At 44.8% G+C, this 51,669-nt stretch overlaps 1 protein-coding gene across 2 annotated transcripts; it reads left to right on the forward strand.

The window, feature by feature from the left end:
• The first annotated feature begins 425 nt into the window (after positions 1–425).
• TBC1D10A (TBC1 domain family member 10A) lies at positions 426–40,867 on the forward strand. Of its 2 annotated transcripts, XM_066603777.1 has the most exons (9): positions 427–717; positions 20,575–20,674; positions 25,319–25,426; positions 25,504–25,610; positions 27,185–27,299; positions 27,375–27,440; positions 32,968–33,157; positions 37,773–37,927; positions 39,504–40,867. In XM_066603777.1, the coding sequence occupies exons 1-9, from the start codon at positions 536–538 to the stop codon at positions 40,008–40,010; spliced, it is 1,530 nt and encodes a 509-aa protein (XP_066459874.1). In that variant the 5' UTR covers positions 427–535; the 3' UTR covers positions 40,011–40,867. The 2 variants fall into 2 exon arrangements, with proteins under 2 accessions (XP_066459873.1, XP_066459874.1); XM_066603776.1 differs by having other exon boundaries at positions 426–717; positions 27,185–27,440.
• Positions 40,868–51,669: the final 10,802 nt, after the last annotated feature.

Raw genomic sequence — 51,669 nt, forward strand, 5'->3', positions numbered from 1 at the left:
TCCGTTAGTACATATGGCACTCGCCAACTCCTCTGACAGCTCCAGGACTTGGAAGGGGCAGCGTGCCGGACACGTTAGTGGAGCCTCCCGTGTGACCGGCCCCCACTAGGCGGAGCTGCAGTGTTTACAGGCCGCCGCAGGAGCGCTCATATCTGACATGATGGCGTCAGGCAGATTGACACTAAGAATCTGGACAGTCTCACGCTGCTATTGGCTCCCTCCGTCCAGATACTTGTCTGCCATTGGCTAAGTGGTTAGACGGGATGGCAACTAATTAATATTACGGATTGCAGGACACTTACTTGACTGACAGTTTTTTCCTCTGTCCTGATTGGCTGTCTGAGACAGGCTGCGTGCATCTATTGGCTCACCTTGTTGCTCCCTGACAAGTGATTGGACGGCGGGCTAGTGGGGCGGGGAGAGCGAGTGAGGCCCCGGGAGGTGTCTGCCGCTGTGGGGAGAGCAGAGTGAGAGGTGCGGCGGGGGCCGGTGAGATGCTGGCTCCGTGCTGCTGAGGAGGTGGAGGGGAGCCGGGATGGCGCGGAGCCCCGGGGAGGGCAGCGGGTCACCCTCTGCCAGTCTACGGGGAACCAGGGAGACCCTCAGTGACCCGGAACTCGAGTCTTTAGGCTCAGACTCTGAGATCAACGGGTTCACCGCGGAGAGGAGGACTGACAAGTACGGCTTCCTGATCAAGACCGAGGAGAACGGTGACCGGTGAGTGCCGGGGAGCGGGGGGGCTGTGGGACGGGGTCAGAGGGCGCAGCTGTCACCACGGAGCAGTACACGTCACTGGGTGCCAGGTCACCTACCGCGGGGGATCGGTAGTTGTACGGTGTGCAGGGAATGCTTACCTCCCGGCAGTCTGGACCTCCCTGGCGATCAGCAGATCTTCCTGAGAATTCAACTATTTCACTTGAGACAATGTATTTATTTTTTTGCAACATCAATTCATCAAGTGTTTTGGGGGTTCCCCTTCTCCGACCATGGATGACAAATCTGTGTGTACTAAGAGAACTTACCTCCCCTCCCCCTGATGCCAATCATATGTCACTGCAATTGTGGTATTGCATTGTATTTAGAAATACCAGTATACTAATATCGGGGTGTTTTCACATCTGCATCGGGGGTTCCGGAAAAGGGAATCCCCACAACCGAGCAGTTTTGTCTTATGACGGAACCCAGCAGCGCCAAATAGACCCCATTGAACGGTCCGGTCGCTTTCTGCTCAGCTGCCCGGCTCATGCAGCGCTTTTTTTTCTGATATCTTGTGCCGGACCTGCGACCGGTGATGTGATACATACCCCCTTACCTCCTGTGCCCCTACCCACATGGTGCAAATAAAATGCATGGACTTCGGGCATGCCCCTGTATCCAGGTGTACGTGGGAAAGCGCACATTTTTTTTCCCTCTCTGGCATCGTGTTTTACGGACCTCTGTCCACTATGGGTATCCTCTAAAGGGGCACAGTGCCACCTAACCAGACGAATGTATCCTGCACGTACAGACGTCATGGCGAGGCTCTATGGACGGATGTATACTCCTTTAGAAGAAATGGTTTTGGGGCAGGAGACCTCTGTACATAAGACATCCACGGCATATGGCAGTGCTGGATGTCTTCGTACCACACTAATCAGGAAAGACTTAAAGGGCTTGTCCTGTTACCGGACAACTTTCCTGCTATGGCTCCAAGTGCCTTAAAATAATGAAAAGAGCAGGACTTGCCCATTCGCTGCCGTGGGGATCCTGCACTGTTGCCCCGCCGTCCTACCGGTGATTGTTGTGAAGATGACGTCACCTGACCGCCACAGCCAGTCAGAGGCTGCAAGGTCACTGTCCTGGCATCGTGGCACCCAGGATGTGAGCGCTTGAGCCAGGTGATGCTGCAGCCTCTGATTGGCTGCAGTGGTCAGGTGACTTCATGTGATGTCATCTTTACAACAACTTAGTTTGTGGGGCTCAAACATGATGACTGTGTCCTTCTAATGAACTTCATCTGTACAGCCTGGAGGGAAGAAGTGAGAGGGGGTTGCATGATGACAAGCTCCCTTTAAAGGTTTTCGATCGACTATAAGCATCATAAAGTTACGGTGCATATAGTTTAGGTGAGTCCAGGGAGCCTCTTCACACTCACATGTTCCTGCGCTGTACCCTGGGCATTGTTGGCGTGTGACGCCGCAGTTTGACCCTCTTCAGAAGACTGTGCACATACACTCCCGGGTGAGTATGAGAAGAGCCTCCCGGACTCCACGTCACCCAAACTGTCAGCACCATAACTTAGCCTATGGTATTTATAGGGGATGACTGTTTATAGATGGTAAAGCTATAAATACAGTTCAGGAGGGAATGTATGTATAAGAAGCCCAAACACTGGAACATTGGGCACAATCTGAGATTAGGTGGGGGAGATCAGAAGCAACGTCAGGAAATTATTATTTTACTGAACGAGTAGTAGATGCCTGGAAGAAACTTCCAGCAGATGCGGCTGGAGAATGAACAATAAATGAATCCAAGCATGCTGGGGTATCTGTTCTAAGAGAAGTAATATAAGGGCAGACTAGATGGCCCTTGTGGACTTTTTCTGCGTTTCTATATGAATACAGCAGAAAACCAGTCTCCTATGTAAATGGAAGCATGGTAGGGGGCTTATGAACCTCTATGTACCCCCTACTACAGCTCTGTTCAAGATGTTCATAATACGAATGTGTACACAAGCCTTTAAGGGGTTGTTATTGTAAAAAAATATTGTAATGGCTGGTGATGGGGTAAAACTTTAAAAAAGGCATACTCTCCAGAATTCGCCCCCACCCCCAAGACACAACTGAGCAGCTCCCACAGCCTAGTCGCCCAGTGTGGACATCCACTGGAAGTCAGGTGACCTCTGTGGTCAATTAGAGGCTGTAGCATCACCATCCGAACTCCTGGGATCAGTGTTCACATCTTGGGGCGCAGTGAAGCCAGGAGTTTGAGATGGGGGGCTTTGCAGCCTCTGATTGGCTGCAGCAGCCACCGGACTCCCAGACACGGCATCTGCTCAGATGTGCCCAGGGGGCCGAAGACAGGCGAATATGCCTTGTTTGTTTTATCCCATGGCCAGCTGTTAAACTAATTTTTGTAATAACACAACTCCTTTAAATCTATGGCAGATGTCTTTTTCTTGGCTTTGCGTACATGTAGGTATGATATGGATCATTACTGGTTGTCGGCAGCATATTATAGACCTGTGGGATATATATGCACAAGTATCACATGTGCAAGATCATAACAAAACTGTATTATCTGATACTTTTTTTTTTCTTAGAATGGCTACTTTGGAAATCCACTGTTTGCCATGGATGTTTTTAGAAAGAGCCTATTGTGGCATGAAGTGGGTATAGTGCCCCATGGAGCTAACAGTCATCTGCTGAGGGCCCCTTTTTTCCCTCTATCACTCTGGCGGCAGTTCAGTAGTAGAACTTTGGCCAGGCTATCCCATAACTATCAGATATTAGGCTGATGGATCACTAATAAAGTTCAATGTCGTGTGTGTACAACTTGGTCTGCCAGTGATTTGTTCACATGTGAGCATGACGGCTCCCCGGTGGAACATTCCGGTAGAGGGAGTTGGGTGTGCGGGCGTGTGTGACCGCTTACATCTGGGCTCTGTCACTTCTGTAGAACGGCCGCATTGTCTCCTGAAACCTCACATACTTCTGAGATCTGCCTGGTGTAAATTGGCCATGCCACCGAGTCTGTTGCGGTTATACGATGCCAAGCTTGTATCCATAGTCGACCATTTATGCCACTCATTGCAACTTTGTCACAAGTTGTCCTGCGATTCTAGTTCATTACAGATGCATTGGGGACTGTGTAGTCAGGCAAGTGTTCCACTTATATTAAAATGAAATTAAATGGGTTGTGCGACCTGCATACTTGGAAAGTCTCGTCACAGAATTTAGGTCATGTGACTGGGAGTGCGCTACCAAAGTGGTCATTTACCGCTGGCCGTAAGCCAGGACTCTGATTAATCTTCTGTGTGTCGTGACGTCCCGCTCTCTTCTTCATGTTCTTGTTCTGTGTTTCATTTCTTCATACAATGTTAGTGGCGCAGAGTAGTAAACAGATTGTTTCCCCACAACGCCTGTATTGGTAGTTTTAGTAAATACAACATTAGTTTTCAGTAGTATGCATTGTTTTGTGTGTTACTCCCTACAGTAGATTAGGACCTTCAGAAAGGATTTTATATCCATTTTTAATTCTTCCCTTTTGGAAGTAACAGTTTAGTTTGTGGGGGGTGGAGGGGGAGGGGGTAAGTGACCATTCTCACTAGGATTTAAGCATCCTTAAATCATATATGTTTTCATACCAAAAAAACGTATAGCTTCAAGTACCCGTAGGCTACAATGGGTAAAATTTATATCTAAAAATGTAGCCTTTTAATCTCTTTTGTGTGTGTGTGTGTGTGTGTGGGGGGGGGGGGGGGGGGGGGTTGGGTGTAGCATATGGATACATATATATATTTTTTTTATTTTTTATTAAATTTTTAAAACGTTAGTCAATGAAAAATGTATAGCTGTATGTTTAACTTATACTTTTTGTTATCAAATGCTGTTTATTCTTTAAGGCCTTTTAAAGGAAAAAACGTTCAACCACCAAACAAGTAAAAAAAAAAAAGTTTACAGTGAAAACCACGTACTTTTCTTAAAGGGGTTCTCTGAGAACCCCAAACATTGGAGGTATAGAGTATGTAATAAACTTACCCATCATGCACGGCTGCTGGCTGCCGCTCTGGTCCTCCAATTAAACTAGTTGCAGCGGTCACGTGGGTTGTTTACTCACAGGGGACATCATGGGTGACATCCTGTAAACTTGCCTCAGGACTTCTACTTTAGAAGCCCACCTGACAGATTTATGGGGCTTCATCAGTCCTTTATTCTTAATGACGTTCCCTGCCACACGCCATGACAGTGAACTGCTTAAATGGCGGTCCAGCGCCACAGTGAGTATATTACCATAGCATTTGGGAGCCAAAACTATTGAAAAAGTAATAACTCAAAAAAAACGTTTTAATGTAAAAATTGACACAAATAGATGGTCGTCCATGTAATGGATACATTTTAAAAACGTACGGTTACGTTTAAAATTTGTGCACATTTCTCTATGTCTTCATGAGATTCCTGATGTGAACAGCTCCTTCAAGGCTCAATCAAATGGGCGTATGCAGCTTGGTGTCTGAAAAATGCAACATTTTCGGTGCATGTTTTTTGGGGGTGTTTGTGCACTTTTTAATATCAATGTTGCGTCCGTGTTTCCTATGTCTTTAATATGTAAAAAAAAATATACGGACAGAAAATACGTCTATGTGAATGTGCCATTGGGGATAAATACTGATATGAGAAGCGTCATGACTTGCGCCGTGTCTGTGGCCCTCATAAGTGTGTCCGATACTAGACCTGGTCTGCGCTCTGCTTGTTGTGTCATCACACTCCAGCTTAGAGTAGTAAGTAATGGCTGTGCCCCCCCCCCCCCCCCAAAAAAAGAATCACGATTTAAAGTGTTTGGTCAATATGGAGGGAGTCACTTGTGACGGTCTTCTCCGATCTTCCAGCTGGGCCGCAGTAATCTTCAGTGTATTGTGGACGGTCGCTGTATAGAGTAAAGCCTCCCAAACACAGGCAGATGTTTGCTGCGGAATCCGAGGTGGGCCTCCGGGTTCCGCAGCAAATACCGCCCATAGCATGCTATGGCAAAGTGATTCTTTCTGCACACGGGTGGAAACCAATTGCGGCTTCTGCTCGTGAAGGAAAAATCTCAGCATGCTCCATTTTCCTGCCGTGTTCGCATGGATGGATTCCATTGAAGTCAATGGAAGCCGTCCGACCCGCGGGCCAACCGCTATGTTAATTTCAGACGATTCCACAGGAAAAGCAGGAGTTTTAAAAAAACTGTACATTACATGTCCGTCAGGGAGTCGTGCGGACCGTCCACAGTGCAGAGAAGCAGGAGAACGACAGGTACGCAGGGTCGCCGGCTGCAGTCAGGGCCAGATCCCGTGTGCTCCGCAGTCGGAATCTGGACGGAGCGTGTGCATGAGGCCTGAGGAAGGAAGTGCATGTGACTTGTGTGACAGACTTGACAGCAGCCGGGTAAAGGTTCTGTAAGGAGTGACATTTTTATATATAACTAGGTGATATACCTGTGTATTGCACGGCGCTATAATTGGGCTTTCAAAAAGATTTTATGACTAGCAGTCCTGGAATATACAAAGTAGGCCACAAAAAAATGAGCCCCACACCGCACTGTTAGGAAAGCCGTCCAAAAGAAAATCTGTGTTGCCCATAGCAACTAATAACAGCATAGCTTTTATTTTTTGCCTCAGCAGTATAAGAAATTGCAACCAATTACAGCACAGCTTTCCTTTACCTTGTCCATATAATATACAGCAACCAATCACAGCACAGCGTTCATTTTACCTCAGCAGTATAAGAAATGGCAATCAATCACAGTGCAGCTTTTATTTTACCTCAGCAGTATAATATATAGCAACCAATCACAGCACAGCTTTCATTTTACCTCAGCAGTATAGTATACAGCAACCAATCACAGTGCAGCTTTCATTTTACCTCAGCAGTATAAGAAATGAAAGCTGAGCTGTGATTGGTTGCTATTTGCAACCAAAAATACAGGGGAAGTTGATGAGTTTTCAATTTTTAATTGCGCCAGTATTTGATATAGATAGATATTTTTTGAACTCTCTAGGTCTCTGTGCACATGGAGGACAGAACGGGATCCCATCCTGATAGATGTGGAAGTCCTTGCCCAAAGCGTCTCTGTGGGGCTGGTCAGCAGGCTGTAGTCTGGTGACTAGTATACACTGGTGTTGACTCTCTGTTGCCCCCTAGTTACCAGTGTCGGGCATACTCCATATAGGCACACTTCGGAGGGGTTTGTTTTTTGTATTACTTTAGCTACGTAGTAAACATCTCTCAGCTGACGGCTCCTTCTATGGCGGCCATGTTGGGGGGGGGTTCAGGACCCCCTAGGGGAATATAGCACCGCACACTGGGGAACAACTACATGGGTGAACCTGAAGAACTTGAAGATGTTACATGTGTGAGGAATACGAGGAGGGACTAAAACTAGACATGTAATCGGAAATCTGAATCTGTGGTGCATTTATTTATCTGTTATCCCAGATCTGGCGGACGGCTGACTACAGAAGTCTCCACAAGCTGCTGGCGTGGTATGGAGGGCGCCGCCGTCGGCTGTCTCTCTGGGCAATTCATTAGCTTTTGAATTATGACTTAATTTGGGTTTCTTAAAATTTTAATTAAAATCCGTCTTCTGAAAAATGTATTTCTTAGTGACAACAATAGTGACTCATCCTACAGGATTAGTCAGCCCTGCTATTTAGATACTCCGTGTGGCAGAGCTTGATGAATCCACATAGCCCATTAGCAAGAAAGGCTGGCTATAAAAATACAGGTGCAATGCCGGCCCCTCTTATATTGGGCTTAGGTGGGATATTAGCACAGCAGTATTCCTTCACAATGGACCCCTGAAATCCATCTCCAGACCAGATGATGGGTCAGGAATAATGATAATAATAAAATATTATTTTTTATATAACGCCAACATAATTCCTCAGAGCTTACAAAACGGGGGATCAGAAACAAAACCACGGTTACATAGTAATCAGTCGATGGAGACAGTAGGGTGAAGGTGCTGCTCCAACGAGCTTACATACTACAGATAGTGGGGGGATACAGAAGGTAGAGGGGCTGGAGATGTGCACGGTGGAGAGTGAGGGATGGTATACACAAACAATGAATGGTCAGACCATATAGTGGCTGAATCGGTGTGACTGCAGGGGGCGGTTGATGGAGGCTAGCAGGAATTGCAGTTAGTAAAACAGGGAGCATGTTATCAGGCCTAGTACAGAGGGGTTTGGTTTAGGGGATATGGTATGCCTCCCTGAAGAGGTGCATTTTTAGAGCACGCCTGAAGTTTTGTGTGCCAGGGATTGCCCAGATAGTTTTGGGTAGCGCGTTCCAGAGGACAGGTGCTGCTCTGGAGAAGTCTTGGAGGCGGGAATGAGAGGTTTGAGTTAAAAGGGCACTTAGTCTGATTTAGTTAACAGAGCGGATCGCGTGGGATGGGTGGTGTATTGAGATGAGGGAGGCAATGTAGGGCGGGGCGGCGCTGTGGAGAGCTTTATGGATGAAGGTGGTGAGTTTGAATTGAATTCTGTATATGGCGGACAGCCAGTGCAGCGATTGGCACAGGGCAGAGGCGTCCGAGTAGCGGCTGGACAGGAAGATCAGCCTGGCTGCCACATTCTGGATGGATTGGAGGCGGTAGAGTCTGGATCAGGGGAGGCTGATCAGCAGCGGGTTGCAGTAATCGAGCCGAGAGTGGATGAGAGCGACAGTTAGCGTTTTTATCGTGTCCACAATGAGGAAAGGGCAGATTCTTGCAATTTTTTTTTTTTTTTTTTCTTGAGGTGCAGGTGGCATGCCTGGGCCAGAGATTGGATGTAGGGTTGAAGGAGAGATTGGATGTAGGTGGTGAAGGAGAGATAAGTGTTAAATATAACCCTTTAATACATTTCTCAAGTGCAGGGTCCCAGTGGTCTGACCTTCACCACACTTTATGACCTAGGCACTTGATGTTTTCTTAAAATCCTTTTATTCCAGCTGTTCAGAGACTCAGTTTATATCTGTTATTAGAAACCACCTAAAGGCCCATTTAGGCACAACGATGATCGCTCAAAAGCCGTCTTTTGTGTAAGTGCACTGACATCGTACAGTTTTTGTTGCCCCGTCGCTCATCGTTGTCTTTCAGCATGCTGAAAGATCAGCGATCAGTTATCAAGCATTCACAGTGGGATACAGCTGATACTATTGTTTCAGCTGTAACCCGTCCCTGATGACAGGCTGGGTATAAAGAACAGAGCGGTCCAACTGTATTTTCCATACCCCGCTCGGAGTGCTCGGCTGTATAACAGCCAGGCGCTCCGAGCAGAGAACAGCTGGACGCAGAAGACAAACGGGGCGGCTTGTCTTCTACATCCTCCGCTCAGAGTGCTTGGCTGTATAACAGCTGGGCGCTCGGAGTGGGGAACAGCTGGATGCAGAAGACAAGCGGCCTTGCTTGTCTTCTGCATCCTCAGCTCGGAGCGCAAGGTGATCGCTCGACATTTGAGCAATCATCCTGCTCTGTAAATGAGACAACGATAATCGTTGTGTCTACATGGGCCTTAAGTCTAGCAATAAAAATCCCATTTAATCACTAATAAAATGTTATTCATGAGGGGTCGTCCTTCAGTAAGAAGAGCATTTCATTTTCTGATGGGTTGATTTACAATAGAAGCTTTTGCCTGCTAGTAAAGTAATTAACGGTTGTTGTAGTTGTATGTCTCCTGTTTCCTGTCATTGGTCTATCGATCGTTCATGTGAGTGATGTTCACCTCTATCCTGCCATGTTAGTTTGTGCGTTGTGATCCTGTCGCTGCATTAAGGAAAGTAAGATTCATATATTTGTAAATCTTTTGCTCAGAATTCTGAATCCTGATTCCTTTTTCTTTGCCACCAAATCCTCTAGCCAAAAACTCACCCTTCGGCCCAATGCCCACGGGCGTATTTGCATTACGGGATCCGGAGCAAGCGTTCGCCTGTGGATCCTGCAGCAAATACTGCCCATAGCCATGCTATGCAAAATACTTTTCCATGCTCACAAGCAGAAATCAACTGTAATCCCCCCCCCCCCCCCCCCCCCTAACTCGGGGTGAAAATCGCAGCATGTCTTTATTCAGTCAATGGAAGCTGTCTGTCCTGCGGCAGTTCGCAGTGTCGTTCTCTGCACTGCACGTGTGCGGCGGTGTGCCAGCAGGCACATCCGCAGTACAGAGAAGACAAGCGACAGGTATGCAGGGGTCACCGCTGAGGCACAGGGTGTGATTCCACTGCGAGATCTCTGTCGGAACCGGACCCGGCCGCGTGCATTTGGCCTCACATCCGTGTTGGAGGTCCCGGCTGGGGTCGCTAATTGCCATTAAATTAAGGGTTAAATAGTGCCGAGTCAACGGAGTCTCTTCGGTTATCTCGTAAGACAGAGCCACTCGGTCAGTGGATTCCATTTTCCAGCTTCCATAATGCCCATATAAACGAGCTTTAAATGCTATTAATAAAGGGATTCCTGTGGATGCCTCATGCACTGCGTCCGTAGGAGTTCCACACCCAGGACAATTACTGTCAACTGAAACCAGAGTTGTGCCGGAACTAGAAAGTTTCCATTAAGGACACTGAATAGCAGTCGACTTCATTGGGCAATCAGTGCTTTGCCTTAAATAGGTTTGTCCAGGACTAATTCAAGGACATGTGGTTTTTTCACATGCAATACACAGATATTGGAACCCATTGATTTTAATGGGTTGGTTCACATGCACGGAATTTTTTCCTGCGCATTTCGGTAGCATGCAAAAAAAAAGCCGCGTGCTCCATGTTCCTGCACATTTTTCCCCCTTAAAGTCCCTGTAGAAGTCAATGGGAATGCATAAATGCACGCGCGCAATACGCTAGGTGAAACGATGAAATTGAGCAGGCAAAGGAACACCTCTGGAACTCCTGCCCTTTGGGCACCTATAATCTTTCCACTTCACCATACAACCCTTTTTAAAAGGGGTTTTCCAGGGAGAATACTACTGATGATCCTGAGGATAGGTCTTCAGTAGTCAACCCCGACCGATCAGCTGATTGTGCGCCTGCTAACAGAGCCACAATTACACGGGTCGGAATGGAAGCAGAGGAAGTCTCTGCTCCAACCTCTGTGTAGTGGCCGGCGCTTGTAACTGCAGGCCGTTACACAGATCATATAGATGAGTTCAGGGAGGACCGCAGCTGCACACTCCCTTCTATGATCCATCAATAAAGGGGTTGTCCTAGCAAAAGTAGATATTCCTTAGGGGGGGATATTCCTTAGGGGATAACTATCTGAATGGTGGGATGCCCACCGATTAGGTGAATGGGGGTTCTGATTAGCCCTGAATAGAGTGGTGGTCACACCTGCGCACCATCTCCATCTATTTCAGTAGGACTCACAGAGCGCTTCATCTCTATCATCAGTAGCCCCATTAAAACAAATATAGCCGTGTCGCACCTGTGCGACCGCTGCTCCAATTATTCAAGGACATTTAGGACCCCCATTCTCCTGATTGGTGGGGTTCAGCCACCTGACCTCGGCCAATAACATAGTTATCATTATACAGTAAATTCTTTAACCCCTTAGATGCCATCACATTGCAAAGGACCTAACTCGTTGACATAGCCATGGGAGGGATTGTTTTTTAGTAGGAGGAGTTGTATTTATTTTTTTTCAATGGCACCACTCTGGGGTGCATATAATGTATAACTTTATTTCCATCTTCCACCCCAAAAATGTAATCAAAGTCCAAAAATTCCACCATTGTTTCGTTTTTATAGTCGCCACCATACGGTAAAGATAACATGATTTTCTTATCTGGATCAGCACAATTACTGCAATACCAAGTTCATATAGATATTTATTAACTTTTTTTTTACTACTTTTGCACAACAAAAACATTTTAATGAAAAACAATCAAATCTGCATCACCACATTTTAAGACCCATAACCTTTCTATTTTTCTAGCAGAGGAGCTACATAAAGGCTTCTTCTATGCGGGAAGAGTTGTAGTTTTTAGTGGTACCACTTTGAGGTTCATGTGACTTTTGGATTGCTTTTTAGCACATCTTTTGGGAGGCAGACAAAAGAAAAAGAACAGTTCCTGCATTATTGTTTTAAACTATTTTTATGGCATTCACCATGTGCAATAAGTAACAAAATATTTTCACTGCCCTGTGTCCTTTTTGTCAGACTTTTGGCTGCTCTGGCAACCCATCGGTACTTTGCGATTGCATTGTGGGGTGTCAATGTGTGACAGAAGGAGCCCCCTCCCCCTGTCACTTGCTTACATGCTGCAGTTGCTGGTATTGTTGCATGTAAGGGGTTAAACTGCCAGGATCTGAGGTTTCACAGTTCCTGGTTGTTAGAGCAGGAGCCTGGCTGTCGGTAGTCAACCAAGTCACTGCTTTAAAAGGTGTGTGTGTGTGTGTGTGTGTGTGTGTGTGTGTGTGTGTGTGTGTGTGTTTAAATCCCATTAGTGAGGTCAGTAAAAAGGCTTATTGCGGTCTCTGATTGGTTAAGGGGAGGCTCCGCCTGTAAGAGGGGCACCTTTTTGGCCCATCTGGCATCCAGTCACAATTGCTGCAGCGCCATTATCTGTAGTTCCTTAGTTCTTACTTAGCATTAGTAGTTGTAGGACTTTACGAATTAGTAAGTGATGAAATATTTTAGTATGCTGTACTATAATGCAAAACTCTTCATATGTCTCTTGAGTCTTAACCCATTGCAATCCAATTTTGGATTCAGGGTTTCCTAGGGGGGTTTTCTCTTTTTGCCATTATACAATGGTGCCATCTGGTGGCTAGAGCCAGCACTGCAGTATGTGACATGCTGGAGAGGCCCCCGACAACAGAGCGGCCAGTAATCTACAGTAAGAATACCCTGCCGGACGTCTTCTGACATCGGAGCTGTACAGCCTTCAATCAGAATGTCTTCAGACGTCAGACAGTGGATTGGAAAGGGTTAAAATCCTTTTTTTTTTTTCTCTCTCTCTCTAAACTGAATTTTTGTACCATCATTACTGTTTTGTACGAAGTACTAACTTTTTAGCTTTTTTAGTTCCTCTTTAACAAGCGTCCTGTTTCCACTATAAAATACAGAACAGCGAGAGAAACTTTTCTCATGGGTGTATCTTCTACCTCCTTTCCCAATGACTTCACTGTGGACAGGCGTTAAGGCACTAACCCGTCGGGTCGCTTTATTTGTGAACGTAAATATTCACTTTATCAGAGGGGGCCGTTAATTATAGAGTACAGACTGGCACAGGCGCAGTGTACATTGGCATTGCTCAAATGTATAACAAGGGAACAGCGCTTAGAAATTATTACCGATGTGGTGCCCAACCTCAACAAATAAAGATGGTCGTTGGAGGAAAGGAGACCTCCAACACTGCACTGACATAGGCTTTAGAAATCACTGACCCTTAAAAACCAACATTCAGTCCATAGGTCTGTCAGGACCCTTTAAAGGGGTTTTCCCATGACTTAAAGTTGCTTCACATCTACTCTGTACTTCCTGGTTACTGCTGACCAGGACATGTGACCGCTACAGCCAATCACTGGCCACAGCAGTGACCTTCTGTAGCCAGTGATTAGCAGATATAGCAGCAAGCGGAAAGTACAGGGTGGATTTGAATCCATTTTAAGTCGTGGCCCACATCTAGGACTATGTTCACATCCGGTTCAGTTTGGGGATTATATGGCAGAGGATACTGCAGCATGCTGCGCTGTTTGGTTTGGCCAAGTGCCAGAGAACGTGATGGGAGCCTGGCAGACCCCATTCTAGTTAATACATCTAACACTTACTGGTCTTCATGGTAGGTCTGACTGTACTAGTAGATGTACCTACTTACCTGCTTCTTATCACTACTCTTCCCCTTTCCTACAAGTACGTAGAATGGGAAGTGCAACTGATGACTTTCAGTATTGCAGATGTTTCTGGTAATGGTACTATATATAAACACACAAAATTGGGAATTCAGCTGACAACATACGTGTTTCCTCAGATCCACAATCCAATAGTGCAAGGGAGAACCTGGTAGGGCAGTGATGGGCAACCTTTTGAGCTCGGTGTGTCAAAATTCGCCAAAAAATGGAGCATAACTCGGGTGGTGTCACTTCGAGAAAAAAAAACATAAATTTGCGATATTTATAGTTTAAATAACAAAAATATATAATTGTAATGTATAACTGTATTTAATAAACCCAAAACACCTATAGCACAGGCCCTCGCCTTTCGCAGCCTCCCCCTCACTTATCTTATTAATGAAGGGCCCCCCAGCAGCGACAGTGCCCACCAAGACCCACGTACTTACTCCCTCGACGAACTCCCTCCGCGCCGTCTTCAGCGATGATCTCCGGCGCACACTGTGACGTCAGTGTGCTCCTGGCGCCTCCTCCCCCGGACGCTCTTGCGGAACCAAATGGTAAGAGATGTTGGGGGAGGAGGGAGGATCCCGGCTGCACACTGACATCACGGTGTGCGCCGGGATCAGCCCTGTTAGTAGCGCTGGTTGGTGAATACCAGCAGGGGAGCCACGGCCCCTGCTAGTATTCACTAATGGCGTGATCGGCCGACAGCGGCTGCGTGTCAGCGACTATGGCTACGTGTGTCAGTGCTGACAAGTGTGGCATAGGTTCGCCATCACAGTGCTAGGGTAATGGGAAGACGCATGGGCGCGTTCTGCAAGATCACAGTTCTCTGTAAATTAAAAAGCAAACAACTTTTTAGGATGGCTTCACACTTGCACTGGGTAATCCATTTGGGGAACAGGAAAGGGGAATCCCCGCAGCCGAACGGTTCAGTCTCTGAATGGAATCGAAAGGTGCAGGATGCACCCCATTGACTATAATAGGGTCCGCCCGGCTTTTGGACGAAAGAGAAAGCCCCACTGCATGTAGCACTTGTTCTTCCGGTACTTTTAGCCGCATCTGTGATGGAACGTTCGGCGAGAGGTTCCCCCGCAGATGGGAAGAATCCACGTACACACGTGTTTGATACTGGACTCGGCTCTGTATCATAGCAGGCTATCCCTTACATGTTTAATTAGAATATTTAAAAGAGGTGTTTTGTATGTACAATCTCTACAGTGTTAACCCATTCATGTCTAGAAAAACCAAATGTATTGGAATACAGAAAAGGAGACTCTTGGTTACTACAAATAGGACATGCATCTTCTAATTTAACCCCTTGGGGTACCGTGTACACAATGTGAAAATTCAAAAAGCTTCTTGCAGAATTTAAAGCACACCCCAATCACCGCCTCTTCTATAGGCCGCCTCACTTTTTCTGTCAAACTGTCCAAAATGCCCTGATAATATTCTACAAAATGCCACGAGGCACCGATAAGTGTCGTGATCCTGAGCTTCTTATGTCGAAAAGTTCTCTCCGACACGCTTGCACAAGGTACGTGTCACGCACCCCGAGTATTGCAGATACGTCTGCTGCAGTGAATCATATACACAGCATGTAACGAGTCACAGTTAATTATAACTTATTATATACAGTTACTATATACAGATTGAAGAGGTTTTGTGCAGTACCACACTTGAAATGGCCCAATGTACTTAACCATGTGTGTCTTTTGATACGATAGTCTGACAAAAATTACATTACCCATAGAGTGAGATTTATTTGTTTTTGTCCACTATATCCTTTAGCACCTTCTCTCTATGTATTTGATGTCACCGGTACAAATCCTTCTAGCGCTAACCTATTCTCCATAGGGCAGCCTTTTGATGACATGACGTCGGTGCCAACTCAAAGCGGGTAAAACGTAATTATGGACACTACGCCTCTCTATTGGCATTTAGCTGTATGCCCAAAAAGTGGGTGCTGATGCTATCTGTAGGTTGGGGAGCAGAAAGCTTCTCGGAATTATGAATGTATGATTCAGACAATGCTAACCATAACCCCCCCCCCCCCCCCCCCCATGCTTTGTGATAAAGGCCGTCTGCTGTGGTCTCACCTGGGTTCAGGTAGCTCTGTATGTATGTAGAAGTATATGAAATCTGAGACCAGTGTCATTAAGAAGGAGAAAAATGAGGGAAGGGCTGGTGGCCTTTACAGTGTTAAAATACCTGACATATTTTGCGTTGTTCTCCAAGGTACAAAAAACCCATTCTGTTGGAATGATGAAATTATGGTAAAATGCTATTATGACATCTGGAGAAGGCTGGAAGAATCACTCTAGGACCTCCAGGATTCCGGAGGCTGCTTGTCTTATAGTGGCCTGCAATATCCACTTTCAATACAAGCCCTCAAAGGGTTAAAAGAAACCCTTTAGATGAACTGGCCATCAGTAGTTGATTGGTACAGATCTACTGCTTAGGATCGCTGGGCTTGCAGACAGCGCTGGAAGCAGAATTAAGTGGAAGTTGTGCCTGCAGTACCAAAACGGGCCACTGTAATGTTGTTAGCGCTATCTGTGTTCAGTGCTGTTCACACTGATAGCGAGCCCAGGGATCCCTGGTGGCAAACTCTGCCAATCAGCTATTGATGACCTATCCTAAGGAGAAGTTCTCCATAATAAAAGTCCCAAGTGACCCTTTTAACTACTTCAGGGCTCCAGATAGCACCTAAGATTGCTCCCAGAATCGATGACTGGCCTATGGACCAGGCCAGGGAAGGTACATGAGCACATAGGAGGGGGAGATGACTCTTCTTGATGTGCCGCTTGTGTATAGACCAGGAAGGGGGTGATTCAATGTGCTGCTTATATATGGGAGGGGGGTGCCATGACTATTTAATTATATTGTGTGGGGGATATCTGTAAGCAATTATATTGTAGGAAGGGACTGGGTGAATGCAATTATACAGTAAGGGGTGGAGACGCGCACACAAAAGGTGGAAAGTGAATGAACCCATTGAAATCAATGGCTTCTGTTTTTTTACGTATTGAGGCTGGCCTTAGAGTGCATCTGTACTAAACTGGGTTCTTGGTTTTCAGATGAGCAATGTTCCCTGCTAAAGGGAAGTTAAGGCTGATTTACACGCAGCGATTATCGCTCAAAATTCGTCCAAACGACTGCTTTTGAGCGGTAGTCGTTGCGTGTAAATGTGCGCCCATCGTGAACTTACTGTGCACAATTCGTTCATCGCTGACTTCAAGTCAGCATAAAATTCTGTGTTCTCTGCGGGCAGTGCTGATAGCATTGCATGCTGCCTGCGGGAGAACGAAAGTGATGTATTTAGAGAACAGACCACCCGCTGTTCTCTAAATACATGCAAATGAAGCTAGTTGGATACTAATGGGCTGATTACCCCGTTAGTACCTAATGCAAAACCGTCAGTTTCTGACATTTTGAGCGATCATCTTTGCATGTAAATGGACCTTTGCGTGTTAGTGGACACTGCTTCATCAGGTAAGCAGCACGCACATCTGCTGATCGGGGAGCCAAATGATTAGTTGTGTTGTATCCCATTGTGGGCAAATGATCCCATATCTCTGCTATTTTTTGGCTGAGGGCTTCACCTGACTATTCTGCAGTTTGAGTTGAAAACTTTTGACGGGTTCCCTTTACTTCAGAATGTATGGAAGAATATTCAGTAACTTCTTACTGGGAGATCCTTTTAACACTGGATATAAACAACATTTATAACAAACGTTATCGGAGATCAAGTAGGAAGCCAAACTTTCTCCAAAAGCAGTATAATCCCCAAAGCCCTGGCGCTGCCGCTCGTTAATGTCTTTATATGGATATTTGGAGCAACACATTCTGCACTTGTTGCTGGTGTACAGAGGAAAGTCTGCAGAAGCCATGTGAGTCATAGTGGAGACTTAATACAAAGCCTGTTTCTGGGTTAAGAAGGCATTGTTGATGCAACACCTCCGTGGTGTGCAAGGACGATGTGATGAGACAGTAGGGCGTTCATGGATTTCACTGACTAACGCGTGGGATCCAGAACTCGATGCTCCAACTTCCTCTGGATGAGTTTACTTTCCTTCCTAAGGTCATGGCGGTTGCAGAAGGGGCGGTCGGCCCCATTCCATGCACTGCTAACAGAAAAGGAAGTGCCTGATAAATACCCTGATTGTTCAGAGTTCACCCTTCTATGTATTCATCCTGCATATACTGTATATCTGCACATCTACAGTATATACAGAATGACTTGTAGTTCTGCTAAACAGGAGTTGGCTTTGAATGCTGTTGATAAACATCTTGCTTCTGATTGTGTTCTCAGTGGCCTGCGAGAATTGTGCTTCATTATGGTAACTTTTTAGAATGGTTGTAGTAATTTCCTGTTTAGCGTTCAGTCCCCCACCTCTCATACACTTGTATACTAGAAGTTGTTATTAAATGTCACTTTCTCTTCCTATGATGATCAGCATCGGCGACTTTCTCCAAAGTGGATTCTCTGCTGCCCTGATTGATCTAACAAGTACAACATTTTTGATGATGTGCATTATTGACGGTCCTCAATTTGTGATTACTGGCATGTTATAAGGCTGTTATCTCGCCCTGCAAGTGCATTGGTTGATTCTCCTTTGTTGACAGTTTGAGCAAGCAGAACTGCAGTCCAAAGTATGGCGGAGGGGCTGCGACAGAAGAAGGATTTCATATTTGCACTGATGCCAATAGTCGGTGTAGCAGAACGGCAGTACCTGATATCAACCTTAATGGTGGAGCAGGGAGGGATCTGTACGGAGCGAGCGTTCAGCTGCCTGCGATCTCACATATAACCTGCTTGACTGGCTGCTGCCAGCTGACTTGTTCTGCAGATATCCGCTTCAGGGAACTCCTGTTTTCCTGCAACTGAAGCCGCCACCGATCAGACCCTTTTAGCATATACTACAGCTTGGCAGTAAATGTCTTTGGTGCAACCTTTCCGGGGTATTCTGCCAAAATACAGCTTTCATAGGTTCACTTATTATGTTGGGGTCCACCTAAAAGTCTGCAGGCAGTGTATTATAGAACAGTGTTCCCCAACTCCAGTCCTCAGGGACCCCAACAGGTCATGTTTTCAGGATTTCCTCAGTATTGCACAGGTGAGGTAATTATTGTCAGTGCCTTAGACATTGCCACAGGTGTTCTTACTATAGGATATCCTGAAAACATGACCTGTTGGTGGTCCCTGAGGACTGCAGTTTAGGACCCCTGATATAGAGACATTGGGTATGACTGTTGCATGTGTCCCAAGTGGACCAGAGGGATACTTTTTATAGTTGTTTATCAAGGCTACACATCTCAAGTCCCATGGTTACATTATGTATTGTGGCCATTGCTCTTGTATCGATACAATGGCATCCATTTCCTTTATTAGGGTGCGTTCACAAATAGTTGATTTTTGGAGCAGATTTTGGTGAAAATTTCACACCTTCTTCAATTTGAATTCAATTCAAAAGGTGAAATCTGCAGATCTGCACCAAATTGCCTACATGTGAATGGACCCTTATATGCATGGCCTCTGCACTGCATGCACACATAATAGCTACTGTTTCCAAGGCTTTGTCCTATTGTATAGTACTGGAAGTGAATTGGAGAAACATGAAAAGAAGTGCATTGCAGGAAAAGGTGATGACTGTAGATGCTGGTAATCATAGTGATAAATGTTAGCCGGTCATTTTGTTCTATAAGCACAGTGTATAATAATCCTCATCTGTTATATGGAGGTTATTTATTACTGATTTAAAATGACTAAAAGGCTGACGCAGATGTAATGGGCAACCAGCTGACCATGCCTGATGTGCAAACAATGCGTTGTATTATCCACATAGCGCTGCATGGCAGAAGAATATTTTCTCTTTTTTTTTTCCTTTTTAATTCATGGGTCCAGTAAAATTAGGGAATTGGGCGTGATGGTTGTCTATAGTCCGCTTAAAGGAGTTTGGGCAAAAGTTTTCTATACTCCATCAGTAAATTCTTAGTGAAAGCGGTTATCATTCATTCATTCATTCATTCCATTGTCTGAGTTTAAGATAAAATGACAAAACAAGCTATACTCGCCTATTTAAACTCGCCGGTTTGGTCCTCCCTGCTGGTTGTAGTATACTTTGCTGCATCGTTGACACCCTTGTATGTGCCATGTGACCACTGTAGCCAGTCTCTGCCATCAATGGTCTCATGCCATATACTGGCTGCAGTGATCATGCCATGTTTAAGGGCATTCAGTCTCTACAGCCAAATGGACAAAGCCTGGCAAGGAGGACAACCGCAGTGATGCTGGCACAGCAGGGGATTAACTCTTTCCAATCCAATTTTAGATTCAGGGTTTCCTAAAAGGCTTTCTCTTTTTGCTGTTACTCAATGGTGCCATCTGCTGGCTAAAGCCAGTGTGTGTGCGCCTGAGAGGCTCCGACAGTGGCTTTAATAGACGGTAAGAATACCCTGTCGGACATCTTCTGACATTGGAGCTGTACAAGCTTGAATCAGAATGTAGGAAGACGTCAGACAGTGATTGGAAAGGGTTAAATGAGTGAGTATAGCTTCTTATTTGTGTTTTACCACACTTCTGGCTTTGACTACATTTTTTTGCTAACTTTCACTTTAATATAGCTGGTGTTTCCCTTGTTCTGAACTCTCCTCTATTAACCTGATCGAAGAGCTAACGCTAAGAGTCTCTCGCCGCGCTCCGGTGCATTATACTGACAGCCCATTGATTGGAATGGAAGCTGTTTAATGCCTTATTTCCCCTGCAGCCAATTAAACACTTACTGCTTGGCTCCCTCGTGGGTTACAGTTGATCACACGTGCGGGACACCCTATGATCCGCTTATTTTTAGGAGACTTTTTAACTAAAAGTTTGTCCAAAAAAGTTAGAGTGCTTCTAACTACTCCTCATGGTCCCTGATGACAGCCGTTCTCCTTTATTCTGTCTTCTAGCAAACTGTAATATTGCAGCATACAAACCACTCATGGGCTCATTTTTCTTTGTATTGTCTTGTTTTCTTCACAGGGAAAAGGAATTGTCGGTTGAAGTATTAAGACAGCGGGAAGCAAAATGGCTGGACATGCTGCTGAACTGGGACAAGTGGATGGCAAAGAGGCACAAGAAGGTAAGCTCATGTTACGTGAATGGGAATATACAAATATAGGGGGGATTGTGTCACTATGAAACCCAAACATTCCTTAATAACATTGTAATGTTTGGTTCCCTATGAGAATTGATATGTATTTACCTTGTATGTTATAAAACGAGGTCTGCCGGGAACATATGCTGAAGGTGGCCCCTCCAGCGTCCAAACACTTCTGTATGCAGGCCTACATATTGGCAAAGACTAGAGATGAGCGAGTATACTCGCTAAGGCACATTACTTGAGCGAGTAGTGCCTTAGCCGAGTAACTCCCCGCTCGCCTCTAAAGATGCAGGGGGTGGGGAGCGGCGGGGGAGAGCGGGGAGGAGCGGAGGGGAGATCTCTCTCTCGCTCCCGACGCAACTCACCTGTCACCCCGCCGGCCCCCAAATCTTTAGAGACGAGCGGGGAGATACTCGGCTAAGGCACTACTCGCTCGAGTAATGTGCCTTACCAAGTATACTCGCTCAGCTCTAGCGAAGACTTCTACTAATGTGACTTTGGTAATGCAAGCAACCTCCTGCCGTATTGCGTCTGGGGACGTAAGATATTTGCAGCTTATTGTTGTATACACAGCCATTTAGTCAACCCTAGAAGAAGTCGGCTGGCATCAGGACTGGTGATCTTGGTGGCTGCAGCTTTCTTAAAATGAATTGGTTTTAAGGATGTCTTGGGTACAGCCCACGTCATTAGTGGTATAATGGTTCGATAGACTTGGGGGTAGAGTTATGAAACTAAGGGTACGCTCTCATGTACTGGAGTTGGTGTGGATTTTGATGGAGATCTGCAGCAGACTTCATCCCTTCAATTGAAAGAATGAATTTGGGTGCACAAAAATCCGCGACGCAAAATATGTTGCGGATTTTTGTGTGGATTGGCAACAAAATCCACTAGAAGTGTGAATGTAGTAACATAGTATGTAAAGCTAAAAAAAGACCTATGTCCATCTAGTCAGCCTATTATCCTACAATGCTGCTCCAGAAGAAGGCAAAAACCCCGTAAGGAAAAAGCCGATTTCCTCATTTTAGGGAAAAAAAATTCCTTCCCAACTCCCTAAAACAAATTTTTTTTTTGCCTAAAGCAACCAATCGCAGCTTGGCTGTCATACCTGGAAAAATGAAAGCCGCTGTGATTGGTTGCTATGGGCAACAAAGACAGTTTTTCCTTCTGGATAGTTTTCAAAAATCTGTTCCATAATCTTCGTCTACATCACTTTTTCATAGGGGACCATGCAAGAATTAGTTATAGAGGAGTATTTGGATTCTTTAGCGAGAGAATCACTCCGTACCTTAAAATGGGCACCAGAATAATTTGCGTGTGTACCTTGCTAATCGTGTCATCGCTCAGTAACACCACCACCCTATCATCTGGGTGCAGCAAGGCAGGGTGTGCTCAGAGCACCCTTGGGTGTTTGGGACATAGTTTGTTTTAGAAAAGCTTCCTGTCAGCTGCGGAGAAAAGGGCCCGGGTTCGACTGGAAAGACTTGCAAGTTCACATGGACAGGTTAAAGCTGAATCCTGTGCACGGGGCTGGAAGGAGGAGTCACGCTTTGGCTTATACTTTGTATACAAACTGATTGAACTATTTATAAGGCCTATACTAAGTAAACTAGGTCACACACCTGCAGCACTACAAAGGCCTGGTCATGGGGAGGTATCTGTGACTGCTGACATGGTAGTCTATAGCACTCAACCTACAATGGGGCTTCGGGAGTGCGGGCAGCGGTGCCATGGTGGTGGTCTGTGGGTTAGCACAGCTGCTTCCACAGTAATTACCAGGTATGGGAAGTGCTCGGTCTTGTAGACGTTCTACGAGTTCAGTCTCGTTTCCTATGACTTTGGCTGACTTCAGAGATTTGTGGCAGATATGAAGTATAGATAATACTCAACACACTGCCTTTTATGAAGCTTCGGTGTTGACGGTGCAGCACTTTGTCTAGCCAGAAGCTTCAGGAGACAATTATTGCATCTGACCATGTTTGTTGCATTAAAGGAGTGGGCCAAATTATTTAAAAAATTGTAAACGGGCTCCCCATATGTAAGAACTACAAGCTTCTATACCGGAATACCATTACCTTGTCTTCATTAGTGATTTGTGATTACTCAGCCATAATACACCTATATAGGTTTTCCTACTGTTATGTTTTTGTTTTTTTTATAATTTGGAAAATTTTCAATAAAAATAGTTAAAAAAAAACAAAAACCTGCAAGCTTACACTCTCCCGACTTCCCACTGTGTTCAGAGCCACCGATCTTGGTCTTCCCTCTGACACATTGTTTACAAGCTGCAGTAGCCTGTGTACAGGATGTCATAAGCTGCTGCAGCCAAGTACAGAGCTCAACGGTCGATTGCGGAGTTCGCATTGGCTGCAGCAGCCTTTGATGTCTGATACACAGGCTGCTGCAGCTTGTAAACGATGCGTCAGAGGAGACTCGGAGTTGTGGCTCTGGAGACAGCAGGGAAACGGGTGGGGGTGGGGGTGGGGGTGAGGGTGAGGGTGAGGGTGAGGGTGAGGGTGTGTGTGTGTGTGTGTGTGTGTGTGTGTTCCATGCTCATTGTTAATGGGTCTCTCTAGGTTGGGAGAATATATCTCCAGGCTGAAGGGGAAAGTAGGCCGGCTGCAGAGCCTGGTGCCACACGGTTCATTCCTGTCGGGCTTCCACAGGCTGCACAAACAATTGAATTTTGTTGCGTTCCTAGATAACCAATTTCAACTACTATGAAGGGAAATTAATTCTGTACTGTGATTGGCTGCTGTGGATGACAACCACCTCCCCCATACACACCCACACCCCACCCCTTTCCTTTTTTTTTTTCCTATTAGCCAAGGTGTGGTCACACTGTAGTCCAGGGTAGTGATAGCATAGCCATAGGTTATTGGATCAGGAGGATATGAGTCCTGTGACCCCAGAAAGGACATATGGTGATGATAAAGTTGTCCTCATTATACAGGGTAGGCCGGCACCACACTCTTATGAATGCAGTCTAAAAGTAAATCTGTGTTGCCCCTAGCAACCAATCACAGCACAGCCTTTGTCTTATACTGCTGAGGTAAAATGAAAGCTGCGCTGTGATTGGTTGCTGTGGGCAACACCAGTTTCGTTTTAGACAGCTTAAATAAGAGTGTGGTGCTGGGATTATTTTCCATGGTCATCCCTGTAGTTTATGGAAATTGTGAAACCCTCTGGTGCTTCCATAACGCCCATAAACTACAGTGGAGATGGCTGCAGGAATCCAAAATGCAAAAAACGTGAAATTCATAGCCTTTTCTAAAAGCCTGAAAAAGAAAAGCTACAAAAAGTGTGTGATAGAAGGAAGCCTAAGGCCTTCAAACAGGCAACACTGCTTTGCCGCGAGTAAATGGCAGCGATATCGCATCGCTGGTCTGTGCGATATCGCTGCATCTTCTCATGGCAATACCGTGATTTTGTAGCGAGGATATTTCGGGGGGGGGGGGGGGGGGGCATACTTGAAAAATAAGCCCTAGCTGCAGAATTAAAAAAATAAAAGAATACTTCACCTAGAAGCATTATTTGGGGCTCCGCTGCAGCTTCTTCCTGGCACTGGTCGTCTTCATCTCTTTTGGCCAGGGATTGAAAAATACCCACCTCCTAGAAGAGCTGGCTGTGACTGGCTGACACTTAGCCAATCAGAGCCAGCGCTCGATTAATGGTTGTAATTGGCTCATCGAGCGCTGGATGTGATTGGCTAAGTGTTAGCCAATCAGAGGTAGCTCTTCCTGGAGGCGGGGATTTTTAAGTCGCTGGCCAGAAGAGTTGGGGGAGAATAGCATCAGGGATTCCGAGCTGACAGCGCTTCTAAGGTGATGTATACTGTTTTTTTAATTATTTTTTTCCTGCAGCTAGGGCTTAGTAGGAATTCCTACTATCAAAGCCCTAATCTGTTAAAAGCTGCATCGCACCGCACAAAAATCATGGAGGCAAAAGAGAGAAAGGCTCCATAGGGAAACATGGGCTACAAAACCTCACGAGTCCCGGGCATATTACCGGACCCACGAGGTTTTTGCATGCATGAATTAACCCATAGGAAAGCATGGGCTTCACATACATGTGATTTGTCCCCCATGTGAAGGAGGCCTAAATGTTGTTGTGGCTCTTGTCATTTGTGCATTCTGACCATTTGGCCCCCTGGACCTTAAAAGTTGTGCATTTTGGTAATGACCTCCTATATTTTGCTCCATACTGGATATTCCTTTCTGAGCAGCTTACAACAAACTATGAAATGGGAGTTTCTTGTTAATTCCTCTGCAAAAGTGCCAACCAGTAAATCTGCTGTTCCAGTCGCCCCTCTTGCATCCACAGCAGATACTCCTATAGGTTCCACCATCTCCCTCTTAGTTGATATCCTCTAGTTCTGGAGGAACATTAAATGGTCCACTGAAAACAAGTTCCCAGTTCCCCTCATCCACCCCATCCCATGAGCCCAACATACATTTCATTACATCTTACTGGCACATGCCTGCTGTCAGCTGCACACTGACTCATGTTGTTACAGCTATTCTGCGCTCGCACACTATGTGACAAATCCAATGACCGCATTGGCTCTCGGCATTTAATGTTTTTTCTTATAAAGTTGCATTACATTTGGAAACTTTTTGTTGCCAGATAAAGCTGAGATGTCAGAAGGGGATCCCACCTGCGTTGCGCGGCCGTGCCTGGCAATACCTTTCAGGAAGCAGGGTGAAGATGGACCAGAGCCCCAACAAATTTACTGTAAGTGTTACTGGAAATAAGAAGAGTTTTATATCAAGCCATTTAGTTCCACCACTAAAACTTCTTGGTTCTTGCAGGAGCTGGACTCAATGGCAGGTGACCCTAAATGGCTGGACATCATAGAACGAGACCTTCACAGGCAGTTTCCTTTCCATGAAATGTTTGTTGCTCGAGGGGGTCATGGGTAAGTTATTTTGGGGCCGTTGGTGAGCAGGATGTTTGCTGCGTATGAACACTATTCCCAACACTTATTGATTCTTCATTTCCATTGTCTCGGTATGCTGCAGTTAACAATGTGGCTTCTTATATTGTCTTATTGGCAGTTGTCTGTTCTGCATTATTCAGGCTTTTCCTGGCCTTGTAACCACATTTTGTTCAGGTTATTGATTTAGGTCTGCGAGCCTGAGGACAGCAGATTTTTGAAATCATGTAATGGCATCATGCCACGATTATTTTAGAACAGAGCTGTAAGTGCTGTATAATTAGAATACCTTTCTGCCAACTGCTTAGAACCCTGGAAGCTCAATGTTTAACCCATTACATGAACATGGAGCCTGTTGAGGTTTGTTAAAGTGTAGCCTCCTCTTTTATTTTTGATCGGTTAGAACTTCTTCCTTCCTTTTTTTTTGTGCCATTTTTCTTACCAGTTGCACACAGGGTTTTTCCACTTATAGACATATTTTATATTTACATTGTACATAAAGTCAACTTGTTCTAGTGCTGAAGGAACGGAGTAGACATATATGCTTCTATGGGAGATGATTCTGTAGCACTTGTATTGTATTCATTTAAATCCCTTATCATTCTATGCTTGGAAGTCTATTGGGTGGTCCTACTTGGTGATTGGCAGCCTTCCCTCTTTGGACATGCATACAGTGATCACAGATAAGACCACCCACTGAATCCTAAGCCCTATTTACACACAACGATTAGAGCTCAAAATTTACTCAAACAATGTCTTTTCAGAGATAATCGTTGCGTGTAAATGCTACCATCGTTTGCTTTTCGTCCGATCAATGATTTTTAGTTGAGTTTAAAGCCCATCGTTCAGGCTGGTTTCTCCACGGGAGTGCTGATAACATTGTATTCAGCAGCAGAACAAATTGGCTGTATGCAGATAACGGACCACCTGCTGTTCTCTGCATACAGCAAAGGAAGCTTGATTTACATGCAAATGAAGCTAATAACCTACTAATGGGCATTAGTGCTCATTAGCAGCATATGCAAAATGATCGCTCAAACTGTCAATCCTATCTTTTGAGTGAATTTTGAGCAATCATCTTTGCGTGTAAATGGGGCTTAAGCATAGAATGATAAGGGATTTAAATTGTACTGAATCGTCTCCTAGAAAATTATATATCTCAGTTCCGTCTGCTCTATAACAAGCCATCTGCATATCAGACACCATATTCAACATGATGGGTTCCCTTTTAAGGAGGACTTCCAATGATAGATTCTTCTGATTTGTCAGAGAAATCGACTATAATCTCACAAGCCATGTCTAAGTGCATATCTTCAGTTGAGAATCGTATGTTTCTGTGATTTATCTGAAGACCATGCTAGTTTGAAGCTACTTTATTATATTGGGTTGTAGCATGAGAAATTTCTTCTATGCTCTAAATTGGATCCAGTTTTGAGGAGTTAGTTTATTTTTTGCCCCATAATATATTATACATCTCCGTGGATATGTTTTTAAGGCTATAAATCGCATAAGCGGGGGTTGGTGAAAAGTAATCTGGAGTCGTTTTATCTTTCCAGCCAGCAAGATCTGTTTAGGGTACTGAAAGCGTACACCCTCTACCGACCGGATGAAGGATACTGTCAAGCCCAGGCACCTATAGCAGCAGTCCTGCTTATGCATATGCCAGCAGAGGCGAGTAGAGTAGCACGGTCTACAACATACTGCACACTGATATTCTCAGGCTTACACGCTTGTTTTCTTTCACAGCAAGCGTTCTGGTGTTTGGTGCAGATCTGTGAGAAGTACCTCCCGGGTTATTACAGTGAGAAGCTGGTAAGAAAAGGGGTTTTCACCCGATTGCTGCGTACTACACCTTCATCAGGCTGATGTATTTCCCTGTACGTCATCAGTTTTATGCACATGCTGTATAAGGATGGAGCTCTCTCTGGGCAAGGTCTCTATAGGATCAGTCGGGCACGACTATAGATGATGATCTCTTTTATTAGAATACTGGAAACAACCCATTTTGAATCTGGCCAAGGCTTTTCCTCAACTGCTTCTACATGAAGAAGACTCTTTCTGGATTCGAAACGCATTGTTTCCAGTATTGTAATAAAGAGCTTATCCTTTATGATCATGCCCAACTGATCCTATTGAGACCCGCGCCAAAGAAGGCACAACCTGACCTGGTGAGCAGCTTACTGTTGTTCCAGGAGTCTGTACATAAAGTGTCTTTCTTTTCTTTATATATCAGCTTTTTTGTAAGCAGACTGAGAGAAATAAGAAGCAACTCCATTTTTTTTTCTTTTTGTATGGATTCTATGAAGGTTTCTGTAGGGTCTCAATGTAAACAAATGAAACTCCTTCAGACCCGTGTCTACAACTGTCCACTCCGCAGACCAACTAGATTTACAGGACCTGGGAAGTTGCAGTAATTATGTTTCCTGAGACTTAATTGTTACAGCCATGGAGACCTGTAGGACCTGACCATCCAAGAGTGCTCGGAGGGGGCCTGTTTTTGGCATTGCATGAGGAGGCCCAGACTTATATTGTAGGTGAGGGGGAGGCCCGTGGCTGGCTCTATTCGTACCTTATACCTAATGAGATGGACAAGACACATGGAAAGATGGATAAAAAAAAAATTGGTACAGTGTACTGTAAATTTCAGGCTACTACTGTTTCCCTGAAAACAAGACCTACCCCAAAAATAAGTGCTGGCATGATTTTCCAGGATTTTTGGGAATGCTTGAAATAGAAGCCGTACTCCAAAACTAAGCCCTAGTTACAGTTAATTAAAAAGGTCAATTTAAATAGTGTCCAGTCAGCTATACAGGTAAAAAAAATATATATATATTTTTTTTAAAGCAAAAATTAATATAAGACCTAGTCTTATGTATGGGGAAACACCAATGCCTCTTATTTGCCTGCAGGTTGGGAGGAGTGCTGGCACACTGTACCAGTCCCTGCCATATAGCACTGTATGGCAGAGCAGATGGTCAGTCACGGTGGACGGTCAGCATAAAAGCTATAAATCTGTAAAGGGAAAAAAGTTGGCTTGGGCTTGGTGTCATCAGCACTTATTGTAGGACTTTCTGTATTGAATATCATTAGATAAACCTTTTATGGCAGGTCGGTGGGGACTGGTTACTGATACGCAGAAGTTCATGTTCTGCTCTTTATTCTCATTCGCCATAACGCATGTAATGGGCTAGTCTTGTAGTCAGAAAGAATTGAGCAAGAGTGGTCAGTGGGTGATATTTACTGCATAGCCTAGATGATGGCAATACTGATACCAGGCAAGACTTGTCTATAAATCAGCTTTTGAACATAAAACTGCCCTCGGTGTCAGATCATTAATATGTTGGTCTATTGATGTATCCAACTAGTTCTGAAGTGTCTGGAATGAACTTGGAGTGATTGATTTTTTTTTTTCCTGCCATGAATGCTATTCATTTGCATCTTTCAGTGGCCTTTGCAGTTGAGCATTGATGGAAACGCTGAAGTCTGTGGTTAATTGTTTACGACTGGTATTAATATTTAATATGCTTTGAGCATTAGAAGCTCTTCAGAAGTCGGAGTTTATTAACTTTTATGCAGTGGTTCTAGAAGAGTTTGCTGTCTATTAACTAGTCTGCTTCATAGGCTGAACAAAGGATGCTGAGGTTTGCAAGGCAAGCCTATGTTGGACCGAATCTGTTAAATATTAGGAAATAGTTGCTTGTATAGTCATTTAGGTTCACTCAGTTGACGTGAAATTTGAAGTCTTTTGATTTGGATGTTCAGTTGCCTCAACGCCCATGGCATGATTTACTAACACTATGCCCTGGGTACATCTCGGCTCCTCTGCTCCGGGTCTGGTCCGGTATACGCTTCTGGTATAACTTTACACCGGTTTCTGACTTAAATGACCCATGAATGTGTTGGTCTGGTGTTGCCATGCCCCATTTTCAGGAAATAGTGGGGGTTATACCAAACTTTGTGACTTTATGCCAAAATCTGGCATAAAATTCCCTGCAAATTCTTGAACATGTTGGGCTGTGTAGAAAGTATGCCACGTGTCAATAAATGATTTTGGAGGGTGGGGCTGACAGCAGGTTTTTAGATCATAAAAAGTTATTTCTGCATTCCTTTTAAAAGAAGAGAAAAGTTTAACAAGTACATTATGTGAAATAGTGCGTTTTTTTTGGGGGGGGGGGGGGAGGCGAGGGGGGGGTTGGACAGCAGGCTTTTCTGCAACCTGTAAAAATAAATAGGAAAAAAAAACCTTCCCAGCATTCCCCCCCCTCAGTAACAGGTAGCTCAAAACACCAAGTACAACAGTAGATATACAACATGACACGGTTGCCTACCTATTAGGCCAGCTCTCCACGAGCGTTGCGATATGCCGCCACCGGAGAACACTTTGGCACCGTCATTTTCATAGGTTCGATTTTGCTGCGATTTTCCACTTGTTTACATCGGGCTGCGCTTTCCATAGTTGTGTGTGTGTGTGTGTGTGTGTGTGTGTGTTGCACTGAAAAATCGCCCATCAGACCTTATTAAGGAAGCACGGGTAGGCCACCTTGGCATGCTGTCGATCTACTGCTTTACTTGGTCTTAAACCACTTGTTATCAATTTGTTACAGGAGCATGGAAGGAGGGAGGGAATGCTGGGAAAGTTTGTGGTTTTGTTTGTTTTTTGTGTTTTTTTTTGTTTTTTTTCTTATACAGAAAAGCCTTTTGAACCAAAAACCATTTTTTTTTTACATACTGTACTCACTAAATTGCAAAAGCGTGTGTGTGTGTTTTAAAACAGCCCACACCCTCCAAAATCACTTATTGACATGTGGCAGAAATTCTACACAGCCCAACATTTTCAGGAATGGAGAGCTGTACAAACGATGCAATGCGCATCTAACCCAGCCCCAAAGGGATCACAAGATTTTGGGAAGACTCCAACTCTCAGCATGCCCTGATGATCTCCAGCTGTCAGGGCGTGCGTCAGGCTATAGTATTAACGATGAATTAATGGAGGACTTGCAGGTACCTGACCTGGCCAGGGTGCAGGAACATCTAGGAAAGCATCAGCTGCAGATGTGATTCAGGACAGACATGGCAGTGAGCTGTGAGACCTCCTCTGCCTCCCTGCAGAAACCCTGGGTATTAACCCCTTAAGGACCAGGCTGTTTTGTAGCTTAGGGACCAGACACTTTTTAGGGATTTACCTATGTGTTGGTTTTACTACCCAATTCCACCCCCCCCCCCCCCCCTTCAGCTTCAGTCATTATTTTTGCTGCATTTTTTTACTGTGACATATAGGGCTAATTTAAAAAAAATATTTTTTCACTGTATTTTCTGTTTTTTAGTTTAATTGAAGGTAAAAAGCTAAAAAAAGGTTTTTGTTTCTAACATTTGTAGTTGTTTTTTTTTAATTAGTATATTTACGCTAAATAAAATATAGGGACGGGTTTCTCATTTTGTTTCTGACATTTTGATATATAATATGTATGGTTTTGGATTGCAGGGCGCTTATAGCAAAACTTTTGGTTGTTGTCTGTTTTGGGTTTTTTTCTTTCTTATGTATAGATTGTTGTCTGTAACTTTTAGTTACTTAGTAAAAAAACATAATTGGATACATATCTGTCCCCCATGACGTCATATACAACCTCCGGGGGACATACACATTTAAAAAAAAAATTATTTTTATTTTAGACTTTCTCACTGTAGCTGGGGCATCAATAGGAGCCCCAGTTACAGAGGAAAACAACCCCTGCAGTGACATTAGTGACTGGCAGAGCTGATCAGGGTCTATAATGACCCTGATGCTCTGCTATAGCAGGGAATCCCGGCTGTCACGTGACACCATCCCCCACCCGACTACCGTAGTGGAAGTTAGACTTCTACTTTCACTTTCTAGTACACAGTGTGTATTGAGCGCTGTGTACTCAGGGAAGGAAAAGGCAGAAAGGGTTAAAAACCCCTCCTGCCTTCTCCTCTGGGTTATAAGCTGTCACTAAGAGTTGACAACCCGTCCTTCCTCTGTTTGATTGCAGAGCAGGCTGTTTAAATCCCCTGTTATAATTTCACTATCGGCTGGGCTTTAAGCCCGGGACCAGGCGCGTATCTTTGTGCCTGGTCCTTAGCAGGTTAAGCTAGAGCAACCTCTCCTGAGCACTCCCTACATTACAGGCCATATCCTTCCGGAGACTCCAGTCCACATGATTGTGTTCCTGCACAATAGGATGGCCGCACTGCGTGCGGACGACTCTCTGCATGACCGGCTCTATTGCCGGCCTTGTGTTCTTTCACCGGCCAGTGCGGAGAGTCGTCCACACCTGCAGTGCGGCTGTCTTATCGTACAGAAACATGGGCGGATCGGCGCCCGTGTGTCTGAGCCCTGAAACTTCTGGCCTTTTTCCTCAGGTGGTCGCATGATCCCACTTCTGACCAGCTGAGATTTACTTTGGGGATTATGTATGCCTTTTCTAGTCAGATTCTCAGTCTGTGTGATGCTAATACATGGATCTACCACTAACACAGCTTATAGGAGGATACAGGTATTACTGTAACAGTTACTAATGATGATCACACAACTTCTGTCATACAGTTATAATAGAGGAGATCATAGCTCATCCTCCAGACTATACTTATGGTCTGTAGGTGAATATAGAAGGTAATGATAATTAAACTGTCCCCGCAGAAGGCAGAATGGTATAGCCTCAGTTAATGCTCTGCTCATGCATCATGGGATACATGTGAAACTGTAAAAATTCTCAGCCTCAAGATGGTGCATGACAAGTATCAGACAGGGGGCTGCACTGCATGGAATACACAGACTACCTCCAGCATGTGACAGACAATGAAGTGAGAGGGAAGAGGCAACGATGGAAAAATGTGTTTTCACTGAATTGGCCCTTTAATGCTTCTGCATTTATAACAAAGTACCATAAAAAAAAAACTATTGAAATATATATTACTGCACCTTAATGACTTTGACACCATCCAAAGAATATAGGGGCTTATTTACTAAGATTGCCTAAAAGTTAGACGGTGCAAACCTAAACCAGACAGTCTTAAAATGCACCAGATTTATCCCGAATGATAAAACGGTCAACGTTTAGACCACCTATTGGCTTAGTTTATGCCAAAAATTGTGCCAAAATTTTGGTGCACTTTGGCACATTTTTTGGCTCCATTTGGGCCATACCCTTTTTTTCAGACAAGTCAGAAAACAGACCTCATCAGAAGTGTCTAAAACACATGATAAATGTGTCGCAGATAGTTCTCTGGTGTCCTTTCCATCAGGAAACGGTCGTATCTTGACTAGTAACGAAGCCTCCTAGTTTTGCATTGTTAAGCATCTTGTCTTTATTGTTTGCAGGAAGCCATCCAGTTGGATGGAAGGATCCTGTTCTCGCTGCTCCGGAAGGTGTCCCCTGTGGCCTACAAGCATCTGAGCAAGCAGAAGATTGACCCCATCTTGTACATGACTGAATGGTTCATGTGTGCGTTCTCACGGACGCTGCCCTGGAGCTCGGTCCTGCGTGTGTGGGACATGTTCTTCTGTGAAGGTAACAATGTTTCAGCAGTCAAGCACTTACAAACCGTTCATGGGTTCAGTTCTTGTCTGTCAATCATTTCATTGCTTGGAAGAATATACTTTTTTTTTAAAGCTTTGACATAAAAATAAAAATCTCTATATATGCTAACCCCATGTGGCTTAAATGCATTAATGTGAGAAGGCAGCCACCTAGTAACCCCGCCGTGCCCTTCAGCGAGGGAGTGAAGCTCATGGCTGGACTCAGCAGATGTTGGATGATTTACTACAATTCTAATCATCGTTGGGCCCTGCAGATTATTGAAAAGCAGAATGGAGGTTTGTGTTAATCTGCGGATTACAGCTGCCGGAGACGGTGCTATATTATACATGGTGACCTCAATTGTGGGTGAGGGACTTGTGCTGAGAGAAGTGGAGATGTGCCACTATAATACAGCAGTTATGTAGGAGTGCCTTGTAGATGACGGCCACCTGCTGGACAGAGGGGTTATACTAGTATTAAGTGGGAGGGACTCCATCAAAGGTGGGGGATTAACCCCTTAGTGACAGGCCCATTATATCCCCTAATGACTAACCAATTTTGTCTTTTTTTCCCCTTCTAATTGCATTCTAAGTGGCATCATTTTTTGGGTACACACAATACTGTATTGTACAGCCTTTTTTATTTATTTGGGATGAGGGGGTTTGATTGGGAAAAGAGATTCCACCATTGTGTGTTTTTTGTATTTTTCATTTAAAATAAACAATCTGATAACCCAGTATAAATAATCTGATAACGTTATTTTCTAGGTCACCACGAGTTTGTAGATGCCAAGTTTTTACAATTTTTGTCTTGCTATTCTTGTACACTCCAAAACTAGTTTTTGGTTTGTTTTTTTTTATATTTTCTTTTGTGTCATCGCATTCCAAGAGCCATAACATTTTTATTATTTTTCGATCCACTGAGTTCCATTAGGGCTTATGTTTTGTAGGATGAGCAATAGTCTTCATTGATCCCATTCTTGCAAACCTATAATATTTTGATCAGTTTTTTTGTTCCCTCAGGCAATATTAACAAAATCTGGAATTCAGGTTTTTTTTTCCCCCAAGGTGTTCACCATGCAGTATAAATGTAGAATTCTAGGAGTCGGTACGATTTGCGTAGATACAAAATTTATATAGTTTGTTTAATATTTTGCTACTTTTCAGTTTTGTTTTTTTTATCCATACAAAAAAATGTAAAAAATTCTCGTCTCTTTCAAAGACCCCCAAGATTTGTTTGTTTCTTTCCTTGTGGGACAGATTTGACTTTTTATTGGTACCATTTGGTGATTCACAGGATTTTTGCTTGCTTTCTATTCAATTTTTGTGAGGCGAGATATATAACTTTAACTATTTTTGGCGTTTTTTGCTTTTCTTTCACAGCGTGCATGTGTGGGTTAAATTAATGTACTAACTTTTTTTTCCGTGAGTAATTAAGAACGTGACAATACCAAATATGTGATGCCATGTTTTGTTTTTTAAGTTAAAAAATGGGAGGTGGCGGAGAGTTTACTTTTTTTTTTTTTTTTTTTTTCCCCACTTTTTATATTTGTTCCATCATGGGACTTGTCACTAAGTTTGATCGTTGGTATAATATACTGCTATACTATATTTTAGTATAGCAGTGTATTATATTGGTCTGAGGCCTTGGTGACCATCTTCAAGCCCCTGGGTGCTATAGCAACCCATTGGAACAATGTAATCTCATCATGGGGGTGTGATGTGTGACAGAGGGAGTCCCCTCCCTTTGTCACCCTTCTACATGCCATGAAATTGGTTACCATGGCATGTAAAACGTTAAACTGCGGAGAGAGCGGCAATTCTCCGATCCACGATGTTGGAACAGATATTGGGCTGTCACCAGTCAGCCGGTCCCAGTTCCTACCTGCACTGGAGACCTGTTAGTGACCATCAGTATTTTAGTTTTTTTTTCACTAAGGGGTTAATGAGAAAGTGTAATCCTTGAGCATTACGGTGATGTAGTTTGTAGCTGCAGACGTATTTCTAGTGAGCGCTGCATTCCTCGCCTGTCATTTGAAACAAGCAAGCCTTGTCTTAGATAATGGCTGATGGGGGACAGTGATGGCATGCAGTTTCGGCCCGGATAGTCACATTGTAATGCTGTGGATCTGATCTCGGTCGAGGGAATGGTGTGTTATGCCCTTAAAGCATCGGTCAGAGCATTACAATATTTATGAACCCCTTGTGAATGATGATGCAATATTGGTTTTCAGGTGGTGATCTACAATTCTTCATGACCGGAACAAATGCGCTATTTATGTGATTGTGTGGTTCTATTGCTATCGTTGCTTTCTCTGAGCTGCGGCCATAAACTTGATTTATCAGGGTCTGCAGGGAGTCTTTGTGCTTACTGCATGGCACCGATATCTCAGGCTTGCTTTAATCTGGCACGGTGGCTTTGGGCTTTCCATAATGATCCATGTTTTGATTATATCATTGTTTTGCTTATTGAATAGTGTAGCATGCCGCACCGTTGTGATTGCTCACTAGCTACAGCAACAATAGACTATGACCACCTCAAGTGCAGACAGAGCCTAAAGCAGATATATATTTTATATAGTTTGCAGAACAGCTGGTTCGGCTGACGGCTATTTCTTCTGACCCCCTCCCACTTCCCCACGTATGCTGGGATCTGCCATTGTTCTCAGTTTGCAGAGGGGAGTTGGGGTACCTTTACACGGACTGATAGTTACCCAAATGATCACTCAAATGACCTATTTTGGGTGACTGTCGGCCCGTGTACACATGGACCCCAACAGGGCACGGACAAGAAGTCGCTCAGTTGGCTCTAGACGTTCTATTTCAGAATGGAACAACTGCTGAGCGGCTTCTCGCTCGGTGTAAATGGGAAGCACTCACTCTGAGCCACTCCTGTTTACTGTGAATGGCGACAGGTGGGCCGCAACAATCCCCGGCCAGCTCGGCCACCGTTCATTTGAACAACTATCATTCCTGTGTACAGAAGCAATACTTGCTGGTATGGCTGTGGGGTAATTATGTGCCCAACAGTTGTACTGTGTAAAGGTATCCCAAGAGACTAGTTATAGTCAATGATTGACCATGTGACCTCCAAAAAAAAAAAAAAAAAGGCCACTTGATCGTACAACAATCGGCATGTTGCACTGAATCAGCAAATCAGAAACGTGTTTGAAAACTAAATGTGCATAGTCACAATCTGGCAAAAAAATTAGCATGACCAACTAACTTGTGTAGCATCGTAATTAGAGTTTGAAGATTACATGCAATCCGTTTTCCTCTGTATGCCCAATTTGAGAAAGTCGTTCTTCTTTATGTAGCGAAATGTCAAACTGGTAAGGACTGATGTAAATGAATACATTTGAGCACGACCATGTGAAAGATCAGATAAGTTTGTTAAATGTCATGACTTCATTCTTCTGGTTGAAGATGCTCAGTTGGGGTTAGAACTGATTTAATAAGGTCCTAGGTAGACGTACTATGTAGACTGTGCCCAAAATAATAGAATGTGTAGTGGCAGTATTGCAAGATGTGAACATGTGATGAGTGGTAAACCTGTTCTTGTGACTCAGGATTGGCGCACTGGACTCCTCTTGCTCATTCGGGAGGGTTTCGGAGGGCATTCCTAATCTGGTGCCAGCTCGGAGTGTGAGGTTGGCAGTGTCCTCATTAAATGGGCAGGTTATATTGTGAAGTTACTCATTACAGGGTGTGAGCTGCGCAGCCTGCCTGTGCATGTCCTGATTCCACTTGTGACGGGCTGACTGTTTTGGTTACAGCCTGTCATGTGCAGTCGGTGTCCTCCCTTTGTGTCATTTCAAAGCTTCTATTGCACACAAACAAAAACAAAAAAACCACATTTTTTGGGGGCCGTGATTGTACAGAAATGGTGAAAAGAAAAAAGTTTGGCACGGTGTTAGCCAGTAGAGCAAAATGTGATTGTTCTAAGTGAGAGAAAACAAGTAATCTTGTAGATATGATACCTTTTAATGGCTAACAAAAATACATGATGTTACAGCAAGCTTGCGAACCTTCAGAAATAGTGGCGGACTGGGGCAGATTTATTGTCTGAAATTGCATAAATGTAGAAGAGACGGGCGGAAGATGCGCCAACCTTATATCTCTTATTTGCATATCACTCAGAGGAGCATAGATGGCCCTATAAGTCTCCTCACTAACCGCCTAGGTGCTCTCCCTAAGGAGAAAAGATGGCGTTCCTAACCTTATCACAATGACACATATGATGTGGTAGGCGTTTGCATCTTGAAAACCATGTTAACACTTATGGCACTTGGTTGGCTTACTTTTATTTTGTGGTACATAATATTAATTTGTCACATTTTCGGCCAAATCCCTTCTTCTAGTCCCTTTGTAAAATGCCTAAATCAAGTGACAGGTCTGGCACATGAGATGGATGCCAGGTTTGAGGTTTGGGGGAGCATTTGCCATACTAAATCTGTCCCAATATCTCCTGTACCACTTCTCTGTGAAATGTTCTGCTCAAGATTGGGTATTGTGTGATAAGGAACTTAGTTTGGAACTGTAACATAGTAATGGGAGGGGGGGATTCTTTCCAGTTAATTAGCTCACTTAAAGTTTTATCTTTGCAGGTGTCAAGATTGTATTCCGCGTGGCTCTAATTCTCCTAAAGTATTCACTCGGTTCCTCTGAAAAGCTCAAGTCCTGTCAGGGCCAATATGAAACCATGGAGAAACTAAGGGCAATTGATCCAAAATATATGCTGGAAGGTTTTCTTATACCAGAGGTGAGCAAATAAAACAATCTATATATCTCAAAGTATATTTAGTAGTACAATACTTGATTCAAAATTCTCTATTTGTTATATATAGTGTACAGGACAGGTGTCCTCTGTAGGTATTACCGTGCTTCCCCAAAAATAAAACTTACCCCTAAAGTAAGCACTACCCTGGTTTTTGGGGTTGCTTGAAATATGAGCCCTACTCCAAAAATAAGCCCTATCTACCCTACATGAAGAGGGGGAAAAAAATGTATCTAGCAGGTGCCGTCTGGGTCCCTCCAGCTGGTCTTCGAAGTTCCGTCAGGCTTCCTTGCAGTTCTTGGCGCCAACAGAAGATTACTTGCTTAGAACAGGGTTTGAATGCCTGTGATTGATTCATTGAGTGTTGCAATGATTTGCTAAGTCTCAGCGCTCTAGAACCAATCGCTTGCTAGAGGCGGGGTTTTCAAATCCAGTTACCAGCAAGCGATCTCCTGTTGGCGTTAAGAACTGTAAGGAAGCCTGCCAGAACTGCGGAGACTAGTGGGAGGAACCCGAACAGTGCCTGCTAGGCAAGTATGATAAGACATCTCCTGAAAATAAGACCCTGTGCCTCTTTTGTGGCAAAAATTTATATAGGACATGGTCATATTTTCAGGGAAACAAAGTAGTCTGGTTTGTCACGGAGGTGGCTTCCATGCTGTTTGCAGTGTCCATCAGAGGTTTATGTCTGGAAGATTTCCTGACTGATACCTAAAATGAATGTGGTTGTACAAGTACCCAGCGGCACCTGTCAGCCATAGAGTCCCTTGTTTTTAAAACTTAAAAACAGTGGATTGTGCGTACAGCAGCAAGAAAGGTATACCCCCGGGAGCTTACCCATGCAATGGACTTTACTGTGTGCATCTATCCTCCATCTACAGCTGCAAGTTGTGCTTCACATACTGTTCCTGCAAGCAGAGTGCTGCTAGCTGCATGTGTTGGACTTGGAGCAATAAATTCCAAATTATACCGACTCTGGCCCCACAAAACTAAATATCTATCTTCTCGGCTCCTCCTGCTCTATAACATGATACCGTTTAGACAGCATTTAGTTTCTCCAATTTCGAGGAGAAAAAAATAAAACTTAAAGAAGCATTGTTTAAAAAATGGTAAATAAACCCCACCGATGTATTGTCGGCCATCGGGACTTGGGTGTGCATGTGAATGCATCTACAAAACTCAGAATGTTTTCTCGGGTTCTTAAACCCATGTGATGGCTCATGTGGACTTGTGCGGTTGAGGGCTACTTCTGACAACCCCACCATGGACCAAGCATGCATGTTTGTTTAGTGGGTTGACAGGAATAAACTGCTGCCATGCACACCTGCTCGTTCCTAACCTACTGCAGGGGCACAATATTCAGCATTTTGAAATCCATCGAGCCTGATGCCTCTCTTCCTCAATATCTGTTTTAGGGCCCAGTTGATGGGCGATCTACGTTTCATGGTGATCTACATAATATATATATATAAATTTTTATTTGTTTGCTACAAACATAGATAGATAGATATGTCATGATTGACAACACAATGTTGAATGACATCTTTTCTCAATTCTCTAGATTGTGGAGTTGACCGTTACCGAACGGGATGTGGAACGTGAACATTTAATTCAGCTGAAAAAGTGGAAGGAAGAGTATGGAGAATTGCAGTGCAAATCACCCACTCGTTTGCATGGGGCCAAAGCCATCAGTGACGCTGACCCAGCGGGTCACAAGCCTCTCGTTCACTCCCCGTCCATTATTCTTCCATCCAATTTCGGCTCCTTGAAGAAAACAAAAGTGCAGAAACAGGAAGCTAAGGAACAGGAAAAGCAAAGGGCTAAGGAGGTGAGGGAAAGAGAAAAGATAGAGAAGGAGAAAAAGAAGTTGGAAAAGAAAAAGAGCAGAGGCAAAAGTGACCAAACCAATGGGGCTATGAAAGAGGAGAATGGTGGTGAGGGGACCAGAGATCACCGGCAGGAACCGGTACAGCCTTTGTTGGCCAAAGTAACCCAGAAGGACTCTCTCAATGTGCATCAGTCCAGTGAAAGCTTGTGTTCCAAGGAGAGTGAAGACACCTATTTATAATTTCCACAAAGTTTCCACTTGGAGAAACGCTCACTCGAAATGCTACCCTTCAGGAGTTCTCCGGTGCCTGTAATAGAGATCCTCAAACACGGGGAGCGTTTATGTACAGCAGAGACAATAAGGCAGGGACAAATACAAAAACCAGCATTATTACTTGTAAAAAAAAAAAAAAAAGTGTATTTGTGGAATTTGTCTCAAGGCCCTAAACTCTCTCTCTGTACTTCCAAAAGTCCTCGTTGCCCAGGGAACACAAAACCTCCATTATGTATTGTTTCGGTTCTTCATGCTGGAAACATAGTGGCTAGCTAGAAACCCAATCCAATATAGGCTGCAAGGGAATCCTTCCCATATTTTGACTGATGATAGGAAAATGGGTGCCGATTCTGCACCCCGCTGTCTATTCCATTCCAGATGTTTTGCTGCTGAAAGTGGAACGTCTTTTACTATGCACAACGAGTTTATTGTTTCCTACTTATTTGGGACCAACAAGAGAAATGAAACAGATAGGCTCCCTTCCTCCATCCCACAGACACTCTTTGTACCAATAAATGGATTAAAGGAGAATGAATTTCGCTCTATATCACCACACAATAGAGCGTCTGTTCCATTTCTTCACCGTCTTATTAGATCTTGTACAAGAGGAAATCTAAGTCTGCATCTTGGGTATCTGTAAGAGCTTCTAGGAATGAACTCGACGTCCTGAATGATGACCAACACTATTCCACCCTCCTCTCGATGCTACGGGGAAGGGTTTGTATTCCACGGTGTATTATAGTTACACTAAACACAGCCAAGCAGGAATATTTATTTATCTATGGTATTAGCTCTTGCAAAAAAAATAAATATGCTTGCCAATATTTAGCGTCCAATACAATTGTGGGATTCCTTTTTCATTGACATGTAAGTAAATGGCAAGGTCGAGATAATGACCGCAATACCTGTAAAGAGCACTGCAAAAATAAAAAGACAAATATTACTTTGTGCTGGGTAGTCCGACCCAACAACACTAACCTCTAGATGGTGCTTTGGGTAAATTGTGATGTATGACTGCAGTTGGCTTAGAGGGAGCCTGTCATCACGCATCCTATTAAATCACACACTGCACCAGGGTAATCAAGTTTTATAAACTTGGTTTATTGCTCGTTGTTAAAACATACCTAGAGAAAAAGTTTGTATAAACCTCCCGCGACATGTAAATGATGGAGAGTAGTCCAGTAGGTGGGCCGGACTGTCTCCACTAGCTGTAGTGTTTACCATTAACCCGCCCCTCTATGCTGTTGATGACGTACCATTTCCCACGCCCCCTTCCTCCTCAATCTACAGAGCTATGCAAATCTCAAAGTTTGCGCACTCTGAACCTCATCACTAAAGGAACAGATGATCTGTGCATGCACAGGTCTGCAAACTTGTGAGACCTCCATCGCTTTGTGGATCTATATAGCCGCAGCATAGAGGGGTTATATAGGGGGGGGGGGGGGGGAATCGCAGCATGCTCTATTTGAAGGTGGATTCTGTGTAGACAGTCTCCATTGAAGTCAATAGAAGCCGTCCAACCTGTGGCCTTTCCGCAATCATCATTGCGGGATACGTGTCATCACAGCATTATCTGTGCTGTGCATGTGTGCCGGCCAGCACATCTACAATACAGATAGGAATCCGGACAGGTACGTGGGGGGTCTCCAGCTGGGCACAGGGTCTGATTCCATTGCGGGATCTCAATCCGACCTGGTTGGGTGCAGGCGGCCCTAGTGTTGTACCCATTTTTGGCATAAATTATGCACAAATTTGTCAGTCCAGGGTGGCCACGCCCCCTCCTGACCAGCCCCGTCCACTTTTTAGAAAAGTGGAGGGGCTGGTACAAAAAGGGGAAAGCTGCAAATGCCTGCTCGCACAAAAATGTGACCCCTTTATTTATTTATTTATTTTTTTTTTAATGCCAAAGTGGTGTAAAACACTTTGTAAATATGCCCCATTGACGTTAATGGGCACCATGTAATGCCTCATTCTCCCTGTGGTGGTGTAGCAGAAACATTTTACAGGGTTTACTCATCATTTACACGCATCGGAACTGCGTGTAAGAAAACTGGCCGCATTTACAGTAGAAGCGGTGTGAAGGGATTTTTAGGAAATCCCATCCGTAAATTGCCCTGCTCTGTGGGTGTGAAACCTGAAACATGTTTGTGTATGCCGCGGATGTCACTCCTGCCAATGAGGGGATGAAATCCAAAGCAGATCCCCAGTATTTGGTGTGACCGTTCTGCTGCAGGGACCCTGCAGCCTGTGACTAGATCCTGTTGGGTTTCAAATTCTAGCAGATTGCTGCTTGTGAAGACTTTTTCTAAAACTTTGGAAGTTCAATTTCAACAACTTCCAGTGTAGCGTTATATCTGATGTCCCTAGGCTGAGAGATTAGGGGATTTCATAAACTGCAATTATCTACCTGAACCATGTAACTAAAGGTACTCGCTATCCTATGCTTTCACCCAGGAGCTGAGGCGGTGCACACCGGAGGTCTTCCAGCCACCCACCTCCATTCAGTGATCAGGCTGTCAGTCAAAGATGAACTGCCTGTTTAGGTGGAGTCTTTGTTTCAGTGAGCTGACATGAAGCGACCAATGCGCGATTTCTCACTCCATACCCTGTCCGGTCCTGTGTTTACGCTTCAAGTCGCACATTTGAGCAATTTTTATTTCCTTATTTTTTCAGCTAATAGGCTGTGTAAAAGTACTTTTTTTTTTAAAGAATGTGATCTTGCTGCTCTTTGCAGGTCTGCATTAGCTCTCATTCAGACGTGTTATTTCCAATGCTCAGCTGTCAGGGAAGCAACAACTCATCCTCCTACCGGACCACAGTTTAGGGTGAATGCACACGGGCGGATTTGAATTGCGGAATCAGGTGCCGGCGTCTGCCTCTGGATTCCATAGTAAATACTGCCCATAGCATGCCAGTACTGCCAAAGTGATTCCTTATGCACACAAGCGGAAACCAATTGCTCGCGGATGAAAAGTCGCAGCATGCGCCATTTTACTGCAAATTCCGCACAGACTGCTTCCACTGAGGTTAATGGAAGCCGTCCGACCCGTGGCCTGTCCACCATTGAAATTGCGAAAGGGCCACGGATTCTGTGGGGGGAAAAAAAAATTAAAAATCTGTACTGCGCATGTCCGACGGCGAGCCGTATCTACCAGCAGCACTGCAGAAAAGAAGAAAAAAATACAGGTACGTGTGGATGCTGGCTGGGCACAGGGTCTGGTTCTGCTGCTCCCGCATGGGGAATCCGACCCACCCGCAAGCGGCCTTACTTATATGTTCTGCCTAGCTGCCAGGCCATTAAGGGACTTTAATATACAGTGCTCTCTTTTGACAGCGGCTGCATTAGAAGCCTGGTGTGGGTCTCCTAGGAGGGGAGAAAGCGGGTACTTGCTCTAACATCAGAGAGCGGAGAAATATAGGATCCCTGGTGTTTAACCCTTTACATGCCACGATAAGTGCTACCGCAGTATGTAAGAGGATTGACAATGTGAGGGGGCTCCCTCTGTCACCCATCAGACCCCTGTGCTGTATGCAGGGTACTGATGGGTTGCTATGGCACCCGCACGCTTGCATTTAGCCTCCAGGTCTGCCAGCTACGGTGGGCTATGAGGCTCAGCTGCTGGCTTTCTAATGCACTGCTGTACTGATATATAGTAGTGTATTACAAAAATGATAAGATGCTGATAAGAAAGCCTCCTCATTGAGGGAGGGGAAGTTTAAAAAAAAAAAAGTCTAAACGCCAACTTTCCCACTTTACTATGTCAAAAAATGTAAAACAAATTATTTATAAGGTATTGCTGCGTTCGTAAAAAAAACAAAACATTAAAATGTGCTACTGGCCTGCAGAATTAATTTAACACATTTAGCCCGCACAGTGAATGCTGTTAAAAATTGCAATTCCGACATTTTTAATTTCTGATTTTGTTAATCGTTCCTGAAGAATAGTGTTCATCCTGCAAAAAACAAGCCTGCATAGGGTGCCATTGCTATAAAAATGCTACGGCTCTTGGAATGCGGCAACACAAAAGCAAACCTTTTGGGGGGAAAAGTGCGTGGTGTACAAGAATAGCAAAACACAGAACTGTAAAAACTTGGTATCACCGCAATCATTCTGAGCAGAGAATAAACAAATAGCAGGACCGTAATAGAGCACCCTCCTCTCACAGAGCACGTCACCAGAGGGGAGCAGCCAACACCTAGCTCCAATCCACTCAGCCTTATGGGACAGGTGGAATCCCCACATGTGACACGTACATCGGTTTAGCTCATATGGGCCTTTGTCAAGCATAAACCTCATGTGATAAACAGCATATATAATCCCCAATCCCTGTAAAACCTAATCTGATTGTTCCAAGTACATACAATCTGTCACACATGCATGTAGCATCCGGGCTGAATGGTTTAGAGCAAGTTAGTTACATACACGCGCGCTGGATACTTCACTGATATGTCTTACAGATTGTAAGACCTTATGAGCTAATTCACACAAGCGAGTGTGTAAAATGCATTCAAACTTTTTTTTAAATGACAACTGTGCCATTTAACCCCTTAAGGGCAGGCTGTTTTGTATGTAAAAGAGCAGACGCTTTTTAGGAATTTTACCCATGTGGTGGTTTTACTGCCCTATTTATTTTTCCTTCAGCCACCAAAATTACTTTTGCTGCATTTTTATTTATTTATTTTTTTAAATGGCTCTTTTCACAGACTTTTTTTTTTACCCCCAATTAAAAAAAAAAAAAAAAAAAAAAAAAAAAAAAGATAACCTTTTTTTTTTTTAACATTTTATAGTTGCGTTTTTTTTTAAATTAGTACATTTACGCTAAGATAAAGCATGGGAATAGGTTCCTCATTTTGTCTGGAATGTTTTGATATATATAATTATGTTTTTTGGTTGACGTTGGCTTTGGGCAATTTTTTTTTCCTTTTTTTTATGTATATATTTTTATTTTAGGTTGAATGCACATGGGCGGATAGGTCTCGACCTATGTTTTCCAGCCAGCGTAAAAACGGCCGTCCGGAGTGCGCACTGTATGTGCTATTTTTTTTCCAGACAGCCATTTTTACACACTGGAAAATCGCCCATCTGAACTGATGCTTTGGAATCCAATGCATCACATGGTTGCGATTTTCGGCCAGTGTTTTATCACGGCAATTTTGCCGTGATAAACACTTGTGTGAATAAAGCCTAAGGGCTACAACAGATGGGCGTGTCCTAGACACATTATGCGTCCGTGATAATCATGGTCGCATAACAGGACAAAATAAAACCACTGATTTCAATGGTTTCATTCTCACTAGCGATATTCTCGCCCATTAATACTAAGCACAAGAAAAGATGGGGCAGGGCCTATCGACCCGCTTAATGTTTCAAACTCACGTGCGCTAGCTCAGAGTTTAAATAGCTTAAAAAAAAAAAAAAAATGGTTCATGCACCTTTTACGCTCTGTGTATTTTACGCAAGTGTATTGGCACATGCGCCCGTGTGGTTTTGCCCTGAATTTGCAATCTTATCTGTGTCTTGTTCACCCTTATGGTTCATTTAGACATTCCATATATATTCGAGTATAAGCCTAGTTTTTCAGCACATTTTTTTTTAATGCTGAGAAAGCCCCCCTCGGCTTATACTCGAGTGAGGTAAAAAAAAACAACAAAAACCCCACGATACTCCCCTCCCAGCCTGCGTCTGTGTCCCCGGTACGATGGTCTTCCCGGTGGTGCGGCAAGCTGCTTGAGAATTCTCGCTGCTGTCATCTCCCTGCTCAGCTTTGAATTCCCCCGCCCTCAGCATTGTTTAGGTAAGCGCTGTGATTGGTTTGAGCACCAGCCAATCACAGCCGACGCTCGATCATTCACAGCCATTCACCGGCTGTGATTGACTGGTGATCGATCCAATCACAGCGCTTACTTACACAGCTCTGACTGAGGGGGAATTAAAAACCGAGCAGGGAGATGAAAGCGAGGAGAAGTCTGAAACAGCTTGCCGCACCGCTGGGGAGACCAACGCGTCGGGGACACAGACGCAGGCTGGGAGGTGAGGAGTGCGGGGCTTCTTTTACCCGAGTCAATAGGTTTTACCAGTTTTTTGTGGTAAAACTTACTGACTCGGCTTATACTCGGGTCGGCTAATACTGGAGTATATACGGTAACTATTGTTCAGAAAATCATTAAAACGAACAAAAGTGGACGATAACTGTTCAGTTTAAATGCGACTAAACGAAGATCGAGAATCCTTCGCTTTTTGTTCAGTACGTTTCAGCCGGCATACAAACCATCATTGGCTCGGTCACCTCTCGTTGCTTTCAAACACCCCCGCCCCGCCCCGCTCAGTGTTTTCACAAGGGCATGTAGAACACTAAAGGATTCTCAAAGATGATCTGTCTGCCTGAACAGGCAGCGCGAGCACCAAGGATCTGGTAATGACATCACCAGCTGCGCAAAACCAAAATCCTGCTCTTGTGGTTGTGAGTAAAAAGGCCATTAGTCTCAATAAATCTGTCAGTGGGGCTGGACTGAAGATTTGGTTTTGAGCCCTTATCACTTCCCTTCTGCACCTTATCAGCAAATTTATGGCCACAATAAAGGTTATCTGATAAGGTGCAGCAGCTAGAAACCGCTGCACTGACAGATCTCTATTGAGACTTAAGGCCCATTTAGGCCTCCTGCAGACGGCCGGGTTGGATCCCACTGCGAGCCGTGCCCCTGCAGTGACCACCGCAGCTCACCTGCTCCCGGCGTCACTCTGCTCTGCTGTGTGTCGGCTGCCGCTCAGTTGGCGCATTGTTAGTGACGTTTCTGTGCGGGGCTCTGCGAGGCTCGCACAGAAATCGGACATGCCGCGATTTGCTTACCGCAAGTTTTCACGTGGTCAAATTGTGGCTGTCTGCATAGGATTGCATTATCTAATGCAATCCTATGGCAGCGGGCACGGGCGGAAATTCTGCTATGGAATTTCCACCTGTGTGCATTCAGCCTACCATGTAATGTTTATATCACTCAAAATTCGTTATAGCAAAAATGAGCGATAATTCGTTCAGTGTGAAGGGAAAAAAATTGCTCACTTGTCGTCGTTCGCGGTGGATTAAGCGGACTTTTCAGTCAGCTTAAAAAACCTTGTAAGGCCTCCCTCACACAGGGCGTTTGCAGAAACGCAGCATTTTTCAATGCTGCATTTACTGCAGATTCCGTCCCGTTTCAGCAGCGCTGGCATACTTTATGCCAGCGTTTTGGCTGCTGAAGAGGAAAAAAAAACAATACTCGCTTAGCCGCTGCAGTCCGGGTCGCGGCCGCTGATTCGGGCTTCCTCTGCACTCACAAGTCTATTGCCGAAGGCCAGGTTTGAGAACCCCGCCTCCAGCAATAGAGTGCTGTGATTGGTTGTCGGCGCTTGCTCGATGCCCAATCACAGCCCTTCGTTGACTGTCTCAGCCAATCAGAGCTTGCCAGCGCTAAATGCTGTACAAAACGCCCTGTGTGAGGGAGGCCTAAGCACTCACTGGCTTCTTGTCTTGTGTAAAAGCTCCACACTCAGCTCTTTCCATAGGAGGGGGAGCGCTGAGCAAGAAGCCTGCGAGTTATGGGCTGGATTTACAGATTGAATGATCTGCATGAGCACTGATGACCTTAGCGGTGACGTCAGGGCACGTGTAGTCGTCAAAATGACAGCTGGCTCGTGTAAAAGGGTCTTTAGGGCATCAGTAGTTAATCAGTGGGGGTCTGCCACTTGGGATCCCAGTGGATTAGCTTTTAATCCTGCTCTTTTAACAGCATGTGACTCGGAATTTGAAATGCTGCTGTAAAACACCTCCATTGATTTCAATGGGGTTTTAGATTCTAGCGTTTGAACACCGCGATTTTCGAGCACTTACTGTTCTATTTTCTATATGCATCTTTAAATGCGATGCATTGCCCATTTAAATTAACGGGGATCGGTTTCAACGCTGTCAAAAATGCGGTAGCATGCTGTGTACACCGGTTTATTGTGATTTTGAACGCAGCGGTCTATGCCACCAGGAGGGAAAGTGGTGACGTCAGCTTGCTTTGCCTGCGTTGTTACTGTGCTCAACGTACAGTAACCACGCAGGCAAGCGCTCACACTAACCGCGGCACAAAGCTCTGCCCTAGTAAAAATGCTGTGTCCACAAATGCCTCTGAGAGTGGCGTTATTGTTCCCGTCAAAAAAAACTGGGAGCACCGGTCTGGATCCTTTTTATCATTACACTGCAAAGCAAAACAATAGGTGACCTTAGAGGGACCGAGAGGAGGGGGAGAGAAACCCATAGAAGGGGAGGGAGAAGCCAAGCCACCACCCACCAGCCAGGAGTGTGTATTGTGCTGGCTTGCAGGAAGAACTCTGGCAGACCTCCCAGACTGAAATTTGTGGATTGTGCAATGGCCTGCATCACCAATCAGATACTATACCCCCCAAAAAAGGTATTTGCATGCATACACTAGTTGTGCTTCAGTTTGTAATCAGTCCGCCTTCAGTTAAAAACAGATCAGTTTTAAAAGGACTCCAAAAGCAGGTGTGAAACCACCCTTAAATCATCCTCCATGTGACAAACAGCCGCAGGAGTATCAAACTTGTCACACATTTGTGTCTTCAGCACACGGTCATACTGTACTTTTATAAATCATCAACCAACTTAGCCTACTCTCACATGGGCGAGAGCGATTGGAGGCCGTGAATCCCGCCCCCATGTCTCGCTCGCCATCTACGTGAAATCCCCGAGGATGCAAGGCATTTTCATGCGAGTACAGCCTCGCCTCACTTCGGGGATGCAGGGAACCCCCTCCAGATTACTCACATGGTTTTCAATGAGAGGCATCACATGCATTTTGTACATGGTGCGATGCTGCCGCCGGCCCAATTGCAGATAATGGGCGGTGCGATGCGAGATCACGTACAAGATAGGATATGCCATTATTAGATTCCCCATGTGTATAGCCTATTCAAAAGAATATGGTTCATATTTGTGCGGCACAATGCACAAATCTCGCACTATTATCTCGCTACATGGATGATTTAGACGATGTGTCACTGGGGGTTTACCCAACAATATGACAACTGCCTTGGTTGCTAAACTTTCCAACTGGATTGGTCAATTTCTGCTTGCAGTAATCTTGTTCTCTCTTCTGGAGTCTTGTATTCTCTTCTTTCCTGCCCAGCACTGAGCACTATCCAGCATGGACCTTCCTAGCAACACCTGTCCAAGTTGGGCAAGATGCTTCGGGAAGGTTTAGGCCTCTTTAACAAGGGCGACAGCAATAACGCATTGGTGTTCTGTCTTGAAATATAAGCCCCACCTTTAAAATAAGCCCTAGCTGCATAAAAAAACAAACAATACATCACCTAAGAGGCACTGTCCAGCTCCATCACACTCCTCCTCTACATCTCTGGCACTTGTTTGAAGTGTTTTCGGCAGAGATTCCTGATCAGGAGTTTAAAAAGAATAATAAAACGCCTCCAGGAAGCACTGCCTCTGATTGGCTGAGTTGCAGCTCTCGAGAACCAATCAGAGCCAGTGCTCAATGTGCTCAATAACAGCGGCTGTCGGGTAATTTTTTTTTCTTCTTCATATAGCTAGGGCTTATTTTAGGGCTTTTACAGTAGAATTTCCTACTTTAAAAGTTACACCGCAGGAAAATCACGTTTTTATGCGATGCAGCAGAAAGGAAGGCTCCATAGGGAAACATGGACTACCAAACCTCACAAATTGCGGCAATCTTTAGCAACTCACTTTTTTTTTTTCTTGCAATGTAGCAGACTACAAAACATCGCTACTGTGAAGAAACCCACTGGAAAGCATGGGCTTCACACACATGCGATTTGTAGTGCTGTCGCATCGCAAGAAAATCACGCGATTTTTGCCGCCTGTGTGAAACCGGCCTAAATCTAGGGAAGAGGGTGGGCAGCAGGTCCCTGTAAAAAGAAGCCTTTCAGCAGTTATTAAAGCAACTCTTCAGGCCTGGAGAAACAAAGATGGCCGCACCAGCTTCTCTGACTACCTGGTACACACTGTACATTATAAAGGCACTACACCTGCTCCCATTGGCCAGTGCTGTCCACATGAGTAGTGCTGACCTGTCAGAGCAGCGTGTAGTGTCTCAGACTACTGATGCATCAGGTAGTCAGAGAAATGCTGTGCCCATCTTTGTTTTCCAGGCCTGGAGAGCCACTTAACCTCCTGCACAATGCTGTAGAACCTGTAAATACCTCTCTAGAGGGGCACCTGGTGAAGTTTTTTTTATTATAAGAAGGTGGAGCTATAAAACTGCCCATGCTGCTCACCAAGAGGCATCTGGGTGATGCTGGAGAGTACCCTCACTGCTAGCATGCCCATTCTGCCTTGCTTGATTAGAACAGCAAGTGCAGACTTGTGATGCCAAGCAGGGCATCAATCCAGGTAGAATGGGCATGCTACCAGTGAGGGCACTGTGACTATTCAGCATTGCCCAGACAACTCTTGGTGAGCAGTGTGCCGTCTTAGAAGTTGACTCTCATAGTAAACGAGAGATGCCAGCAGGCATGTTTAGAAATCTAGAAGTACTACAGCATGGTACTGCGGGTTTTAGGGCTCCGTCACACTAACGTGTGGTGACTGCGTACTCTGTCCACAGAATACTCGGTACCAACGTGCCGTAGGCTCCCATGATGCCAAGCACACATATTGTGCAGAATACGCATGCAGTAAAGATCGTAGCATGTTCTATCTTGGATCGTATAATACACGCCAAGAGCGTACATGGTGAGGAGCCGCGTGCAGGAAGTACACAATGTTATTGCATACATGCAGCACAACTGTGTGAAGTCGCCCTAGGAAGAGAGCGAGCCAGTGTGTATAACTGAACCTAGGGTTGCCAACAGTATATATTTCACAGGAGGGTTGTAAAACAATGATGAATGATAGCGGCGCTGTGATTGGTTGCTGTGGGCAACAAAGACTGTTTTTGTTTTATAAGTCTATGCCTACAGAGCAGTGGTGGCGTGCCAGAGGCGGCACGCAGAGCCCTTCCTGCTGGCACGCACCGCCGTCAGACGCTCACCACGTTAGTGAATACCATCCAGGGTGCTGCTGGTCCCCTGCCGATATTAAGTCAGTAGCGTTGATCCCAGTGCACACTGTGACGTCAGTGTGCAGCGGGATCCTCCTACCCTGACATCTCCTATTTGGTTCCGCAAGAGCAGGGGAGGAGGCATCCGGCAGCGCACTGACGTCACAGTGTGCACTGGGATCAGCAGCAGCACTTCTATGCGAAGGAGGGGCTAAGTGTGTGGGTCTCAGGCGGTCACTATTACCACTGGGGCCGCTGTGGGGTATTATTATTACTGCTGAAGCTATTGTGGGATGTCCTATTACCGCTGGGGCGGCAGTGGGGTATCACTATTATTGTTGGTGCCACAGTGGGTGGGGGGTCACTATTACCGCTGGGGATGCCTTGGGGGATCACTATAAGCGCTGAGACCACTGTGGGGGCCACTATTACAACTGGGGTATGTTTACATGTGGCGGAAATGCTGCAGAATGTCCTCAGCGGAAATTTCCGTGAAAGCGTGCAGGAAAAAATGCTGATTCACGCACAAAAACCGCCTCCTTCAGTGCGAACATTGTGTCGCGCATGCGCCGAT

The sequence above is a fragment of the Eleutherodactylus coqui genome, chromosome 5, assembly GCF_035609145.1.
Source record: "Eleutherodactylus coqui strain aEleCoq1 chromosome 5, aEleCoq1.hap1, whole genome shotgun sequence".
NCBI lineage: Eukaryota > Metazoa > Chordata > Amphibia > Anura > Eleutherodactylidae > Eleutherodactylus > Eleutherodactylus coqui.

Coding starts and splice junctions, on each gene's coding strand:
- TBC1D10A (XM_066603776.1), top strand. CDS start 536: ATGGCGCGGAGCCCCGGGGAGGGCAGCGGGTCACCCTCTGCCAGTCTA. Junction 20,675..25,318: donor TGGCAAAGAGGCACAAGAAG/GTAAGCTCATGT, acceptor TTTTGTTGCCAG/ATAAAGCTGAGATGTCAGAA. Junction 37,928..39,503: donor AAGGTTTTCTTATACCAGAG/GTGAGCAAATAA, acceptor TCAATTCTCTAG/ATTGTGGAGTTGACCGTTAC.